This window comes from Vanessa tameamea, chromosome 10, assembly GCF_037043105.1.
Source record: "Vanessa tameamea isolate UH-Manoa-2023 chromosome 10, ilVanTame1 primary haplotype, whole genome shotgun sequence".
Taxonomy (NCBI): domain Eukaryota; kingdom Metazoa; phylum Arthropoda; class Insecta; order Lepidoptera; family Nymphalidae; genus Vanessa; species Vanessa tameamea.
In genome coordinates this window covers 3,751,789-3,823,877 of record NC_087318.1, presented here as the reverse complement: position 1 = coordinate 3,823,877, position 72,089 = coordinate 3,751,789, and positions in this window count along the sequence as shown.

Below are 72,089 nucleotides of genomic sequence, written 5' to 3'. Positions count from 1 at the left end.
TACTATTAAAATTTATGTATTTCGCTCAGGTAAAGTCACGAGTTCAGTTAGTAATTGACTTAATTTTTACAAGATTTTATTACATTAGGCGTGTTTTTTTTAATGGGTCACTTTATTATACGTAAAATAAAAATAAATAAATATACTAAACATGTCGAAGAGAACTTAGCATAAAATACATGTTTATTCCTTGAAGATTTGTTCCAGTACACCCAAATAGGAGGAATATTATATGTACTGATAATTTACACGTTTAACGTACAATATTAGAAGATCGAAATAACAATAATTCTACAATTAAAGTAAAATTTATACTCATTTGTATAATATATTATACGTACATACATAAATACTTTACCTAAATATATATATTACACAGAACATACAAATATTAATTTATAAACTAAGATGGGGAAATATATTGTTATATCAGCTTATTTCTTTCCAGAGAAAGAGATTTCTAGTTCGTACAGTGTGATCTTCCTTCCACGGTTGTAGTTCTTAAAGTGTACAGAATATAAATCAGTAGAGGGGGGTGGAGTACGTAAAATAAGTCGGAACGACAATGAGAATTGGGTGGTAAAGTAACTTTAGATTTTTAATTTATAAATTAATCTTTCCGTTAATTCAATAATATATTAAATTATCAGAAATACAATACATACATATACGACGTAGTTAGAATATAGACTCAACAAAGTTTTGTTTTAAATATTTTTTGTTGTTTCGTTTTTCGATCCTACTTTTCAGAGACAAAAAAAAAACAAATAATTGTAAACATTTCAATCTAACTTAATCATAGCCTTCATGTCTCATTATGTTGCTGCGTAGTGTCTGACAAATAAAACAGTAAAACAAAACCGGCTATAACTAGTTTACTCGTCTCGGAAACGAATAACACGTTGCAACGTACGGCGAACGAAAATATTTTTTATAGGTGATTACTGACAGTTTTACACTGCAATTGTGTTAAATAATATGTTGCTATCATTTAAATAGTAATTGGTACGATCTCGCAACGTATTTTCAAATATATAAAGAAGAGTTTTTGTTACAGAGAATTTATGCAACAGTTAATTCAAGTAAATTTTAATAATATATATATATATATATATATATTCTTGTCGGGTACTCTTGTTAAAGTCATGTGAGGTTAAGATATAAAAAAGTTTACTTTTTACACATTATACTATATACTATTTTAAATTATGAAAATATTTATTGATCCAAATAAACGGTACATAAGGCAAATTTTAATTCGGATACCGAAATAATTTGTTTTTCTATTTTATTTTCATTTTCTCACAGATATGTGTGACATTTGCTTCGAAAGAATAATTACATTTTACTTTAAGCTTAACATTCCTAAAACTAAATAGCAATTAAAACATACTTATTATATACATTAACTAACTAACTTATACATAACTAATACAGTGAATTATATAATTATATAGACTATATAACTATGTTTTATATTAAATAGTAAAGTACTATAACAACCTATTTAAATACTATAGTAATATTCCTTAGGTGTATCCTATAAAACTCAAAAGAATATACTTCAGAATTTATTATTTTAATAAAGTATCAAATTTATTTTAATAAAAAGATTAAACTTGAAATTTTCGCAATAAATATGACATTAACTTTCACAAAGTTTGAAAAAGCATACGTGAAAACTCTTAGTTTCTGAGGTCACAATCAGTTTTATGCAAATGAAGTGACGCCCGACGTTTTCAAATTACAATATTATTCAAATAACCGTTTATATTTCGAGGACGATTTATGTGAATTTGTATTGAAAAAATAATTAGTCACGTTTTAAGTTTAGATTGACTTCTCAAAATTCTCTTTTATTACGAAAAAAATTCTTTTTAACGTCAAATATAAACTTTTATTACAGTGTAAAATATATTAAAACTACATTATTTATCGTGTTCACTGAATAATAGAAGTTAACAAAAGAGTATTTATATGTCTGTCTTTGTTTTGAATGATTTACGTCAAAAATAAATATTATTTACCTGTGGTAGGGCTTTTATGCAGACAATTGGTGGTAAGATTTATTGTGGTGACAAATTGTAGTACATTCTTTTGTAGTGTTCTGATTTAAAGGGTGACTCAGTATAATTACAGACATGACAGTATAATATTTTAGATACCCTGATTGGTGTATTGACACTGCAAGTCGTTTGTACTTCTTGAAATGACAGCGTTTATGGGCAAATATAATTTTGCACTTCTGCGTTCCTAAAATAAATAAAAATAAAAGTATATTTTTTCAATAAATACTTTTTTTTATTTCATGAATATTATTCATAATAATAATTAGTTAATATAATACACGCGTATGTAACACTTTTGACGCTCATTTCAAACAAGATAAATTTCAATATGAAATATAGATATTATGTATGTATTTACGCGATTTCGGGCCAGGCGGACATTCTCAAAAGAGACCAGCTATGCTGTACACAAGTGTATGCGTAAACACAGGGCCACTCTCTAATCCCTCACTTTCATAATTCGATGGCCCGGCAAATTCGGTTTTACGTGCTGTCCGAGGCACACAGGGCTAGATTCGGGGTTTGAACCCAGGTCCTTGAGATCTGCGGCCTCATACTAGACACTAAGCCAACGAGACACAAATATGCTCTGCCTGTAGCACTTTTCACTGACATATATTATATAAATTCAAAGTATATTCTCAAAAGAACCGACAAGAAACTCAATAGTTATACATTTCATCAATCATCTTTATGTGTATAAATCTTCTTTACGTGTGTATGTAACCGAACTAATCCTAAAATTGTTTACATTGGACCAGGTGATCAGAAGTAAATAAAATTATTTTTTAACCCGGACAAAGTCGGGACTGACAAACAAAAAAATTACTAATTCCAAGCTTTTTTAATTTATGTTATAACCTTGTTCAAATAATATTCAAAATTCGAACATTTTAAATGTTTTTTAGTGTCAATAGATAAAATATATATTTATATTATGAAACAAATCATAAGGGAGAATTTATATCGTTGTTGAAATGTGAACAATTTGAAGTTAGTCATTGTGAGGACAAGGAAACAATGCCGCTGACGTCTGTCGAGTCGTCAACATAAAGGATATGCTTTAATTTACGAAGAAGGGTTATTTGAGCCGAGAAAATTATTTCGGCTTTGATGGCTTTTGTTCATTTTATGCGGAATATCTATTTGTAAGGTAAGTTGTCAAGTTTAAATAAATTATAAATATTTTTATATATTACTTTGGTCTCAATAAAATAATTATCGCGAAACGAAAAAAAGTTATGTTCATGAAAATTTACGCCATTAAATTATTTAATAAACGTGTCAATGCCCTTAATTTTTTGTAGTTTAGATGTTAATTTCTTCGTCCTGTTCGATGATACTCTAATATTCCATTTATTATTCGGTCTGTAGTATGTCACCCAAACACGAATTAGTGAACACTATTTTCCAAATTGAAAAACCATGTCGTGGACAGCTCTCGAAAAAGGCGAAAGGAAATCTAAGCGGACACTCGAAAAGGTTGGCCTTTGATAAATTGGGGAAGGTAACGCAGCTAAAGGTTGACAAGGGACTATTCGAATATATCGATGTCTAAAATTTTATCTACTCATTAAAAACGGATTAATAAGATTACTTAATCACGTAAAGATTAATAAATATGCGAACAAGATCTCGTTCTTTGTCTAATATTATATTTCAAGTACTGAATATTTAACATTAAAGGTTTTACGTAATTTATTTAATTAATCAACGTAACCTTTCCTTTCCTGCTCCTCATGTCCGAAACGACTCACGCGTCTCGATGGTGCTATGTCAAAAACCTTTACTAATACATAAATGTAAACATCAATTTTATAAAATTTTAACTAAATCGAACGAATGCTTTTTAAATAAAAATACAAATAGAATCTTTTGTTATGTTATTGTCAAATAACGAGATAGATTTATAGATAACATTTCGTTTCCTCGAAGATGAAAAGAGAAAATGCTTATGATCAATAGAAAACGAAAAAGACGTACCGTGAGTGGACAAAAAAGCCGCACGCATCAAAAATATGTGATAACTAGTATAAGGGAGGTGCGAAGTGCTCTCGAGGAGTTCCAATAATACGCCGGCAGATCGTAATAAAATTGTCAAGTAGAGATCTGCTAACGACGCACTTTGAAATCCGAGGCTGAGTTTCGGAGTTAAACATTGTGATTAAATAAATATTTACTACGGGCGGCATTCAATTAATAACTCCATACCTATTTTATTATACATATTTTTATTTATTTTTCCATAGATTGCTGTTTTGAGTTTCCTTGTTAGTTTACGGTTAAATTTAAGTAATTGTCGTACTATGGAGATTTTAAATTCTGTTTTCACGAATACATGTACTGTTTTATGCTCATGTTTGTCGATTTATTCGGAAAAATCTGGATTCGTGGTTGCACTTTTGGTTTATATTGAGAAAGAGCTATGAATATAATGGCGCTGCTCTTCTACAATTCTATTTACTTGTAGCAGTAACAGTGTGAAGCCGGTACGGGTGACAAATATTGATGTTTGTGTATGAATTTTGATGATGAGTTTGTATTAGAACGTATGTTTATGAAAAAAGTAAGTATTTATGTGATGTATTAATTATGAATTATCTAATATGCAAAACAAAAGACGTATCCAATGGCAACAATTAATAAACAAAGAAAATATGGTATTTAGTTTCAAGAATTTTATTTTAATTCCGAATAATAAAATAATGTAAATATGATTTGAAAAATAAATGTTATTCAAATGGAATTATCTCTTCAGATCTTTATTGTATCGTGTGAAAAATTATGTGACTTACACACGTTCGTACTCAATAACGAGCGCAAGTAAAAGGCACAGATTAAATAAACAATATATAAGCATGTAATTATCCTGTGCAGCGTGTGAAGCTCTCATAATATACTCCTGTTTATCCTATTTTAATATCACGTAAGAGTGTGCCATTATTTCTTAGTGAAAATTTTAAGTAACTTTATTTTTTCGCTTCGTATTTTGTGCGAAGTAGTCAGAAGCCACACAAAGGATATTGCAGGAACCTTGACAGTCTCGCAGTCTAGAGATTTGATTAAAATCTTATGCTGTCTATTCAGTAAGCATACGTATGTTAGTACCACGAGTATGTATGTATTCCTGTTGTACATATGTTAGAAAGTATAATCTACTAGACATTTATGTACTTCATAACATAGTATAAAGCAAAGTCGCTTACCGCTGTCGGTACCTATGTATGCTTAAATTTTTAAAATTACACAACGGATTTTGATGCGTTTTTTTAATAGATAGATTGATTCTAGAAGAAGGTTTATAAGTGTAATACATGCACAATTTACGATACGATGCGATTTTTAGCAATACAGCATTAATCCTCAATTACATTATGCATTTAATATGACCCTTTACAGCATGTAATTTAATTGAATATTTTCGAAGATATTACAGATTTCAAATGCAGGGAAATAGCAGTTTGTATTGTCTAATGACTGAAAAACTGTAAACGTTCTAAGACATTCTGTAGTATACTTAGTATCAACATTGGACCCGTGCGAAGCCGGGGTGGATCGCTAGTTGATAATAATAAAAATATATTATTATAAGTTCTCATGCAATAACAATAAGTAATTGTATGAAAACAATAATTGTAAAAAATGTCATTTAAAAAAAAATATCCCGCTGAATTTCTATTGCCGGTTCTTCTCAGGTCCGAGGTGTTAATTTCCGAACCGGTGCTAGATTTTTGACTGTCAATAAGCAAGTGTAACACTTCTATATTGAATAAAGATTTTTGAATTTGACTTTGATACCTCGTGGTTGGTCAGAGAATGGTATAAAATGTCGTATAAAAAGTTTATTAAAATATTTTGTAATTACATTTATATACATTTAGAAAATAGTGTGTTTCATATATTTTAATTTTTGGTATGCTTAAAAAGTGCGTATAAATGTTAAAAATGTAATTCTATTTTTTATTCAAACAACAAATAAAAATAAACTAATTATGCAAATACGCTTTATCTCTTTTCACCAATCCAAAGTAATTTGGCTACGGACAATAAAATGTTTTCATGTTGGAAAAGTATGTACGGAACCCATACAACGTAGACATTTAGGAGGAAAGTTAATGATGCTTAAAGCTTGGACGCTGCCCTGTAATTACAAATTAAAAAGTTTGCTCGCCGGACCCCAGTTTTTTCTCATCTATTCGAATGAGAAGATAATATTACTCCCCAAATTAGATAAACCTATCTTGGATTTAAATCTTTATATCTGTTGAAATAAAGACTGTTTTGAACTGGCATTTATCCAATTACATTTAAAGTTATTTTTATCATATACAACATGCTTACATACCCCGTCTACTTACCAACGGGGTGATATAAACTTTTATGAGATATCTCGTGACTATAGATTTAAAATCACGACATTATAAGTTATTAGAACATATAGTTATTATTGTATATACTTAGGTGTATTTAAAGTTGAAGTAAATAGCAAAATATTCTATTAATTAATTATAGCGAATAATGTTTGACTTTCATTCAATTTTGGATTCGTTCATGTCTTTAAGTTCAATTGATCATTCATTTTGTTAATTCAAAAATTGAAGTCTCTGGCTTAACTCTACTAACTTAGTTTTCAAATATACAGTGCATAGATGCCTCATTGGTATAGGAGCCGCATTATGAAGCTGCAGATCCGCAGTACGATGGTACAAGGCGCGAGCCAGATAAATAAAAGTTGTGTCTGTCAAAAATTCTTGGTAGCTGAAGTCAGGAAGAATACAGTGTTTACATTAGTGTGAAAATGCACCTGTATTTACGCGCACACTTACGTATGTGTACTCGCACACGTGTATGCAGTTCAATATAAGAGATATACAGCAGTTGGCTTCCCAAATTCGATCATATGCATATTTTTTTAATTAATTAAGCCAAATATGAATTTTATTGTTATACCTACATCTCCATGTATTATCTATTTAGACTTTATAAACATTAGACATATATTAGATAAAAAAAGGAAAAGAAATATCACTTATTATTTATTAATTTAGAAATTTAATTGTCAATAAAAGTATGTTTCCAAGACAATATTTGCTGTCATTGTAAAAATAAGAAATGTATTAATCAGCCTATACTAGTCCCTCTGATTAGCGACGTCCTTTTGAGGATAAGGCTTGGATCTTATTCCATCACGCTGCTCTAATTTGTTTGGTGGATACACATCTAGTAGATATTCATCCAATACATCAGGTTTCGATGTTCATCTTCACCTTTGAACACAAACATTTGCACATATTTGACCTTGCAATCTTCCATGTTCAAAGCGCGTATTCTGTTTACTGGGTTGTCTTCGCAAAATATATATACATTCATTTATGAACGATGGTTTAAATTTACACGGTAAAATATTTATATTCCATAATCTCTTGCCATTTTTGAACATCGTGGAATAGTCAACAAAGTACAAGAGTTACTCCCTCTGGATTAGTCAAAACATCATTTTACCGTCGTCTCGTTTTCATTTGACAATAAAATAACCTCATGTGGTATAAAAGCTGAATTACAATCCGTAATAAAATGTTTTATTTTGAGAATACGTCGCGCTGAGATTAGAGGGGCGCAGATGATTGTTGCAATATTATTTTGTTGTTTTACGACAGGAAAATAATAAGTGCGATGGCGTTTATTGCTCGACAATAAAAGTGATATTAACAAGGGCTCCGATTGTATGTGGCTGGTATTCATTGCAGAAGAAAGTAATTAATATTTCTTTGGAATGCAATGAATGACCATTGTTGTCTGGACGTTAAGCAGATAATTGTACACTGGATGTTACGAGTCTCTAATAGAAAATTTTAATATGTATCAAAATGATTTACTCGATACAAAACTGTTCATTCGGTAAGTTATTAAAATATATACTTAATGATCTATTCATGAAACTATACACTAAAAATCTGACTGCAGGTTTTAATTTGATGCCTTTCTTAACATCGGTAAATATTAATATCCGTCTGTTTCTGTCTCAATTGCAGAAACAGTTTTATAAGCAGCATATTGAAATTATATATTTTGCGTAAACATTTGAAATTAGGAAAATAATCTTAATAGTGTTTACGCTTTTTTATATTTTAATGAGAAAACAATAATATATAAAATGCAGATCAAGTTTGCGAGTGTGTCGTCGCTGTCCGTGGCGAGCCAGGGCACTTTATTTATGCGGTATAATTCACATGGCCATACGAAATTACTAAGAGCGTAAAAAATAATCGTATTTTAAAAATGTTGTTTTATAATAAATATTCGAAAGACGGGAAATAAAGAAACGGGGCGTGAATGTTCGCAAAGCGTGGTAGACTTATGAGAATATACCTGTTCATTTAAATGACCTTAATCAGCAGAGTCAACACGAACAAACGATAATCAAAGCGATTTAGGTTTAAACATTATTATGAATCCAGGCACAGGCAGTGCAGGTTCCCCCTAGGCATACGCGATATCGCTGAATTTACAGCGCAGTAAGCCGTAAATACTCGCTGAGCCGTCGGCCACCATTGATCTTCCCAATCGCTCCCCTTTGTTTTGCAGGAATTACGATTGAAGTGGAATGATGATAAAGAGTTTTTGAATTTTATGCAGATTTTAAGGACTTTTGTTTAACTATTCGCTTGTATTGTTCGAATTCGATCGTCGGAATCCATTGCGTTGATAAATATAGTTCGTATATAACGTAGTTGACTTTAAATTATGGTATTTGTTCGTGTTGATTTTTATTAATTTATTTGTTCGTTTTAATATTGTTGTGAGAATTCAATGAGGGATTAAATTTTAGGCAGTTCAATACAGTTATTATGATTGATTATTTTTCCATACATACATGTTTATATAAATGCCTGTAAATGTTTGGCTGCAAAGCTGAGGCTTGTTCTCCTTTCCAGGAGAAGGTAGACGTCACTGATCCAATACAAACAGCTGAATGCACATGGATTTTTTCATCTAACACATGCAGATTTCCTCTCCATGTTTTTCTTCACCGCCGAGCTAGGAATGAACTAAAAAATTCCGTGGTGTTTGCCAAGGTATGAACCTGAAATCTTCGATTAAGACTGTCGTGTCTTAATCACTGTGCCATTGAAATCATGTTCCACCACAAAATAAAGCCACAAAATATTTGAAATCAAAGCTAAAATTGTTGTACAGTAGAGAATCCGGTAAGAATTTAATTAACAAATAAAGTCATAAAAGTAATGTTAATGTTCGCGAATGCTTGCTTCGGGAACAACGCACTGCCTTCAGTTGGCTGAGATTGAGTTACGTCTTACTAATTGTGAGGTGGGACTTTTCATATCGACTCTAAATGAATTTAGTATTTATTTTAAAATATTACAAAACTTACAAAGCTTTGTGCAACCTGTCTGGTATAATAAGAGGTATCATAGATCATGTATTCGAGCGTCAAGGATGACTGAGCAAGTGGCAACAGTGAGCAACAGGCACTCACAACAATCTTAATATCCAAGTTTGGTGGAGTATTGTTGATATTTGGAACGATTAATATTTCTTTCAGTTCCAATGTCTAAGGTCTTTTATAATATATTATAATTAATTTAATCACTATTAATCGCTTTTAAATGTATATTTTTGTAAATGGTTTGATGCTAACGCTATTCGCTGATGACGTTAGTTACAAAAATCTTAGAACCAATTTGAATAGAACATTTTTTGATTGATTCATTGAAATATTGCACAATACAAGTAATTCTTTTGGCTGTTAATTAGACGTGTGCAACCCATACGACGAAGCTAGTTCTATAACCACAGAGATACAGTCAATGTGAAAATTCGCTAAGTAGTTTCGAAAGCGTTTCTCTTTGTTAACTAAATTAAATTAATTGCAAGGAAATATTTAAATAGAGAAGAAATTGTGGAAGATTCTCGGGTGTGCAATTGGCGGCAAACCTTTCTCGCTTTGTCTAGACTCAAACTATTCAAGATTGTTAATTACTATAACTAACTACAATAATTAGAAATATTGTATTCCTTATAAAATTGAAACGTAAGTAAAAGCTATTAAATGTCTTTTAAATTGTTATCATTAGACCAGACGACTGTTCGTACAATAGAACTTTACTTGTACAATGTATTTAACGTATGTCTTATACCAGTAAGCTGTATCGTTTACAAAGTTGTGACGGCTTCGTTTTTAGTGTAAAGTATTTTACAAATTGGTTCTTTATGAATATTATACTTGTACTTGATCATGATAATCTGCCCATTATATAATGGCCTCATTGCGCAATTCTTCAAGAAATGCACAAAGCTGGACCACGCTGGCGTCAGACTGGCGCACTTGGCTCCTGGCACATTACGCTAGTTGTTCCTACTGGCTTATCTACGATATTTTGAACACAGTGCACAAGTGTGTTGCCGCAAACACGGGTGCAATATTATATTCTCTCAATCTCATAATCGGATGTGACGGCAAATCTGATATGACCGGAAAGGGTTCAGGCGCAGGACCAACGGCTTTACACACTTCCATTTACAGATTCCGGGCTGTTACTATTTGTATAGAAAAATAACAAATTTTATTATAGTGCATTGCCAGTTGACAAGGCTATGGGAAATAGCGATTTACCTAAAATCTGTCAGAAGAAGAACATCATCACTAACGGTGTTCTATTTTTAAATTATTTTTGGGAGGCAAACGATTAAATAATCCACATGTTGTCCTCTGACGTCACCCATAGACTTGGTACGAATAAACTGTCAACCAAGGGATTTATAAAGTTATGTCCCATGTGATTATAATTAACCTTGGTTTATTCACCCTCCAAGCTAAGTTTTACAAGTAGATTAAACGGTGACAGATGGGTTTGTTCAAGGTTGTACCGTCGATATTCATACAAACAAAATTAAGAAACATTTCTTACTTGAAATTATTATTTCGTATTTGGCACTTGTCCTGATTCTCATCAAAGGAGGTCCAAATCCACGTAGTCGGCGGCGCATTGACGGTGTAATAACAGTCTTATATATTCTACAGTGCCAATTTTAAAGAATGCAAGCAACCATGTACAATTAGATGCCCCGGTGGCTTTTCCGCCTTCCTAATATAAATATATACAAAAATGCATACAAATTTTAAACAATGCTGACTAGAAGAAGTTTAATGCAAAAGCATAGCAGAACTCTACCGAAAAATTGCTAAAACAATATTAATTTATTGGTTATTTTATAATTTCTGATTAATTATTTAAGTTCAACACTTAGTAAGGAATATTTTTTAAGTTTTATTAATTAACAAAACACATTTGTTTGAAGCAGTTGTTTATTTTCGCTTATTAATTATTTAATTTAATTTATAATATTATTAATCTCGTCGTTTTGACAATTCAAAATTGTACCTTAATGACTAAAGTACATTTTACTTGGAAAATTGTATTTTTATTATTATATTAATTACAAATTATAGAAATGAATAAAAATAATACGAATATTTAGATATTCTTTTAGAAGAATCCTAAATAGCATATTTAATTAACAAATACTAAACGAAGCATTAAACGTTTTATTTGGAACAGGATTGGAGGTGACATCGATATAAATAATATAGATAAGAAAAAATAAAGATCTAAATCAATTTATCTTTTCTCTTTAGACAGGCACAATATAAGACCTGAAACGTCAAGTGTATGACAAAAATAAATCTCGAAAGACTTCTAGAATAAATCCTTAGATAGAACAGTTTAAAACTAGAGACAGCCAAGGAGAAAGTTTCAATTTGCGAGGCAGTTTCTTTATCGTGAAGTGTACGAAGGCGCCGTCCATTTGCTATAATGTCTGTTTTTATTTTTGTTATTTTCGTTATTGTGAACCTTCACCTCATTTCAAACACCTTTGTTACTTTTGTAACATCATATATTTCGGTTCATTTTTCAAATAATCAGAAGACAACAAAAAATTTCGTTTCATTTATCGTCAGAAATATTACTTATAAAAATATACGATTTATATTAGATGTAAATTATATTCAAGACTATATTTTAGACGGCCTCGTTGGATCGACTAGCTTATAATGCCGTAGATCCTGAAGTTCTGGTTTCAAATCCAGGGTCAGACTTTCAAAATTTTTCAATATAGCAGACGTATGTCAAAGACAAAATATGTTTCTAGTCAAACTTGATACTGTTGGAGTCGCGAGGATCGGATCTGTAATATGATAAGAGAAAAGTATGCTGGCACCTGATTAAGCATTTCTAGCTGCTTAGTAACTGATTGCACCTGGACATGCAGACGGTCTGACTGTCTCCTACACTCAAGTTTTACAACCACTACAGGAGGCGAATACAAATTGTTTTACTCGAATCGTAAAATCCAAACATGTACACATACATTTGGAAGCCGTAAATAGAACATAACTTGTCAACTTTATCTCTATATCTAAAAATGTTTGGACTGACTTGATACGAGACGTATAAAGTTTTGCTTGAGTGGCGATAGTTATAAAATTACTCGCATGTTGAATATTTCATTTACTTATTGTGCCTGACTAATTATTATTATCATTATTAAGGCAGAAATTAAACTATAGAATTTATAAATTAATAGTACAAATAATCTTTTATATAGTGTTTAAGCTATTGTATTCGTCATATATATCCATACAAAGATGAAAGTTTGAAATTATGTGACATTTTACTGAAGGGGATTTATGAACTATGGAGGATTCAATACGCATCCTATTTCACCTAATCTTACACGGTGCAAAGAATGGACCTTTCATAGCCTCTAAAATGCTGAAAGGCTTCTGATTGGCAAATACCTCGCATGTGAACTTAATCCGCACGCGAGTGAATCGGACAAAAACCTCCTAGTACTATTACTCTTTTGAAAGCCTTCCTGTGTATTTTCGGTGAGCTAAAAACTTTCGCAATACCAGAACCCGGCTCAAGTTTAAATTCCCGAGGAAAGGGGGATCCAACGATCATCTAGCTGTGTTTAATAAAAGGCCCGGCGTTTGTGAAATATCTTGTCACTGCATAAACTTTATGACTTTAGTTTCGTTCGCTGTCTAGAAATGTGAGAAGTTCGCTGAACATGATGAAGTCGCTTGAGCACCTTATTATCATATGCCAGCGACAGTCTCATAAAAAATAATAAATAGTTCTCGTTTAGAAAATAAAAGTGTATTAACTTGTAATGCAAAAAAAAAATATATTAATATTTATGTATTTGGATGTGACATTAAATAAGCAATTAGGAGAATTTATTTCCAAGTATCGTTACGCAAATTTTATCGAAGCCAATTTCGATAGTGCTCTGTGATTTCTTGAACGAGATAAAATACAAACGAGGGGTGTAATTTTTCGAATCATCGATTGGATTTCCATAATACGAGTATCGTTTGCTTTGTCGTTTATCAATATATAGAACCAATAGATATTTCTTCGTATCGAATTATTTTTGCGATTTCGATAAGTGAAACTAATGGTTGCAATAAAGGTTTCGCTTTGCTATTGAAGTCATAAATTTTATACGAATAAAAGAAATTGGGATGTTATTTAAAACAATAATGTATTAAATATTAAACTATGTATTGATAAGATTTGTTTAATCGTATTTGCATGGCAATAAATAATTATTAATAATTTTACTTACTTACAGCAAGTACAAATTACAACAAGATCGTGGCACCGTTATGTGTTTGATGATGTTTTGTCGAGTTTATATATATTATCAGCTTATACTCGAGTAGCGTGGCGGAACAAACTCTAAGTATTCTTATTAAGAATAGAGAAATCCTGCGCCTATTTGTTACTTTTCTCATTTAATCCTTTGCTTTTAAATCGAAGAAGATTCGATAATATGTGAGTAAACACCACGGAGTTAATGTTGTGAAATTCTCTATTTTTATATAATATTATTTTTTTCTATGTTATAGCATAGGTAGGCTAATATTCAAATGGGCAATTAGATGATAAGTGGTTACTGCCAATAGACTTAGCGCCGTAAGAATTATTAACCATTCCTTTCATGGCCAATGCTTCACTAAACTTGAGGTAACGTAAAATACCAGGATTTTACGTTACTTGTGCCTAGATTGGCTCACTCTTCAAACAGGAACAGAAAAATAATATGTATTGCGTTTTCAGGCATATATGATAAATGGGTGATACATACCCAATTGGGTTTGCACAAAGTTCTACCACCAAGTATAAATATATTGTACATATGTATTATAAACTACCATTACGTGTAAAAAATACTGAATCATTTAGTCCTTTTAAAATGAAGCCAGTTCAATATATAATATCACAAGGTGATGACTACATGTTATAAAATATATATATCTTATAATTAGTTCCAATAGTACTTGATTATAATTTTGTTCTCAAATGAGTGACTATGTATTGTCTTGTTGAGAATAAGATCTTTAAGCTTGTATATAATGCTAATTAAATTTATCAACTACAAAGTTTATATATAAATGTAAGACAATAACTGTTGTTTGAGATTCCTTGTTATTTGTAGTCTATTATGGATCTGAAAGAAATGAAAAATTAGCCCTAACACCGCCTCCAATATTACACAATTCATTGAATAGTTCTGAGCTCTTTGCTCTCGTAATTGTGTGGAATTGAAGAGATGACCGAAATTATGATGAATCAAAATAAAAAATAATAACTTTACGGTGTTTTTTTTAATTGAAAATATGATATAAAACTATCTCGCTCTCTTTTCAAATCAGAACACCAACTGATTGACGATTGAATATAATTTTTGTGGATCTACTCAGACGTAGCAAATAAAAGGGCTTGTACAAAGATCTGCCACAATGTAAATTATGTTATTTTAATTTCCCTAAGAAATAATTGTGTGTCAACCTTATAATACAATATATACGAGCATAACAGGCCACGTTTTTTAGCATTTACCCCAATTTCCAGGACAAATAATTCCTTACCCCAACTGTAATTTCCAATTTCGCATCAATAGCTGTGATTTAAGTATTTCCCGTATCATTTGTTTCTTTCTCCCGACTCTGATATAGAATTTTTTATTTTGTTAAATTGCTTTCCTTTGTAGCGTTATCCCCTTCATAAAAACATGCGTGTTCCGATTTTGAACACTGATTTGTTTTTAAGGATCGACGTTTATTTGTTCTTAGCTCACGGCGGAATTGCTCGTCTTAGCTCGAACATGGGGCTTGATTATGTTGCTGCTATGTGTATGAATATTTTTCAGAAGAAATGTAAATACTTATAAAATATTCGAAACCTGTTAAATTTCTCGACATTTTTCGCTATTATAAAATGTAATTACACTTAGCAAGATTTTTGAAAAAAAAAGTCTTTTAGATCAAATTTATATTTTGTTGAATATGTGCAATTCAATGCTAATATGTATAGATTTCTAAATACATGTACACCGACAAAGTACATTATACATATATATTATTTGTATATAATAAAGCACAATATACACAGCAGGTTTAAAGCGTGCAAAGGTGACGCTAAAACGCCTTCCAACCTTTGCTACTAACACCTAACAATAAATAATTATATACGTTAGTAGTAATTATTTGTCATCTTTACGTGTGTAATATTGTATATATTAGATACTCCTTCTATAAATAACATAATAGAATATAATATAATTATGATTGAATATAACTTGTGTCAAAATATTAAAAAAGTTTAGATAACTGCAGACTTAAATAGCCGAGATTAAAATATTCGCAACCGTAAGTGCCTGTCACAGCGTTCAAAAAAACGATTGAAATGTTTGAAAGAAAAATATAAGTGAAAATATATTTCAATACAAATTTAATTTCGATTCCTATTCCGCGTATTTTTCATATCCGGAACGACTTTTTAACAAGCAGAAACACTCGTTTCGTCAACAACGTAGCATTCATTATACGCCCGCTGACAATAAATAGATTAAACGTCATGAAATGAATAGCGCAGACATCAGACGAGACAATTCAAATGCTTGTACAAGAAATAATCGTTTATTTTTAATGTCTATTCTATATATTTTAAATATAATAAGTATCTGATCTTCAGATTTCAGATTTTATTTTATAACTGAAAATATAATGATGGTTTAAAATTGCTTTTAATTTGAAATACCTACATTCCTGCCTCATACAGTTTGTCATTTTATTTGACGTTTATTTGATGCGCCTTAGAGTCATAGCGTAACGTTATAAAACCTTCATAAAAATACAAGTGACTAATGAAAAAAATATTAATTAACGATTCAAATCGGATTAAGTATTGAGTTTAATAATTCAAGAATTTAAGAAAATAACTACAAACTGTCATGTCGTTTTGAGATACTAGAAAATTTATATTTGCCAGTGATAAAATATCTACAATTTACAGGAAATATGTATACATTAGATACTATTGATTTAAATATATTATGTATTTATGTTAAATGTATGTTAAAGTATACTTCTTATGCGATATATAAAAAAAAAATGTCTGATATCTACGTCACAATGAATATAGATTATACGTCATGTTTCAAAAAAGTGCACAGTACACATTTCATCGTGCCCTCGTTTCCTAATACAATAATCAAAGGAATATGAGGGGTTCCACAGAATCACACATATGCGTACAGCGATAAAAAATGGATAAAAGAAAGAAATCTCTCGAGAAATCGGGGTCATATTAAGGTGTGATATAAAGACTAATAATTATTATAAGGAATATTTAAAATGACTTTTTTTATGCAATAGGTAGGCGGACGGCCAAATGGACCCGATGGTAAGTGTTCGTCCCCTATAGACATTGGCGCTGTATGAAATAATGACCATTTCGTACAGCACACCGATGGACCACCAGCCTTGGGAGCTACTGTGTTATGACATTGTCCCTGTAGTTACACTCGCTCACTCATATTTCAAACCGGAACACAACGATACCAAGTATCGCCTTTTGGCGGGAGATTTTTTTTGACTGGCATCCGGACGGGCTTGCACAAAACCCTGCCACCGAGTATAGTGTTAGTAAATATTTTTTGCCAATTTTAATTAAAATTCACTTAATTTTTTTTTTGTAACTAAGACATTAAACTGATATACGAAATCACTTATAAAATCATGTATACTGAATACGTATGAAATATTTTTTAAAGTTTTCTTCTTGATTTATTTTTAGTTTAGAACAACTTCTAAGATATTGTTTTTCTTTAGGATTTAAAAGGAATAGTCGAAAAATGTACTTCATGAATTAATGATGAATTACGAATACTATCATCGATGTACATCTTCTAAACTATGAAAATATATCTATTCTATTCTACATAAAATAAACTTTGTACATTGATAATACTAAGCAATGAAACATCATAATTTCCGTGCTTAAGTACCAGGGCGGCAGAGTTCAGAGCAACTGTCACGCATGAGATAATCTTGCAAAAGCGGAAAGCGCGCCCTCAGCGACTTGTGACTTAGAACCAATCCCTCTACAGCATCCGGGCTCACATGATAATGCGAAAAGTAATTTTTTTATATTAAATCTTTGCCAAAACATAAAAGAAAGATTTCGAAGCGCGTCTTATTTTCGTTCAGTGAATGCGCCGCATAAATTAGTTTTTCCGGGAATTGTTTGTCTAGTGGATGCCTTTTTATTTATTTTACGTTAACATTTATGAGTTTTTCGACGTGCGGTCGTGTTGGTCTAGTAAAAATGTTTGTTGGGTTATTCAACAGCGTTGTACAGCGGCGGCGATATGAAAAATCTAATTTATTTTCGACTAAACAACGTTTTAGGAGATGTAAATTCAACATAAAATCAATATACGCAGTATTCTGTTGTAAAACATGATTCGGTTATATTGTGTAAGATATATTTGTTTATATATAGAAAATAAAAGTTTCATATGAATATCTTAAGATGGAATCGAACCCGTGAACATTATGGCCCTAGTTGTGTTTTCTCGTATAACAATGATCAGAAGAAATTAATTAAAATATGTACCTTATCACGAAGACAGGTCAATTACGAAGATTATATTAAAAATATGAAAATTCCGTTCGCATATCGTCAGCTGGTAATTAATTAAAAGCTTAGGATGTGCCATTATGGGTTTTATGCTAATAGCTAGGTAATATGGAAGCCTTCAAAGGGTTGTGGGGGTAACATTAAATTTCATCGGAGCGTGCACCACAAAGCAACGTGGGGTGCAGAGCATGTTATTCGCCTGGATTAGATTAGCTGTTACGTTTTGTTTTTGCAACAAATATGAATAGTAAACGTGAATTTTTGATACTTTTAATATTGTAACGATCTTACAGTCCAAGTCCAAGTGGTTAAAATGAAACTATCAAGATAGTCATATAGAAGCCGGGATAAGTCGAACTAATAACATTTTAATGTAAATAATTTTAAATTGAGATATTTGATATTTTCCTAAGATTTTTTAATTGAGCCGAGTATGTGGTTTAATTAAATATGATATTGCTAATCTCAAATCAATGAAGAGACTGATAAAAAAAAAAACTCTTACTGCAAATATTAAATCTTAATATATATAAAGTCGAATTGTTCTATGTTCACTGGAAGCTGTAACTCAATTGTTGTGGGGTGTGTCATTTTTTTGAGTTAGTCAGTTTTGAGTTTATGTTTACATTCCACTATAGCTCGTTTCGTTATAAAGGGGGTTACATTATTATTACATAGTTTTATTATCAGGCAGCAAAACGATTTAAGTTGTAGGATCATTTTTTTTTTAATTTTCTATATATTGTATTTATATGCAGTCCAAGTATGAGTCTGTATTAGAATCGTAGATTATCGTAGATTCGAGACGACAATGTGTCCTCGAAGGGTTGCTATTTATCTACAAACCTATGTCTAAAATTCTATAATTATGTTATAAAATTCGATTTTATGAGTAATAATTTTACTTTCTAATTTCAATTTTATAGGCAAGCCGGTATTACAACTTAAGTACTATAAGTTTACTTACTAACGCTCTATTAAATACTTAAAAGTTAAATAAAATAGTTATTGTGCAAATAAAAACGGGTGAATATTGACTGACATGTTGGTTTGTAGCAAGATATAAGGCCACAGACCATAAGGTTTTGGGTTCAAAGACATGTCGCGCCTATAGAAGTTACTGGGTTTTTCTGTTAAAAGATTTTCAAACAGCCCGGAGTCTGGATGTTGGAAGTGTGTATGTCCTGCTTGGTTGGCCGGTCTTCCATAAGTTTGACTGCGATGACTGAAATCGGCCGAACGACATCATCATAATCAACATTATTGTCTCCTCTGGTGACAGGAGATCTAGTTCCCTTTTTGCCAAGAGGACCAAAATACCGACTCGACAAGGAAATGCTGCTAGCATTCTTGTAACCATTCCACGTGATCATAATTTGTACAATAATTATATTTAATTTTTATTTTTATATAATTTAGGCGTTAATATATCTTATATAATTAAATACTTAATGGTTCATAAGAGTAATATAGATATATTAATATAATCTGATGGTTTGGCAAAATATCAAGACAGGAGATGATTCGAACCAAGGACCTCGGAATCTGCAACTTTACAAGCTAAGCAATACACTGAAGAGGCTGTTATATGCAGGAATTTATTTTATAAAAATAATTGATCATACAATTTGTACAGATTATATTAAAATTAAATTAGTCCTGCCTTTAGAAATTCAGGGGTATTCAAATTAAAGCCCGAGTATCTTTAGTGGTTATTGAGTACATAGTCATAACCCCACGAAAGCCGATTGCAAACGAATAGCAATCATTTAATATTGAATTATATTTTATTATATACAAACATGTATTTTAATAAAATTATATAAAACATCTATTCAATTAGAATTTTTAATTTAACTTATACTATAAACATTGATTTGTTTTTTTTTTCTGGTTTTTCTAGAGTCACGCAAAAAATATTAATCTATTTGGTACAAAAGTTTCACTTCAGTTGTCAGTTTTCACAGATAATGTTAAATATTTGTTGTATATTTTTTACGATATAGTTTACTATGTCATTATAATAAAATAAATAAATAGTCTGGTGCCTTCTAAACGAACGCTGCGGAGGAATACTTTACATATTTGTTTGATTTACAGATTCAAAATGTCTACAAAAAGTACGGAAGACATGTATATATAAGTAAACAACTACGATGATTTATGTCATATTTATGTTAAATAGTATTTAATTATACTTTTTACAACAAATAATATTAATTCAAGTAATTACTAATCGAGAACGTATGCATAAGGTAGACTAGTGTATTTAAAGATTTTCAAAGATATTTAAAACGCATTATTGTAGAGGTCGATAATCCACTTAGTATTAATCGTTTAAATTCTTTTATTTAGATAGACAACGATCCTAATTTGACTCGAACGAAATTGCGACTAGTAGTGTAACATAAATTAAAAAATTCTTATAGCAAGATTATTAAGATATTTCAAACGTAAATTAATATGATTTTTAAGAGAAATCTGGCAGAATACAATGACGTATGAAACCAAATATTTGAAGTATTATTTATTTAATTTTTAGCATTATATATATTTGTGATTATCACAAATGTAAATACGCTTCATTTAATTATACACAAAAAATGTACGTCTGCTGATTGTATAGTGAAAAATGGATTAAAACTCATTCAGCGCTTTTCGATATTAGCCCGTACAGACAGACAGACAGACAGATGCGCTCGGCGTATTGATACGGATTAAATAATAATTAGTGATGTCTGTAGGTACCCTATCGACTGCGGGAGGGCGCGTGCGAGTTAAATTGAGCACCGCCCAGACTCAGTCTCATTTCCTCCATCCACCATTGTATGCTACTCACAATACAAAACATTTTTTTACGAATTTCTACAAAAAGTGCTTTGAATTTTTTCCAATCTTCGCCTCTATTCAGCCTGAAAAACTTGATGTCTCGCCCGCAAAAGAGGGCGTGGCTTTCGAATATTACTCTGTATAATTTGTATAGCTTAATTAGCTATGCATTGAAAGTTCAATTAATATTAGAATGTTATTTTTATACGTTATCTATTCGAATTCTTTGAAAATATTTCATATAATGTTATGGTATGGATTTTAATGAAATACTTTTAAAGCACTAATGGAACCCTCACCCCTTAAAAGAGCACTTATATAATATACGAGTATCTTAACGCAAACGTATTAGCTCTATACGTTCAAGTACTAATTCCGCAACTGATATTACAAGTAAGTTTATAAAGTTAAAAAATATATACAATTAAAAAAAAAAAAAATCATTTGCTAAGGCTTTCTTATAATTTATTCGTAGACGGAGCAGGATGGACGTTCAATCATCACCTCCACACTCACATCTATCTTACGTCGCCTTTCAAATGATCTAATATTGGGTCTTCTTTTCCATTTCCAGTATTCATCATCCTACTCGGCGCGGCATGTCTTCTTCTTCCATACTTCTCTGTCGGACGTCATCTCACAAGTAACATTCTTTCTAACCATATCGTCTTTCACACACTTTTCTGTGATGGTCCCGGATTTCCGTGATGGTCCCGGAGTAGAATAGGACCTCCCAACTCTACCCGTGGGTGTCGTAAGAGGCGACTAAGGGTATTTAAGGCCCATTGCATATCACCTGCACTTTGGGCTACCCGTACGGTGGCGGGTAAACCACCACGGAAGCATTCCCAAGGAGGGTTGGTGTCGACCAGGCGGCCGACTGTAAAATTAAAGCCAAAACCCTTAGCAGTATTCATATTAAATAATTTTGTCACTTTACATTACCTTTCAATAAATTTTAAGTTAAAGCTTCTTGTATACCCTTCACTGCTGGTTTCAGATTTCTTCTTATGATCATTGGGACCTTATACCGCCGAGCTGGTGCAATGAGGATTAGCTGTTACATATATTTGGTGGATTTTTATTTAATATACAGGGGTTACCTGACAATGCCCTTTGCCGTCAATTACAATTAATATTCCGTGGTTAAGCTAAGTTTCGGTTAAGCTCAAAAAGCATTCATAAATAAGGCACATGACGATTCAAAGTGCTTTTATGAGCATACGTGCATAAAGAATATTTTGATTTTAATTTTTACATAATAAGTTTTAGCTGCACTTTTAAGAGGCAGGATATATTGTAGATTCGTTAATGTAACAAAAATAATAAAAAATTAAAATGTAATCTTTGTGAGCATTGCTCCAATAGCCGCAATCGGTCAGGATCAATTAGGAATGAGCAGAATCATTAAGGGTAATCATAAACTGATTGATAACATGAGCTTCTAAAAGAGAATCTTCTATGATAAGCATAGAAGATTACGTTGATGTTAGCTTAATTTATTTTTCTCAAATTATTAAAGATCTTTAATTTAACACATGGCATCTCAACTTAAAAAGAGAGCTTTAAAAGTGTTTACTCAACTTAGTAATTCTTAAGTGCTGCTAAGGACGGCGTCACGAAGCGACTTTCTTAATTTTATCGTCGTGATAATAAGACGGTAACTCTTTAAGAACAAACATTATTCATTTAAGTTTAGGAGATTTGTGTTTGAAATTGCAGTATTATACTAATTAATTGCCTTAAGTACGACTTTAATGGTAGATATATTTGAAGATTTGCTATATTTATTTACTTAAGGTGCTACAAGTATAACGTTATAATAGTATTTATTATATCTTAAATAATGAGTTTTTTATTCTAATTATCAAAATGTATACACGTTATTAGTAACATTAAAGGAACTTATAACTTACCACTTGTAATGGTAGGTAGGTAATATTTTAGATTAATTTCTGATGAACTTACTGTTATATTGTATCATTTTTAATAAAACAACGACATAGTTTTGAACATATTTAAAGAGTATAAAACTGGGAAAAATAAGTACTTCTTAGTACCTCAAAACTTATTTTTAATATAAATATCATAATTATATTTGGTTTCTCTTTGTTGATACTTCGTAATATTTAAGTAACTCCTATAGTTTCTCGAATTTTACGTTGTAATAACTCGATTTAACTTTACTTACTCAAATATATTTTAATTTTCAAAATTAAAAATCTTTTTTCATTATTAAACCTGTACGTCAAAGACAATTACTTGACATTATTACAACATTAACAACCTGTAAATTTCCCACTGCCGGGCTAAGGCCTCCTCTCTTTTTGAGGAGTAGGTTTTGGGGCATATTCCACCACGCTGCTCCAATTTCCTTGAAAATAGACACATGCAGGTTGTTTACCTTGTTTTCCCCACGATGTTTTCCTTCACCACCGAGCACGAAATCAATTATAAACAAAAAATACACATGAATATTCAGTCGTGTTTGCCTGTGTTTGAATCCGCAATTATTGATTGATGCATGCGTTCTAACCACTGGGCCATGTCGGCACTTTCGTGACGTGATATTTCATATTAATTATGCACTAGAAAATATCTGGTAAGTTGCTATGTCTCTATTATTATTTTTGGAAGTAATCATGTTTTACGACTCCAGAACGCTCGACTAATCGATTTCGTTAAGAAAAAAATGAGATGATGTTGTATAAAAATATTAATTAAATTAATAAATTATCTTTCGATTTATTACATTTTACTTAATTTCTTACATTTGGCTTTGTGCAAGCCAACCATGTACCATACATTGTACCGCAAAGCAGGTATACTTAGTATGGTTGTGTTCCAATTTGAAGGGAGAGTGAGCGAGCGTAAGTATCGGTGCAAGGGATAAAGCATAACTTAGTTCAAGGGGAAGTAAGAAATGGTTAATATCTGCACAGATATTTATATGGATGGTAGTTATATGCGGAGTGATTAACATTTCTTCACTGCTTACCATCAGGTCGCCTATTTGCTAATCCATCTTTCACGTTGAAATGATAAATAAGATTGAAAAACAAGAGAATGTGTTGCAAGTTAAATTAAAAAAAAAATGCACTTTCGAGTCGTTATTTTACAAGATTGATTGTAAAGCTACAATCATTACGAAGTCTTCAAGAATAGGTACATTTTTTGATAAACGATCAGTAACACGGTAAGATTAATTAGAGGACCGATAGCCTGACGATAAATCAGTTGTCTATTTGATCTTGTTGTGTTCTTAAGGATCGAACACACTACAGATTAACCTCCAGTTTCTAAACGCTTGTCTAAGTAAGATTTATATTTTGAATAAATACTGAACGCTCATTGGTTGCGTTTTCATCACTGGCTGCCATCGACCAATTACAATTGAGATTAGTAAAAGTGGTGAATTTGACTGGCAACGGCTAATAATTACAGATTACTTTTAACTACTATCTGATCCATATCTGATCGTCCAAGTTAAAATAAAATAATCGTTTATTAATTTACAACTAATTATAATACTTTATTTATTAATATTTTCTTATAAAAAATCACAATTTTATTGGTTGCATAAGCAAATTGTGTAAAATATTTCATTACTTATAAAAAATATATACAGGTATATATATTTAATAATTTTTAATTAAAGCTTCTTTTTTGCTTGCAATTTTAACAAGTGCCTCTTAAATGCCTCCCACAGCTGGGCAAAGAAATTGAAATTTCTTGAAGGGAATATTGAATTAACTAGTGTCATATTATAACACTTTTTATTAGGGTATTTGAGATGATTACTTGCTGATTACATTCCTTCTAAGGTAAACTAAGGTTATTTAAGATGTATGTAAGGTCTTCTGTTCCTATATAAATATACAAAAAAAAATAAACGAATTAAAAATATAAACATTGAAATAATATTTAAAAAAAAAACTAACATAAAAATAAATATTTGTATAAGCCACACTGAAAAATCGACGGACTATTTTAGCAGTTCTGCGAGCTAGCTGCTAAGAGAGTGAGCGTGTCTCAATGATGTTGAAGCATAAGATATAACGATGGCGATGCTTGCAATGGAACCCACATGACGTATGCTGGCAAGCTAATGTGCCCGATCGATAATTAAATAACTTTTATCTGAGAGTACCGTTTGTCGACGTTGTCGACAGAAAACCTGCCACGAACAAATCCAAAATAAGTATATAACATTAGTTCTAACAAACATGACTTAAATAAGTAAATTTAAAATTATACACTATTCGATATTTTCAACTAGTACAATAACTCTTATTTTGTAAATAATATCCAAACAATAAATCGTCTTTATTTTTATATATCAGACCATGTTAACTCAGACAGCGTTGTCTAACTAAATTGGAGATCGTATAACTTTTGATAGGAGAAGCACGTTCCTAGACTACGCTGAATGGAAATGCAGGTACGATCTAATAAATCAAACTTGATCAGGTTATCGACTTGCAAACATGGGCACGGGCTTATACCTGAGTCGACTTTTTTCTTACGAACACCTGAGACGAAAGATGTTTGACTTTAAATCGACTTTGTTTTATCAAAAACAGTTTTTTTTTGTTTGGAAAAAGACGTGGAACCTGAAAATTGGCGAGCCTTGAAGGTAAGTATGTATGCCGTATGTCGTTCAGGCAAACGACGACAAGATGACGCACTTATGACGTCATACTGATCTTTCACTGCTGCTCCCTTCTCTCTTATATGTGCCCAGCACATATACTTATGTACCTACGTCTTGTTATATATTATTGTAATAATAAGGAAAATATTTTAATTTTTATTACGACTTTTAATTATTTACTTTACTCCATTGTTATATATAAAAAAAATCCTTCAATAATCAAAATTTTCGATATTCACAACTCTGCCTGGCGTCCAGTGAAGTCCACATAATCTTTTAATATAAAAGCATTAAATTACATAGTTATTCGTTAAAAATAAATAAGAAATGAACAAAAAATACAAGTGGTAGTAAAATATAAAAATAAAACGATTTGCGCAGCTTGAATGTTAATAAATCCATTCGAATTACGGATCGGTCACGTCGTGTGACTGGCATTTAAGAATCTCACCTATTGGTAATATTTTATTTGTAGAAGTAGAATGCTTTACGATCTCTCCAAGACCAAAACTCAAATTTTATCGGTCATTTCGTAAAATCGAGGGACCGAATCTAAAGAAGTTTTTTACGATTTACGTGAGCGTTCTATACAGTTCTAGATATTTTGAACATATCATTAATTTCGGTTCAAATATCGTTATTTCCTTTCAGGTTTTTAAAAATCTATTCCGCCGCACGCAAACGGTATGATGCTATCTTATGTTTTATATAATCCTCATTGACAATACATATAAATAAAACCAATTTGTCTACATTATCACAAAAGTTATACTTCAATGATATAGTTTGAGCGTCATTTATTTATAAATATTGATATTTCGGTGCAATGATTAATGACCGATTGAATACTATAACAATAATGAAACAATCAAGGAAAATTCGAAGTAGTTATAACTTTGAACAGTTTTTTTTACTAGATTATTCGTTGATAAGTAATAATTCAACTGTTGTATTTAAAAATCTATGTAACTGGTTATAGGAAAGGAATAACTACTGAGTTTCTTGCATATTTTTTTCGAAAAGCTGTACTAAAGCCTCTTCACATTAGTTCCCGAGGTTGGTGGCGCTTTGGCGATGTAAGGAATGGTTAACATTTCTTCTTCGGTGGTAACTACTTAACTTTAGGATAGTTTTTCATCTGATATTTGCATATTTATTTACAATATTTTTCATCAGCCCCACGCGCGATAAGTTGCCAATAAATACAAATAAACCATATGAAAATTCAGTAAGATTTGTTTAGATTTGAACACTCAATCTTTAGTTAAGTTTTACGGCTAGGAAATCTCGGCTTCAAAGCGTTATAAATACACAGATTAACACCCTATGAATTAAGAAAAAAATATAAGTTAAAGTTTAATTACGGCTCTTATCTGAAATATGGAGGTAATTTCGTTAATTACTAAGTCGATAGCTATTTCAACTCTTTACGAGCGCTATGGCCGCGATAACGTTTCTAATTGTCAAATAAAAAAGGATTAAGTCTAATCCTTGTTTAATAAAAATGTTAATCATGACACTTCCCATCCCAGTATGCTAATGTTATTGCACCCTTTGCGATCGACGACAGCTTACGTCAGTAATATGCATTTTGTCGCAGCGAGATATCTAATTACGTTCGTAAAGAAGTATTTTAGCAATAGTATGGTAATATTTATATGAGCACTTTTAATGTATAGCCTTTAAAGAGGTTCTATATAATTTAATGAAAAGGCAACATGGTATAGGTTTAGTTTTAAATACGCTACGGTTTATCAAATCAAATCAAATCAAAAATCTTTATTCAATATAGAAGTGTTTACACTTGCTTATTGATTGTCAAAAATCTACCACCGGTTCGGAATTTAGCACCTCGGACCTGAGAAGAACCGGCGAAAGAAACTCAGCGGGATATTTTTTTTTTTTTTTCATTTTGCATGTACAATAATAATTATATTTTAGTTATTTGAAACAGCCTGGAGGCGATCATTTCATTCCCAAGGTGTGCAGTCAACTAAAAAGTCATTAGTGTTGTAATATCCTTTAGCACACAAACGCTCTTTAACGATTCTTTTGAATTTTATAATTGAATAATTTTGAACGTTTTCTGGGATCCTGTTGTAAAAACGTATACATTGCCCCAAAAAAGAGTTACTAACCCTGTGTAATCGGGTACTTGGAGTAACAAGTTTATTCTTGTTCCTAGTGTTAATAGAATGTACGTCACAATTTCTGGGAAAATCGTTTATGTTTTTGCGTACATACATAACATTATCAAAAACAAATTGAGAAGCGACAGTCATTATTTTAATTTGAAGCTCTTATCTAGTTCTATCTTGATAGATAAACTGCAACTTAGATAGATAGATATCTGAATTTTCAATAATAATGGCTATAACGCGAGTATTCCTAATGGGTGATTTCAACCACAGTTTGTATCCTGCAAGTGACTATGATACACTTCTTTGAGGAGTATTTGAGAGCTGGATTCCCTTCACTAGTGATGTATGGTTTGTGTGGCAGATTGAAGGCCGAATTTTCAATTGACTTAGATAATTTGTGCGTTTTTGTTGTTTCCAAACCCAAATCTAATATCAAAGTGCGGTCGAGCGACATCTGTGCCACACAGTTCAAGCCGTTGTATGAATAGTTTTCGGGAGATCGGGATCGAGTCAGAACTTCCTCATAAATGTGAAATGTGTCTCACAATTCAGAATTTCAAATTTGAGGTGAATCTTTCATCTCCCCAAAGGAGTTAATTAATATTAAAACGAATAATAAAAACTAAATTACAATTTTAATTTAGTTACTTTTCGGAGATAGGGGAGGATGGGGGAATTGCGGACGCTGAAGGGAAATAACGCACAACATTCGTACTATTAGTAATAATCAGTCTGTCTTTATTAATTATTAATCTTTAGTTATACATCTACAAAAACAATTATACTTATTAAACGAGATCAATCAACAAATAGAATATTTTTAGCAAAAACAAAACCTTGTCTGTCCGTAATTACCCGTAACGCTCGGGGTAAATTCGGACTGACCCTGGGTTAATTACGGACAGCATGGGGTATTTACGGACTAGGTCCAAATCATAGACAAAAATCACAAGTACAGCCTTTAGAAGAACTTCCTGCAGTGCAGTGCTCATGAGCCCACTTGTTACACTTTGAACACATAATCCAGTCTTCGGCGGGTGGATCACTGTACTTGTCAAACGAGCAGGAGGCTCACCTGATGGAAAGTGACTACCACCGCCCATGGACATCTGCAACACCGGGGGGCTTGCAGGTGCGTTGCCGGCCTTTCAGGAAAGAGTACGCTCTTTTCTTGAAGGTTCCTAAGTCGTATCGGTTCGGAAAAACCGTCGGCGAAAGCTGGTTCCACAGAGTGGTTGTGCGAGGCAGAAAATGTCTTAAAAATCGCGCTGTTGTGGATTTTCGGACATCTAGGTGGTGCGGGTGATATTTGGAATTTGGACGAGATGTCCGAAGGTGAAATTCAGCAGCCGGGATTAATTCGAACAATTCCTCGGAACATTGCCCGTGATAAATTCTGTAGAAGTAAAATTGTAATACCAATCCATTCCTGCCATACCAGTTTCTTTATTGAAATTATGTTTTATGTTGTTTGCGGTGGCAAAATCGAAAGCTATCTTTCTCAGAGTAGGTATTGTTATCCCAAAGAAAGCCTTACATGACTTTAAAATAAAATCAACCAGTTCGTTTTCTTGTATTTCGTTAAAAACAGATTTTTTACCTCTCTTTGGTATTGTAGAAACACTACCTTTTTTCACTTGATCAAAGAAAGTAGCTCTGGGAATACCATATTTTTCTTCCGCCTGACGAAAAGTTATCTTCTGGTCTTTTATTTCTTGTACAGCTTTTTGTAATGATTCGATGGTGTATGATTGTTCTGTTTTTCTTATATATTTCCGAGGCATCTAAAAATGAGCAGTTATTGATTAATTTCATAATAGTTTATCGAATTAGGGGTAATTGCGGACGTCCGTATTTACCCACAAGCCGTGTCCGCAATTAACCCAACTGGGTATTTTTAAATCAAAGAGAGAAATTTGTAGGTTATGAAAACGTTCCATAAAAACAAACCTTGGCGATTCAAACTCCATTGACAAAGCTATCCATAGAAAATATCACTTTTTAGCATCACTTAGTATACAGACCTGTCCCTCAAATTAAAAAACACTAAAAATTAGATCAATACACACTTTTTTTTTTTATTTTACCTACCTTTCAAACTGTGTGCAGCCGGCTGTCGTAAGTTTTTGTGTGACACTAAAATAGCGGAATGAAACAGACGACAGCACCGGGCTGCCGCAGGGGGGAGGGAATGAGTAGATACTTGCTAGTCCGTATTTACCCCGCGTCCGCAATTCCCCCATCCTCCCCTATGTCTTACGTAATAATAAGGTTTCAATTCGTTTAGTTTCATTTATTTTTAATGAATATTATTTTAATTTCAGTATTTCTCACTAATAAAGTCATATGATCGTATATGTCAAGATTAAAACCTTTTTGTTTATTTAAATATTAAAGTACCTCGTTTTAAACGAAAATTGAACCTTAGAAAGGCAATACAAATATCCTTAATGTAAACGGACGTATCATTAAGGTGAATATTCTTAGGGATTACGAAAAGGATCGTTTGGTTTGAACGAACACGTAATTTTAAAAACGCGGCTAACGATCTGTTTTCACAACTAGACAGTGATGTCTAATGGACCATTAAGTGTATCGATAAACCTTTTAAAAGTTATCGTTTTATCGAAATCTTAATAAAGTATAATGTTATTCATTTTTTAAAGCAAACATAAATGTCTATACTAATATTATAAAGAGGTAAAATTTGTTTGTTTGTATTTAGGGTTGTATCTCCGGAACTCATGATCCAATCCTATATTTTTTTCTGGCGCTGTCACTAAAGCTCACTATTCCTGAGTACTATAAACTATTTATATCATTTAATTTTCTTTATTAATAACTTACACCCGTGCGAAGCCGATGCAGATCGCTGATACGCTATGTTATAGCTAAAACAATTTAATAGTCATAAATATAAAAAAGACATACAACAAAATTTAATAAAATTAGAATTTAATCAAATATTGTATTGTCAGTTAGGTAGCATAAGGTTTATTTAGTGACTCTGTCTGGAAATAAAAACATACTGGCACATCCAAAATAATGCGTATTAAAACAATTTAACTGCGCCCAATACATTCATAATACGTTTGTTAGTATAAGAAAATAAATTGAAAAATTTACATAACAGATTATGAATTTATGGTGAATTTTAATTATAAAATCAATCTCGAAATATAGCGAAATTTATCTCGCTCATTCACACTCACTCTCATTATTAAACAAAGTAAGATAATTACGCAATAAATGAGAAATTTTAAATATATTCGTATATCGATAAAAACACACTGAACAAATCCCTAGAAAACGAACGTCTGAAAGCGAAATTTATTCTAACAATTCATGCGCTCTCCCACAAGTCAGATTATTGTAAATAAGTATTACGCCCGACACCCGAATTAATCCCGCCGCTTTTTAACGAATTGCGAAAAAGTTATTTAACAAACTTTCTGTTAGCCCGTCTTGACTGAACAAAACCCTGGGTAAAATATCGTTTTTACCCGCTTGCAAAATTATTTGTATCAATAGAATGTTTGGCAAAAATTTGCTCGTTCAAATACGAATGACAAAATATTCGAAAGTTTAAAGAGGTGTGTTTGACTTAACTAATAAGTATGCGGGCTTCGAACAGAGTAACTAACCGTAAATAAACTTTTACGTATGAAAAGAGATGTTGATTGCAATTGACAATGGATCAGTGTGTGCGAGCGTTTGCAAAAAATTAATACTTAAAATTACATTACATTAACAGCCTGTAAATTTCCCACTGCTGGGCTAAGGCCTCCTCTCCCTTTGAGGAGAAGGTTTCGGAGCATATTCCACCATGCTGCTCCAAGGCGGGTTGGTGGAATACACATGTGGCAGAATTTCGTTGAAATTAGACACATGCAAGTTTCGTCACGATGTTTTCCTTCACCGCCGATCACGAGATGAATTATAAACACAAATTAAGCACATGAAAATTCAGTGGTTTGGTAGCTTGCCTGGATTTGAACCCGAAATCATCGGTTAAAATGTACGCGTTCTAACCACTGGGCCATCTCGGCCATCTCGGCGTAATACTTACATTTACACATTATTATTAATAATAATAACTTTCATTTTAATTAATCAAACACATTAAAAATATACAGAAATCATAAAGTTCAAAATATAATATTAAATTTTAAAGAATGAATATTAAATTGAAATAAATATATAGTAATGTGTGGTAAGGCTTTGTGTAGTGGTTGGACAAGTATCACATACTTACCATATATTCTACCGCTGAGCAACAATTCTTAATAATATGTAAGTCGGTTTGAATGGTAAGCCAGTGTAACAAGCAAAAGGTAAAAAAAAAATTCGTTTACAAGTTAATGATCATGATATTTATATAAATAAATTAAAAGATAAACAATAAAAACAAAATAGATTTATTTGAACCGAGAACCTGGAGTTTTGCAGCTTTATAAGCTAGCTACTATACAACATTAGTTACATTGTTTAAATGTATGTTTTAATTGTAATTGAAAGGGTATCCGAAATGATCTTTATTATAGTTTAATTTGTAATATTGAAATAACCGCCCATTCGTTTACTGCGATTTATCGTGTCTTATTCGTATATCGCACTGAAAGCCATCTTGTTAATTGACCGTTTGAATAATTTAAATATATTGCAGCCGCAAGCTATATTTCACCGGAATATTATAAATCAAAGGATTAGAAAATGGTTAAATGGATAATGGCAATATAGCTTCAAGTATCGCAAGAACATTATGATTTCTATACCACTCGACATAAGGTTTATAATTAAATAACCGTACATGTATGTAGAGTAAAGCCCACCGTTCGTTCAGTCGCTTATCCTGCATACGTTATAGGGCGATAACGACAAAATAATCGCGGGAGTGCAGGGGGTGTCCGGCACAGCGGGGCGCGCCGGGCAAAAAGTACTAAGTGCGAGTTAAATACCCTTTGTGTTGTCATACTCTCCTGTTACAATTCATCGAAGGGTCTTCTCATTATTCAGTCGAAATTCGATTATATTCCCATTTCACAAAATATCCATATCGTCCCCGGCTTTTATTCTAATTGAAAATGGAGCACCGTTTTTGTAGGTATATCACAATGTACAAGTTTAATAAATTTATTTTAATATTATATTTATCTTAAATGAAAATTACAGCTACGTAAGTCTTCGCATCAAAGAATTTAGATAGATATTAAAGCAATTTCAGCTTGTAATAAATAACTCACGCAATATTTCATACCGAAAATGAATGAGAAGTTTTATAGCGAGGTTTATTAAAAGCAATTTTCATATTACCATTCACGTTTATTAGTAGCAATCATTTACCTTGAATCCTTTTAATAAGAGGTTACGGAACAGACGGAAGTAAATATCCTGTCCGAAAATGATTACTGCACGCGCAGTTAACCGGCGTTATGACCGGCTTATATCCATTCCGGGGGTATTAGTCTCCTAGCCACCAATTACTGTAATTTATTAAGAGCCTTGCTTACATTGACCGCTCTTTGGTGGCTTCTTTTTCTCGCTCGGAGGCACCGCAAAGAAAAATTACAAGCTGAGCGCAGACATAAGACAAGACACTATTGCTCATGTGTAACCAGCTTTATTTGTGACAAAAATGTTATTTTAATATGAAATGTTCTTCAATTAAAAAATTGATGTAAATACTTATGCTATTTATTAAATTTATTATACTGATATTTATGATTGTTCTATTTGCTTTTTTTCATCTACACCTTTATTTTTGAAACATAAATTATTTACTGAAACATAAATTTATACGTGACTATTTACAGACGACCGATTACAATTTTAATTAAATTAAAAAAAATATGTTAAAAAATGTATTTCATTATGTGAAAACATCAAATGGTTTATCTTTTTAATCTCCCTTAAATTTGTATATAAATGAGGAATATACAATAAATATTTGCGTTAAAACGGTCTTGTCCAGTGACTGCACACGCCATAAGTTAGCCACCATCAAAGACCGTCCCCGGATGACTGATCCCTAATATTTCACTCATAATTGGTTTATTCTAAGCTTGCAGCGTTTCCGTATGTGGGTCCTTTGATCCGACACTGTATTAAGTTGTAGCGGAGATGTATTGCGGCCGTTATTCGTTCAGATCTAAGGCTTTAAGTATTATTCATTTAGAAAAATATTGGATTAAAAAGTCAATATTTTGAAGATATTAAATTATATTCTACCGCAAAACAGCAGTACTCAGTATTGTTTTGTTCCGGTTTGAAAGATGAGTGAGCCAATGTAACTACAGGCACAAGGGACATAACATCGTAGTTCCCACATTTGGTGGCGCATTGCCCATGTAATGAATGGTTAATATTTCTTACATCGCCATTGTCTATTGGCGGTGGTGACCACTAACCATGAGGTGGTCCATTTGCTCGTCATAAAAAAAAATCCTATAGTACCCTTTAGTACCCTATAGTACTCAGGAGTAAAGTAGACTTCTCGCAATGAAAAAAAAAATACAATTGGATTAACAGTTCCGAAGATTGCCGTATACAAGCTAACAAATTTTGCTTCTGTTTAATATTAGTATAGATTATTTTGTCGATCAGAAAGAGTCATTTAAGAAATAATAATATTGTAAATTATTAGTTATGATTACAGATCTGAGAAGAAATAATAGAAAAATACGGTAAATAATGTAATGAAAGATTAATTAAAAGGCAATTAACTAAAACGTTTGTCTTAAGATGATTTACGTTATTTAATTTCCTGGGGGGTTGTCGGATTGTTTTTGCCTACGTTTGCTCTGTCCCTCCGGAAGCAGTCTGCCCGTGCCATGTCAACTCCCGTCCATTTCCGGACATTGGTCAGCCTTAGAAAGTTTGTGATGTTGCCGACTCCATTGTTACTTTATATAAAGCAAAAATATGATTATTCGGTCAATACTAACAACGATGTTCTCTTAATATTATATGTTTTAATTAGCTTAGAAGGCGTGGAGTTCGCATAGCAATCGTATTCAATTTACTACGAAACTTTATTGTGGAAAAGAATAATTACTGAGTTTTTTGTCTGTTTTTGGCGGTAGAATGTAAAATGACTTTAAGAGCTTACTTAAATCTTAATAATATTTTATATAGGAATGTTTTGATGGATGTATGTTATTCACTCACGCTAGTTTAGTTGTGAGGATCTGGACGGAATTTCGCTCAAAAAAAGGATTATAATCTGAAATAAGAAATCATTTACTTTTCGAAAGGTCAAAAGTGCGTGCTATAGTATGGATCTTAGATTATTTATATATCTAGATAGAGTTTCGAACTACAAAATAACTAAAATAAACGAGCCAACTTTATTATCTTGGTGTGCGTGTCAGCTACGCTTGATACTCGCTTCAAACGTCATACTATTTTACTAGTGTGCGTATAAATAAAATAATATATTTTTTATTTTACTTTATTTATATCAGATTTAGCGGGATTTTATTATGATATTGATTTGTTAAATCTTAGTGTCAAGATGGTTTAATTAATAGAACATCTGAATATAATCGGATATCGCTGATTACAATCCACGCAGACAAGAAATAGATACTATTATAATAGAATAGGCCTTTGCGTTACATTGGGAGACATTGCTTAAAGATATATTTTTTAAGAAAATCTCATAAAGTGTGAAAAAGAATTGTTAAAAACTTCGCTGAGAAATTATTATTTGGAAAGCCTAACAAACGAAACATTCAAAAAATATATGTCTCACTCAGAATACAGATAAAACCAAAAAAGTTAACAATAAAGTAAAAACTTTTGCGTATACATTTATATCTTGACTCGTCTCAACTTTCAAAGTACCAATATAAATTAAAAAAGTATATTTTGAAGTTCGTTTGTTCGAACCTCGTTTGAATGAGTATTTGTGTGATGACAATGAACTCGCAAGTCTCGCGATAAATTTGACGTTAACGTTTTAGACGCGATCAGGTGTGTATAAATTATTTTCTTACATTAATATTTTCATATATTCTTGCTTATTCAAAATTTTAATAGAATATTTTAAGACATAGCGTTCCATGATAATTAGATTGTTTTATTCAATTAGTCATACAAGGCCCATATTAAGCAAAAATACACAATTTTATAGCTGGCCGTCTGATGGCAACGTTCTTTAGAAATGCATTTTGGTGGTTGGTATTCGTCACCATCATATGGATGGTTGAGCTTTTTTCGCATGTAATGTTTCGGTTTGTTTAACAGAACAAATATATTATGTTTCACACTAATATTAGGGCTTCGTGCAAGTTGATTTTAAAACTATCATTTTATAATTTAGAAACAAAATGTCATAGTAAGAAAAGGCACTGCGCTTAAAACAAATTTCTTATTATTACTGTCATCAAGATACACTACTTCAAAAATATTACAAATAAAACGTAACGCCTTCTACAGATTTCCAATTCTTCTAATCAAGGAAAATCCATTTAACCAGTACGTGGTATTTGCTTAATAGCGACGTCCGAATGTAACGTCCCTTACTCGAGTAATCTTTATCACCACTGGCATCTGCAGACGACTTTATGATAATAGATTAATATCGGGGTAGTTACCCGATAGTTTTCATTAAGGATCTTATTTCGCATTTTATCCGAGCCGCATTGTTAGAAATGAACACGCTCTGATTGGGCGCATTTGTGAAAGGCACGAGTTTTCCGCTCTTTCTGACGTAGCTGATTAATGTTTAAGGGACGTGGAGCAACGAAATCGGTCTTCAAATTAGTATTGAAACTTTTCAGACTGTAATGGCTTAATGATTAGTGTGAAACTTTTTCGTAAAATTTTATGTTGCACTGATTTGTCTTTTTTTCTTTCTTGGTTATTTACTGTGAGAATTTAAAAAAGATACGTTCTATTTGCTTTTAATATTTTAGTATTTGACCATTAAGGTTTATCAGATTTTTCGTCTGAAATTTTCGGATCAGCTGTGAATTTTACGATCCACAAAATCCAAGTCAACCCTTGGTGCAAGCCCGTTTGGATAGGAACTACCCACTCAACATATATTCTAACGCAAAACAGTAGTACTCAGTATTATTGTGTTCCAGTTTGAAGGTTGCCAGCCAGTGTAACTACATTCACAAGGGATAAAGCATCTTAGTTTCCAAGTTGGTGGCGCATAGGAGATGTAAGGAATGGTTAATATTTTTTACAGCACCATTGTCTATGGGCGGTGGTGACTACAGGCGGACCATTTACACGTCCGCCTGCCTATATCATAAAAAAGCCATTGGTCCTGAGATTGTTACTTCTCTAATCACATTACACAGACTATAAGAGTGAAACAATTAAACAAAAGCATTACACAGATTATAAAAGTAAAATTATAGTTTTCTAATTTCCCCAATGTTCAAAGCAAAAAGTCCTTGCATAATTTTTGGGATGGCATGGTATTTATTATGATGACGGTATATAATATTCTAACAGTTATTAGACTGAACTATAAAGACGGAGAGTGCAGAGGATTTAATAATATTTTTGTTTAGTTTAAAATGTGACAAATAAAATGTCACCTCCATGTAATTTCATACATCACTTTACGGGCATTTGATGTCAGCGGAAATAATTATTAACCACGCCATAATTGGGACAAAAACCCTTGTTTAAAATAGAGCAAGATCTGCAGGGGACACTATTGTGACACCCCTGGTCGGAACTAACTGACCGAGAAAATTATAAATTGTTCGTGATAACTCGCTGTAGTTAGTCGAACCCTAACGTATATTAGTGATTGTCATACAATTCGATGCAAGGTTGCTTCTGACGAAAACACTTTCTAGGTTTCGTAACGATAACAAATCTGTCTTCAAAATAGATTTTGATTAAAAATATAGCCTTATGAGAAACGATATAATTTAAAAATAATTCAATAACATAAATTTGCCACTTCTAATTTAAAATTTTAATTTTTTTTTTTATCTAAGTGTAATTGGTTTGTTGGCAACTTTTGCATATTAGATTTATCAAAAACTCTATTAATTATAATCATCTTTTCATCAAAGGAATTTAAGATTTATTATTAATGAGTTTTACTACTAATATAAATTCTCTTTAGAAATATTATAAATAAAATTATAGTTTTTATTTTCATAAGCAAGCATAATACATATAATCAACAACAAAAATAAAAGTTTTTGCACTTTGAAAAATCTAAACATAAACTCATCTTTATTTAGTCTATCATTAGATATCTATTCATACGTAAGTAATGATCGATTTCACTTATCGGTGATTCATTGGTTCGCTTCGTCGAGGAGAGAGGTCTACGTACGGCCCTTCAGTTTCTAATTCAGTTAATTTGGCCTTTAAATCTCATATTGCAAAATGGACGCGGACAATAATTGCGTTTGGTAAACACCGTGCCGGTCTAAAACGACACAGGCTATCCATTAAGAGCTGGAGATTATTAGGCGAGTTGCATACACGATGTCATATTTTACGTATAAAATGTCTTGGTTTGTCTTTTAAGAAATGTAATCTTAACAAAGTACTTGTATTATATGATGTAACCATTATCAAAAATGAACATATTCTTAAATTTAAAATAATATTCAACTAATTAAGTTAACCATTGAATACTTAATTGGGGGCTCCAAAGGATCTAACACAAATGTTTTGTAAATGATGAAATATTTTTTGAAATGATAACTTCTTATATAAGAATAAACCGCTTCGTTACGTAACGCGTTACGGCGCCAGTCGGTCTGGCTTTCCTTTCTCTTACGCTTACGGCAACGGTAGACAGCCTCTCTCACTCTAACCCACAGCACTAGCCATATTTCGTTTTTTTTTTTATTTAGTCTATCTAGACTTTATGTGCGAGACACGATTAATTAACAATTGTTACACGTTATTTACATAACAATTATAAAAACATAACCGATTGAAATTTATCATGGTAAATGAATTTCAAAAGCGCTTCGTGTGCACAACGTCTTATACCGAGCCAGCTTATTGGAGTAATTACATTGTTTTGATGAGAACAAAGGTGACTCTGTGAGCTATTCATTTGGTTTCATGGTGACGCCTAAATACGTTACGATGATAAATCGATTTATGTATTGGATAGATAGAATAGAGTGCTCTTCCTGTGTTAAATATTATTAGCCTCACTTAGAATTATAAATACAGTAAATATTATTGTTGATTGGTCGGTTTCGAACAAGAACACAACGGTTTGGTTGCTTATTTAGTTGCATATGTTGCGTATTATTATATATAATCGTGTAAATTATTATTTTGATATACTACCTTTTACTTTGCGTCATATGCATTTAAATAAGCCGTAATTGTTTAAATTATTATTATTAGATGTCCCGGTTTTACTTCATTTCTTATAGTGATAATAATAACTAGTCATCCTTGAAGGAACAATTTCTTAATAATGAAAGAAAACTGTAATTTGAACTCAATTGTTGTAGCGATTGACGATACTAATCTAATTTAATAAACTCATATCGTTTTTTTATTACAATAAACAAGTAGTTGCTAACTCAAATGTATTACAAACTTTAAATTTTTCATTTATAGTCACTGGCATAATTTCTTAAGAAAAACAAACGCAACGTACACACGTAAAAACAGACATCCTTAAAAACCGTAGACACGAGTCTGGCGACCTAAACACATAGAATCTTGTCAATATTTGCATAAACGAAACACATACATAATTAACTACGGAATGAAAAGTTAAACGTATTATTTCAATGCAAAATTATAAAAAGTATTAAGTTATCTAAGACGTTAAAGGAAATATAAACTATTTTGTAACGGAGGACATATGAAGTACAGACTATTATTCTGTGTTTGGGTCCGAAAACAGACACAAAAGGTAAGCGAATAGGTAGCAGCCAGACCGATACTAATACCTATAACGCTTACAATAATATTAGTTCAAGCGGGTGCCTCGTATCAAACATGTGTATTGGTGCAGAATTATATTTCAATAGCCAACACGAACAAATCAAATAAATAATGAAAATATTTTTACTAAGTTCATATTCATAATATTGGTTTAGATGAAGATGAACTGCATCCATAAATAAATGTACATTTAAGTACATTTTTAATTAGAATTTAAAAGACTAACTTCTGATTTATTTCACTCCGTAAAATGAACATTCCTAACCGATTTTAGCTTCACAACATTTCATAAATGCCTTGAAAGATTTGTAAAGTGAAGATTCAAAAGACTTTAATATTAAAATAATAAAAAGTCTAAAAAACCAGACGAAAGTAATTTAATAATAACGTTATTCTATAATTAACTTTGAAAACATAGTAAATTATTATATTAATAAAATAAAACGTCATAACTATTGATATTAGATTTCTGGTATTCTGATTCACGTCAAATATTATTATGATACACAGACAACATGTAATTGTATTAAGTCTAACAAAGGGTAGCAAGACTATATGACATAGAACATGATATATTTCCAGACGTTGGAATATGTTTTGTATGTTGGTATTAAGGGAAGAATCCCTTTATTATATTTATATATTATATATATTTCCATTATTGTTAATATATATATATATGTAATATTAACGATAATATAATATTGTTGGGTAAGTTTTGTGTAAAGATTAAATTCAGGAATATTGCAGTATTACGTTATATAATTGAAATACGCGGATGTGTAATTCGATTGCGTTGGTCTAGTAGCTTGTTTATAATGCTGCAGAATCCGAGTCCGGGTTCATACCTCGGGAAGATCTAATTAAAAGTTTTCAGTACATAAAATTCAGCAACAATCCGTACTCTATCCTTTATACTTTATTTGTGATCCTATCGGATTATGATAATGAGGAAATAGAGTGTACTTCTTTTTATTGCACACACTTGTGCACTATAGCGGTTTGCACAGTTGGCCCCTATACAATTAACTGAAACATGCAGATTTTCTCACAACGATTTCCTTCACCATGTGCACTAGTCTCTACTAACTCTATTTTTAACGTATACAGAATTTAAAACCATTAGAAGCTTTTAATACATTAGTGTCAATTTATTCTCGAATTTTAATATGAAGATATATTTATGTAAAATCTAACGACGAAGTTGAAAGGAGTTATTGACCCTTGCTTTGGGACAACGCCTAAGTTCATCGTCTATTCAATTTTCATTAAGGCTGGGCCAATAAGATACATAAATATTTGAATATAGAATATATAGATGTAATATAATTCTTAGCTTGTGTTTCAATTATATATTTTGTTACTAGTACTAGTTTCCGCTTGCGGTTTCGCTCCCTTAGGGGTAATTGTTGGGAGCGGAGATGTTGGGTGTTCTTAATCTTTACCTCTGATAACTGGTTTGCAAAATTTTATAATGATCATTTGAATAATTAAGACGCGAAAGCGTAACTCACAACAAATGATACGTGTAGTTATGTACGCGCGTGAGAAGTTTTACTTCTTTGTCTTATTTAAAATTAGTTTTTAATTCTATTTATTAATAACAGACAGAGTATCGAAATACAAAGAAATTAAAACAAACGTGCCAACTTTATTATCTTGGTGTGTTAGTGTTCGTGTAATTAGCGGCCAACTGTTGACACTATATCTTTCGCAGCTATGACAGTCTATAGACATATAAATATTCAAAAAATAAACTAATACTTTAACATTCGCTCCTCAATTCAAAAATTTACAATTTAAATTTGAAATACAGTAAACCTCAAATTAAACGTGTAAAATAAGATGAGGTGCGAATTTGTCTATTTCGAGCGACTTGATACTTAATTGGCGGTTAGCGACTTCATCATGTACTTTTGACGTCAACCTGTGTGCGCGCATCATTAAAAAGCACCTTCATAATTTTTTCACAACGCGCCAAAATATTTTTTTTTTTTACCAACAGTACGATGTTCTACGATTTCACTTCGTAACTCATCCGTGCAATTATGACAACTGACTTACGGTGATATGCAATTCCGATACGTCTATTCTATATATAAATTTTATGATTATCATAATCACTGTCGAATATAACACTTCACGTTCGTGTTCTGCGGTGAGTTTCGAGTTTCCTCTATAGAATAGAGTAATGCCATAACCATGGAAGGAAATGGTATCATATTATGATATTTTATTTTAATAATGATATATAAACCATATGCTATGTTTATACAGAGCAAATACAATTTATTGTGCACCCCACGTCGTGTTTAAGGTATTCACGTTCAAATATTTTGTCTAAAGCCACTGGACGCAATTGAAAATTTTATGCAGTAGTACTTTTTATAATTATGTGTTATTATAATTATTATTAATACTATAACTATTTAGGACATTCTGTCTGTAGACAGTATGTCATTTTTCATCATAAAAATGATAACCCTCATTTGATTTTATTACAACATAGTGTGATGTGTTTGGTAGATATTTTGGATATTTATAAATATATAATATTAAATTTTATTGCTATTGTTTTGGCATCGTTTGCATGGAAAGCCACAGAACCGGTACATTTCTCTCTGACTACGAAATACTCATGTCCAAATTACATTACATTACAAAAAAAAAACTTCTATATAAACACACTGTCCGTAGTTGTCCGTATCGAAGCTATAAAATATAAAAGTTTCATATCAATTGGATTTGATATTTTCACACTAATCCAATTCAATCCAATTAAAACAAAAAATAAACTTACTTCTGTACAATTTGAACTTGTTTATACTAGTAATATTAAACTGAATACAATATAAAAAAAAAGTTTTATTAAAACTGAACATCGGTCCTCGTTCGTCCTTCTTGTTGCGCTTTGATTTTTGGTCTTGACCCACGAGTGAATTTTTTTTTTGATAATTAGTTTATTTCGTAGAATAAATATTTTTGTATTCCATCTATTATATGAAAAGTAAAAATACTTTCTAAAAACAATGATATATTCACGTATCCGTTAATTGAAATTGTCTAAACCAGAATCAATCAGATTTTAAGTCGTTCCATCGTACAAAATTGTTTACAATAAAAATGAAAAGTATCCAATGTCAAATAATTGTGTATTTTTGAAAGCTTATCGGTTTGTAAAACATTCGAGAGCTGTACCCTTACAGCGACTTTTAACAATGCCAATCAATGAAACATAAAATCCGGCTAAGCAGATGCATTGATGCCAAAAAAATCGAAATAAATCATAGCAGCAAACGATAAAAAATATACCTTAATCATTTATAATAAAGTCAATTTTTAGTTGCAGTCACGAGAACATAAGGCCTTATTTCATTCCAGCTCAGGCCATTGTTAAAGCAAAGCTGGCCAATCAGTTCCATCAGCACTTGAGAAACCAATGAAGCGTGTCTAATTCTCCACGAGGGTTAAGTCTTTACGTATCTGGTTTTGTCGTTTTCTGTAATATACATACGTAGATACATAGATTTTTGGATGTTACCACTTAAGGGTATCCCCTTAAATTATGTTACTTTCGTGGATAATAGTGTCGCGAGATTATGTTTGTATTCCTAATAATACTTGAATAGTTGATTACCGACATGCTTTGATGCCTATTTTGGTCTTCACACTCTCGAAGAACACAGCCAAGGGATGGGTAGTGTTATAGGGAATAATAGCCCGTTACACTAGCTAACTTTAAAGAGCGGCGTACTCACAATGCCCACGTTACCGCGGCCCACACGAGAAGGGAAGTACCTACGTCATACGTCAAAATCATACCATGGACAAAATTATCGACGTTTCAATATATGCATAAAACCTAAATATTGTGGATCATTTATTTAAGCCTGTCTTTCGTGACTCTTTAATATATAAAACGAATTATAAATATTTAAATTGACACATTGGTAGAATTGTTCACGCCAACGCAATATTGCGAACAAAACAAGCAGCAATATCATATATCAAGTTTAATTCGGTATCTGTTTCGTTATATCTCAATAATAAATACGTTAAAGCGTACAGAGATTATTAAAATAAAAAAAAAATATGTTAACCGTCACATAACATTGGATTAATTTATCTCAATACATTTTAATACATCGAAACCATAATTTTACAAAACAAATATATTTCATCCATTGAAATTTACCGAATACGTAATAAGATCTAGCGAGTTCGTTCACATATACGCTTTAAACAATGAATAATGGCGGTGTGTCTAAATCTATACAGACGTATAGAACGGTGGGCAAATAAAGGTTGGGTTTGTGATTCATCATTCCTTTCTATGTTTGATTTTTATATAAGATAAATCAATGTAATATTTTTTATTCAACGGTTCATATTTTAGATACTGTCATTAACACGATCGTCTAATATGTTTTTTTTTTATTTTCGTCTCGACTGTTCTCTTGTTCACATCCTCATAATAATCATACATTAGCATTATTAGCAGCCTGTATTTCCCAATGCTGGGCTAAAGGCCGCCTCTCCCTTTGAGGAGAAGGTATGGAGCATATTCAACCACGCTGCTCCAATGCGGGTTGGTGGAATACACGTGGCAGAATTTCGTTGAAATGTTGAAAAAATGTTTTTCTTCACCGCCGAGCACGAGATGAATTATAAACACTGCCTGGGTTTGAGCCCGAAATCATCGCTTAAGATGCGCGCACTGCCTCATAATATCTCGACTTTTTAATCACTCATTATGATCAATAAATAAAATGAATTAAATTTTATTTAATATACAATCTCTCGATAGAACAATAATGGGATCAAATGAAATATTTATAAACGATAATACGTATCTTCTATCAATCTTAATTGAAGCCATAAATAAATTACATTTTTATTTTTATTCTTGACAACATTTATTAGAATGATTTTAATAAAGTCTAGAATACGTTGTAATTTAACTTAACTTAGGTCCTTTTTGATATTATTTTATATATTTTTTCTAATAAACTACATCAATTGTTGTAACCGTTCATAATATTAAGATTAATCAAAAGCTTTTAATGAGAAAGTGTAACTAAATTATATCAACTTATTTTGAATTTCTTTTGAACTCAACTGGAACTCGCTTTAAAGCTAAATTAATGAATATTGCTTGATTACACTTCACTGATTATTAAATTTTAATTAAATTTACCATTAAGTTATTATTATTAATCACGAATTAATATTGGCAGATCATTATTGTCTACAAAATCTGTAAGTGTCATTAACCTACTCTATTAAGTCAGTCATTCAGAGTCAGAGTCATTAATTAACCTTACTTATGTACAATATTCAAAATCAAAACATTGTTTTCAACGAAGACTGTCAGTTGTTTGTAATAGAATGACAGAACAATCTAAAATGCGTTATTCGATTTTTAAATTCACTTCGATTTGAATTGAATAAGATACATTTGATTGATTGGTAACATCTATTTCTTGTCAAATCTATTTATGTTACATATAAATAAAATATTAAAAATAAACCCTTATAAATACTGACTATGCTCGTAACGGCTTACGTTTTAATTATGATAATATATACATATGTGTAGGAATAAAGCAGTTCATAATGTTTCATCGTATTCGATGTTTGATAGTAAAGTAACATAAGGAGGCAATTACAGAGAGCTTAGTGGGTAGTTGCCTAGTGACGTCACCGCTGCGCTCGTAATCCGATTACGGTACCTAATTGTTGAAAATCTCAAGCAGAGATTACTTATCGAGTAGGAAAACGCTTACCATCCAATAATATTATTTTGGAAATAATAGTTTTCTATTTAATTGCATGTATGTAATTTTCTTTACATATGTTATTTATTTTTGTATAAATTTAATATTACCGTCATCTTATACAATGGTTATAATTGTCCAGAAAATAATAATTGCAAATTTGATTTATAATTAATCTGTTTAAAAATCATTTCTTGCCGGTTGTTCTCGGTGTAAACGACGTCTCGTAGTCATGTATGAGCTTATTTGAATGTATTTTTTTTCTTCTATTTTTACTGTATGAAATATTAATCAGTACTTACTTCGGAAATGTGCGGCCAACCTTGGCTTGATTGACAGACTGTACACACAGTTACACTAACTCACACGCACTCACTTAAAATCGAAACTAACGCAAAGTATTACTGTTTGATGGTAGAATATCTGATGAGTGGGACATACCTACCCAGACGGGCTTGCACAAAATCCTAGCACCAAGGAAACCACGTAAACAAGTGGGTATATTTTGATTTAAAATAAAGAACACTTAAAAACGAAAACAAAATACATATTTTATAATTTAAAAATAAATAGTATTCGTAAGTTTATCCAGACATAATAAGAATAGAAAAAAATACTTTTCAATTATTCAACGTCCGGACGACTTGGCAAGAGTAAAAAAAGTTGAAAAAAAAATCTTAGTTGTTCACAAAGTAATCTGTTATTGCGGTTTATTTTTCTTTGGTGTGCTCATTTAAAATACGTAAACAAAATGTTTTAATCTGCCCAAAGATATTCGCTATAGATTACAGTGCTCAACAAACAGACAACTAAAACCATTTTAAAATCTAGACAAGACCGGCTGGATATAGGTAAAAAGCTTTCTTCTCTATGTTCGTTGTGAGTCGGGTTGTGTGATGATTTTCAAAATTACAGAACAAGATTACATTATTACTGATATTATAAAAAGGAAAAATTTGTTTGTTTGTACGTAAAGGGTAATCTCCAAGGGTAAGATACATTATTTCTGAGTACTATGATATAAATTATATTTATATCATAATATTTTCTTTATAAATAAATTGCACCTGTGCGAAGTCGGGGCGGGTCGCTAGTAAACTATACATGAATAGCTGGATCTCATTTTCCCTCTTAGACGTGCACTTTTAACTCGTAGTCGCGGTTGAGAGTTTATAAAATCAAAATCAAAATATACTTTATTCGAGTAGGTTTTTACAAGCACATCTGATCATCATTTAACAAACCTACCACCGGTTCGGAATGCAGATTCTACCGAGCCGGCAAGAAAACCAGTAGTTACTCTTTTTCGACATTTAAAAATACAAAGCTATGTTAGTTAAATACAATTACACGTATATATACGTAATGTAAACATATAATGTGCATTGATTTACTATAAAACATATTAAATCTCTATAAAATTAATGCTGGATTTTAAAATATAAGTGCTTTTTGAATAGTTCTATTTCAGATATAAATTCAATTGATTAATAAATGTAAAAAAAAAACTTAGCTATAACAATTCTTTTGTCTATTATAAAATTGCAATTTAAATTTCAATTATGCTATTTTTGTTTTTTATTTTATTAATTCTCGATTTTATACAAATTATAATATACTGTATTTATACTCTGGGGATAGTATTTAAATAAAACGAATTGTTTGCTTTGAAAACACCGTTCTACGTAAAATGCTCACTAACATGTTTAAACCTAGACTTGAACGTCTTGTTTGATCTTAATTAACACACGTTGACTTAAAATGATCGCTGCTACGATCAAAGCGCCTAACACCAATATTTGTAGACATCTATTGAAGAAGCCGTTGACATTACTTAAATAACTAATACATGCTTATACTAGTCTTCGAATCATTTCCAAAATTCATAATTAAACATAGAATTAATTCCAATACGTGGAGGTAAGAAATATATTTGTTTGAATACAATATTAATAACTCTTTATTAATATATTAATTGAACTTCTTATGCGATATATTTCAAATGACTAATATTATTTTGAAGAAAAAAAAAAAAGAATCAAGACAATATCTTTGATACATTTGCATATTATAATCTCTTAATGTGAACTAAAATATTGCTTTCTCTTATTTATGAGTGAAATAAAAAGGGATTGCAATATATTGTGTTTCAAAAGAATATAAAGTAGACGACGAGATTAACTACAGTAACGGTAACGCAATTGATATGTACATATTAATTATTTAATCAGGCATTTAATTGTCATCGCGTTACTAATAATTTAAATGATATTTATTATTCAGACTATATTAATAGTTATTACATTACGTAGATAAGTTTCTCATTAATTACATTAATAATCAAATATAAGCAAAATCTTAATTTGCATAATTTAAATTGCTTTTAATTAGAGGTCTGATATTAGTTTCATAAATTCCATATCACTGTAACTTGATCATACAATATTCGAAATGATATTCATTATTTTATTACAAGCTAAGATCATATTGTCATATGATAAGCGTGATGTTGGAGTGGAGCGACGATGTACGGAAGGTGGCCGGTAGAACATGGATGAGAAGGGCCGAAGATCGGGCTCAGTGGCGCGCCTTGGGGGAGGCCTACGTCCAGCAGTGGAGTAATACAGGCTGATCATGATGATGATGATGAAGATCATATTCCATTTTCAAATTTATTTGTCAAGTTAATTTGATTTTTTAAATTGTATTTAATATATTTTATTTTGCTTACAATAGTAAAGTAGAGTAAAGCAAACATAATATCCTATTGCGGGAAAAAGATTTTTTTATATGACCAAACAGAATATCTTGAGATTTTAAGTTTCGAAATTTTATTCACTAGTGACTATTTGCAAAGTAATTTCTATTTAGCCTATTTGATTATATTAAACAAGTACAAAATGTGAAATTATGCAAATTTGAAAATCGAACCCTTTACACAAATTACTTAATTAATATTTAGAACCTTATAATTCATTGTGTTTAAAATTTTGTACTAAAAATTTGTGTTTGTGAATTACAATAATTAATATCGCTATGATGAAACATACATGGTTTCAACGAAGTTATTCGAACATAGATGAAGCCATATTCATGAAAACTGTCTGAATATTAATATAGGAGCGAAGTTTGAGGGTTAGTTTTGAAATGAAGAACGTGAACAGTTTGAACGTGAACAATAGCTCGCTCACAGCTTCGCTCGCTTGCATTTTCCGTTATAAAATATGAACATATCACTTTTTATCAACGAACTATATATTTTGAAAAATCATGTTATAACATCCTTGTATTCCAATATGACCAACATAACAAGTAAAAAAATTGCATGTATCCTATTAGATTTAAAAAAAATAATTCGGGGTTAGAACTTTGTTAAATTGCATCTGGGTAGCTACCACCCACTTATCAGATATTCTACCGCCAAAATGCAATACTTAGTTTTGTTGTGTTGTTTTAAGGTTTGAGTAAGCCAGTGTAACTACAGATAAAAGTGACATAACATCTTATTTCCCAAGGTCGTTGACGCATAGGCGATGAAAGGAATGCTTTGTATCACAGCGCCAGTGTCTATGGACGGTGGTGATCATATACCATCGGGTGGCCCATTTGCCCGTCCTATATAATAAAAAAACAAAATTGCGTGTCTATATCAATATTATAATGCTGGACAGTTTGAGTGTTTGTACATGCAAATCTTAAAAACTACCAATCAGATTAAAATATATATTATTGCGTTAGATAGCCGATTTTTTGATTGGTTATATTCTATATATTATCTCATCAGGATCAAGAGATCGGGTAACTTAATAACAAGGGCGAAGCCGCGTGGAGCAGCTAGTTAATAAATATATGTAGGTATAAAGTTGGGAAATTCTCAAATTATCTTGCACATGTCTGATCAGATGGTACAGACAGGGATCCTCTTCTAATGCTCAAAGATAAATATAAACTACAAGTCACGCGGCTGATAATTTCGTATTATATTGACACTGTGTGATACTATTTGTCATTAAAGCTTTTTATATATTTATTTTTTGAAGCGTCGTGTTAATATATTTCTAAGTACCGTCGTGCATTTTTTTAAATATATTATAAAATTAGGTGTTAGGTATATGATATGTACCTGAAAAAATATTTTCTTAATTATTAAATAACTAGCTGGCTTTACCTGCGCGAAGTTTATAAAACTTTACCTATAGCACATAAACCTTCTGCCCCCCTTTCACTCCCTCGAGGGATGAATTAAAAAAATAGTCCATGTCCTTCTGCGGTGCTCAAACTATCACCAACACCGAATTTCATCTAAATCGGTTCAGCTTTTATAATATTAGTGTTAATATTTTACTATAAACTGAAATAATATATTTTTTCTTACTTAATAATTAAATTTATTGTACGATTTTTTTTTCTAAATTCAATATCGAAAACCCATAGTAATATCGTAAGTCCTTTATCGTGAACCTCGAAATCTCTCAATAAAGCGCGGAGACGATCCCATACAGCCGGCGGCCACAAGTTTCCAATAAGTAATTAAAATCCCGAGACGGGAGATTACGTCCTCCTATCACAAAAGGCGACTATTTGCTTCGTACGCCTTGCTGGAGCACTTCAAATCTCCTCCGATTTCCTGTTCTCCTTGTAATTGTTAAAATTAAATGTAGACAGTTCCGAGACGTTTGTCTTAAACTACTTAACTTATTACAAGTTTCATTATGTCAAAATTAATTTTAAAATAAAATAAATATGTGTAACTCGTAGAAAGTACAAAAAATCAACAAGAATAATTATTATCGCCATGTTGCTATGACATGGTATTAAATTATTATCAATTTACTGTATGATAGAACTTTGTGCCCGTTTGGGTAGGTACTAACCACTCATCACAATATTTTTGTTGTTGTGTTCCAGTTTGAAACGTGAGAGAGCCAGTGTAACTATAGCCACAAAGAACATAACATCTTAGTTTCCAAGGTTAGCGGCAGATTGGCGAGGTAACCATAAAGAGTCTCATGCCGCCCACCTATTAAATTTATAAAATCCAACAACAACAAAGTCGAGAACAAAAAATATTAGCAGTCATTGTGATAATATCCTACATGACAAAACTTATCATCAAATAAAAAAAAAAAATGTTCACTTTACAAATAAAATAATATAATAATAGTTTGTTTTCTTTATTACTTTAAGACAAGAGATATTAAAATAAGACAGCTATTTATGTTAAAAGATTTAACAATTTCAGTATTGTAGAAAAAATGTTGTCGTTCAAAAGCGAAATCGTACCGATACGATTTTAATACTCATAAATTATTCACCCACAGCCAGGGGAAAGGATTACAAGAGATAACGTCATAAAAACGCGAAAAATAACAGCGACAATGTTTATTCAATGTTGTTTAGACCATTTTTATGAAGAACAGTGCAAATAGCCAAGCACAAACATTAATCTGCTTTGAACAACAGAAGATGTAAAGGGACTGCTCAAAGTCAATATTTTCTTAGGGGACAAAACTCCGCTGGTAACTCTCGATGCCAATTAGAGCGTGATTTAATTTTTGTGTAAACTTAATTTGTGTAATTCAGTATTCGGTAGTAAAGTAATGAAAGATCTATCTGATTTTAATTAATTTATATAATGTTTTCGGGGACTGCGCAGGAAATTGTTTCTATCTTTGTATGCTCCTGTTTTTATGAGGAACGTTTGACTTCTAAAGAATATAATAAAACTAAAGACGTTTTGATGATTTTATTCCTTTAAAACGACAACTCTAGGCCGTTTAATAAAAAATATAATTTAAATAAGATTTTTAAAACCATTCAATTAATATATATATCCTTTTGCCGGTTCTTAACAACTTCACAAGCTTTGAAGATATATTACAATCTGACGTGCTTTAGTTTTTATTCTTTGTAGTTGATATAATATGTTCTAATTTACAAATTTTAATGATTGAAATGTGTGAACGAAGCCATGGAGATTCATATTAAAACTGAATATAAAACTACAAGTCATTATGACATTAATGACAATAACAAAATTAAATTTTAAACATCAAAATAAATCACGTAACCCTTTAGACGCGTAACTTAATTCAATTTCAGCAATAAAACAATCGATGCGTGTCTTATTAAATTCTCTTAAGTTTAAAATGTTCTCTATAATTTAGTACTCGTTCATGATTTATGGCGACTGTTAGGGGATTCGATGACTGAGCAGTTTTAGTTATGGAGAAAACTCCTTCATTGATTATGTATACAGGCTGTTCAGACAACGGCAAGGTAATAAAATTAAAAAAATGCACTAGTTGTTGTTTCGTAAACAATCCTTTCTAATTGACGTCCTTAACAAAAATGTTCGTTTGCTTATTGTTAATTTATATTACACAAATAATTAATAATATGTTCTCACGATATGTTGTAACAAACGTAGAATACTCTTAAATAAATGAACCTTGATGAGTTTTATCATCTTCTTCTCTGTATCTTATACTAGCACCTGATTATATTATAAGGCAAGTATTCTACATTAATTCAGTGTAATTACAGGCATATTGGACATCCTATACATGGTTGGTGATGTATTAAAATTATTCGCCCTAAAGAGTAGCTATTTACTTCTATTAGTGCCAAGTGTCTAAGGATGAAGATGACACATTTCTTAGTCAATTCTCATTAAAAAAAAACTTTAGCCATATTATAGCCTGTTCTTTGAAAATTAATTTCTTGTAAATATACCAAAAGATTACTTTTTGTATGTTTGTATGTATGTATATTGTATATATTATATTTGATATGCATTCAGATTTAAACCTCGCAATAATATTAATATGAAAACGAAATTCAGAAATACGTTTTCTCAACAAAGAAATCCATGCAAATTGGATTTTATAATACAAGGGATAATAGTATATTTCGATTCCGATTAAATCGAGACTAACGTCTGTTAAAGTTGAAGATGATTTCAATTTTGTCAATCAAGAATAATCTCGATAGCACGGAGCCCGTGACTTTGTTTAGTCCTGTAGAAATGCTATCCTAATTAATATTATAAATTCGAAACTTTGTGTGTTTGTAACACTTTAACGTCATTATAAAATTTTGCATACCTACTAGTTGTCAAGGGTACAGACGTAAAATTAGTTTAATATATTAAAAAAACATGCGACTATTGCTACTAAAATTCATACTTATGCCATTAAGCATTAAAGTCGTATTAATAGAATCTTTATTCTAAATTCAATTTTTAAAAATCTGAATTTTGATTTGAATTTCGAAAAATGTTTTTCTTTTTTTCGAACAGACAACGATTTTTTTTATTACAGATTTAAATACAATAGACATTTAATTATTTCGGCCGCAGCCTGTACATTAGCGATTCAGCTTTACCTTCGAGACTGCAGGAGATTAGAGAAAGTTAGAATTTGAATTAATTTAGCGGATTATTAATTTTGAGTAATGAACTTGAATCTTGGTCTGAATGAGCAATTTCGTTATAGAAGTTGTGCGTCAATGAATTTTATTTACAGTTAAAGTATTTAGTAAATGTAATTGTTTTAACAAAATATTTTATAATTATAAACTTCAAATTCAAAACATTCTAACTCGTTATAGTTAAACCATATATAAATATAAATGTACCATTGGTTTTACGAGGGTTATATAGAACTCTTATTCACTAAAACCACCGCGAATACACGTCACGCTTTGGAAACGCTACGGGATTTTGTTAATGTAACGCATCCGCGCTTTATCTCTTGCTTTGCTCTGCTCGTTGTTTGGTGGAATACCCCTCAGGGGGTAACGGTATTCTCCCCCCCCCCCACACACAAATCTCGTTAGTGCGTTTGGTAGGGCCATGGCCTTGCCCCGGCTGCCATCCATCTCGAATACCGCGTCCCAAAAATGTACCATTTACACTACTAGGTTCCACCTTTTTGAGAATGCAGGCGGAAATAAAATGCGACTTGGTGGACTCATTCGACTCATATAAGTTTCCCCATGATGTTTTTCTACATCATACAGAACGAGAATAATTCAATGTACAAGTTAAGCACATTATAACTTAGTAGTGCTTACCTGGGTTTTAACACTTAAGTAGATCATTTAATTCAAATTCAAAGTCTTAAGTTTCTTAAGATATTGAATCTTTCATGAAAATGATCATCAAATCAAAATTAATCACACGAAAGTTCAGTGGTAATTCTCCGATTTTGAATCCATAATCTTCGATTAACATCTCCACTCATCCGGCTCCTGAGTCATTAATTAACATTATCTTTAAATCTATTTATAAATGTAACAAATAATTTGATAAGTTGATACAAATCTTAAATGTTTCTCGCAGGCAATTCCTTTTAAAGTGCGAAATTTCGTCAATTCCTTAATTTCCTGAGTCGCGAACGGATTAAGCCTCAAATCGTTCCTTACCGAGATATAAATCTTTTAACACTCGTACCCGGCTTACGGAGATCTTTCTGAGCCGCGCTAACTCCTAGAACTGCAATTAGCTTGCTTCGGGAACTCCGTAATCTTGAATAAAGCAAACGAGGTGCGATTTAAATAAGCAAGCAGATTCCACGATTTGAAACTTGTTTCTCTAATTTTAGTTACTTTCTTGCTTGAGAAATTGAAAAGGAGATGTAATTCCACAGTTGATTTTAATGTTATGTTTAGTGAACCCCAGTGTAGTCTGTGGTTTTATTAACGTATTGAAATTATTATTTTATACCTCTAACACACATCACAATAAATAATATTTAAGTTATTTCTCACTCAAAAATTGAATTTCATTTCGTTCTATTGTCATTTGAGTTATTGGTTTTTAAATAAAGAATTAAAATAATAAATATAGTTAAAACATAAAACGAAATATTTAAATTATATTCGATGTATTTTTTTTTTATCAAATATTTAGAAAATAACAGCCTGTCAATGTCACAATGCTGGGCAAAGACCGCATTTTTTGCAGCCAAAAGGATATTTGTAGTAAATTTTGATGACATGAAATGTTACTCAAGATTTTCCCTTCACCGCCTCAAATATTTATACAATCGAAATTTTGTTTTTGATAAATATAAATGCACTTATTAATTAAAATATCCCTGTTTCAAATTCACTATAATTAAAAAGTGCTAACAAAATGTTTGAAAGCCCACTTGTGAGGTGGGGACGCGGAAAGTGTACACACCAAGGCTGGTAAACGATGGCTGAAACCACGATTTATATTCAAATGTAATTAAAAATAGTTTTGAAACAAAGTTGAAAAAAAATATTAATGCCCAGCTAGACTGTAAACAATTGCACTTTTGCCATAATGACTTGTTTTTTTTCATTGAAAATAATAATAATTAAGATATTAGTAATATTTCAATTCTTCACATTAAGCGTTGTATTAGGAGTGGGAAAGATACAACCATTGACTTGTACATCGCCATTCGATACGTAAGCCATTGCGTTATTGGGCTCTAAAATATTTCTATGTAATGTATTAAATATATATTTATACTAGTATTCACTAGGAACTGTAATTGGCAATTTGTTTGAAGACGGTAATATTGAAATCTTTAACTGTCTCTTAATTTGTATAACATTGTATATTAAAACGGAAACTTTTTTAAAAATATCATTACTATAAGCATTTAGTGTATGTATGAATCTTTATACATACAAATAATCACTCTTAAAGATTTTATCATTACAGAGCGAGACATTAACTTTAGATAAGAAATATAACAATATAATTTCGGTTGAATTGGAAGTGCAGTTATTACACACTCATTCCACATTTTTGTGCATGTGTGCGCACCTGGCCCCATATGTATATTTAAGTATGTAGATTCTTCGAAGTATTAATGTCATAATTAAATAGTCTTTGTCCAGTGATCGAAATTAGACAAAAGTGCTGTAAGATATATTACGCGATATATTAATGCGCCACCAGCCTCGGGAACTAAGATGTTATGCCTGTAGTCACACTGGCTCACTCACCCTTCAAACCGGAAAACAACAATATTGAGTACTACTGTTTGGCGGTAGAATATCTGATGAGTGGTTGGTACCTACCCAGACGGGCTTGCACAAAGCCCTACCACCAAGTATGTCTAGATAGACTATCAATACTCAAAAAAACAAGCGGCCAACAGTAAGTATATGCACACCACCAAACGAAGCTGTAACGTACACCAAGATAACAAAGTTGGCTCACTTTTTTTAGTTCCTTTGTAATACGTCACTCTACCTAGATATAAAAATAATCGAAGCAATATGTATTTAATAAAAAAGAAATAATTGATTAACAAATTAATGAGAAAAATGTTTTATCTTTAGCGGTTTATGTATAGATACGTTGTTAAGCTACGACATAAAAAACGGTTATTAAATCTTGACAGACGGTGTACCATCGTCTGGTGAAATATCGAGAATTTTGCATCAGATGTTTAGTATTACTTTTCCATTAGTATTCGAATTTTGTTTGCAATTTCCCTTCTGAATATGCGAGGTTTTGTTCTTTTTGTTGAAAACATGATAGAACGGGAAAGCTTGGAAGGTTTCTCGTATTCTTACGTTTTAAAATTACTTTATTTCTAGATGAACTCGTAGATATATATTTGTACCATGGTTTAGATTAATATATAATATCAAATATTTAGTTAAGTTTACTAAAGCAAGCTAATGACACAAATCGAAATGAACTTTATTCAAGTAGGCTTTTACAAGCACTTTTGAATCGTCATTTTATATAATATTAAAAGCAAAACTACCACCGTTTCCTAATACAGGTTTTACTGAGAAGGACCGACAAGAAACTCAGTTACTCCTTTCTAACATTTGAGATACATTATGTAAGTTAAATACAATGTTATGTTGATATATATATACTCGAATTTGGAAGAACATGTTTAGTTATAATGTTTAATTTAAAAAATACTATTATATATAAAGCGTTTATAAATTATATCGGTAATATTGTAGTTATGTATAAAAAACAAATAAGCTGAAGCAACACGTCTTTTGATCATAGAATACGTTTAGTTTAGTAATTGTTTTTTCTAATTAGGAGTATAATATACTTCTGTAAAAATTTTATACGTGATTAAACAAAGTAGAAATAAATCTAAACTTCAAAATGTAACATAACACATTGTTTTTATGTATGTTATTATTTACACAATACCTTTATAAATTATACCCTATGTGTTATTCTGATGTATAAGCTATATTATTGTAAAGTTTCATTAAAATCCATTCAGTAGTTTTTGCATGAATGGTAACAAACATCCATACACACAAACTTTCATCTATACAATATTAGTAAGTATATTATATTAACGATGAAGCCTGAAATCCTATAATTTACGAAGCGCTCCCAAAGCGTAGTTCACATTATATACTTGACATATTATATTACGATATATTTACTATAAACTGAACCATCACATCTGATACACCGTCACGCTTCGTTAGAAACAGCCAAGCCACTAACGTGCGCTGATTAGATTCCGCACACGACACACCAGTAAATCCTAGTCGTTGATGTGATTTACGCTAATTTCATTTCCCGCTCGCTAGTCTAAACGCGCCTTAATCACGCTTAAAGACACCCCAAAATCCGATATAAATTTTAGACAAATGAATCCAGTACATAGATTATACATAGCAATTATTTACGTGACTTGCATTGATTAATTATTATGCCATTCAATATTTCAATTCCATTTTCGGATGAAAATTAAAATTATGAGTTTAATTCATCTTCTTTCTATGAAGGAGCAGGATGCGTAAATAGTTTTCTCTATCTATCCTTTGAGATTTCATATCATCTTTCATTTCCACTAGTATACTAGATAACGAAATTCCGCAATGGGATAAAAGCCAATATAAAGACGAATTGTACACACGAGAGTCTGACAGACAGACAGATTTAAAGTTTTAACATTTTTAAGACTATTACTACACAAGAAAAAAACCGATTGTATTTTTTTGAATGTTATAGACTATTAGTACTGCTCATACTGTATGTGGAGAGGGGGGGGGGGTTGTTTATCAGCTGTTAGATACGCAAGATTACATATTTGGTGGTAAGACGTGAAATCCTAACAAAAAAACTCATATTCACATTTATAACGATTTATGGACTAGTCTGTTAAGAGTACTTTCAATCTTAAATAAAAAAGCAATGCGCATTGATCGACCCTTTTCCCAAGCTTAGGTATAGATATTAGGTATACGAGATCATTAGTTTCTCATACAGAATATAATTACCTCGTTGATGTGCCTTTGAAATAGCTAAGAGCCTTTCGTCTGTCGACGGTTGCATTTTGTATGAGCTGTAGAATGTTTAAGATTACCTTGCTTTAATTATACTGTAAGTAAACATGGCAAAGCGACGCGTGTATCACGATTAGTAATTAGTTGCTATAGCAGATATAAGCAAGGGAGTTTAGGACGCGGTCATATAGCGAAAGATAAGATTTATTGAGCGAGTAATTAAATAAATAATATGTTAAAATGATTGGCTATACAAACAGTTGATCGAAAACATAAATCTGATTTGAAATGTATTTTTAATACGTTTAATTTATCTAGATATGTTGCGTCAAAAAATGCACGTGTCGTACGAAGCATTATGCTGGAATATTAACGATGTGGTGAACAGTTATTATTTCTTATCATCAGGTACAAAAATGATAAACAGTATTAAAGTTAAAAACGTTGGTACCGTATTTTTGCTTTTTTAATAAATATAAGATCTATAGAACATTTAACCAGATGTTAATTGCTCTCTTTCAGCCATAGACACCGAACTCACAAGAATTTCAAACGATTCTTTATACTGTATACTGTAAACTATAAAGACACCTCAAATATTACATTACTACCCTTTAAACCGCAACACAAATTATTAATATGACAGCAAGTTATAGGCAACATTTTATATTATCAATATATTTATTTTTATTTATTTACAAAATAAAATTAACAATACATTTATTTTCATAGCACAGCTTTCGCTTTCAACGTTCAACTGTAACCTTAAACTCATCTAGTCATAATGTAAGAAAATCATTGCGTGTAAGTCAAGAACACATGTTAAGAAACTTTGTTAATATTTAATGAATTTGTCGGGAATGGCGTTGATTTGTAGGTGCTTTACATTTAATTTTCACCCTAAATCCGCGAACCGCTAATTCAATAATTTTACAAGCAAGACTATATGTTATAACGTAAGTCTTATGTCGTTCATAAATTAATAAATATCGAATTTTATTGGTGTTACCAAACATATGAGCCGAGATGGCCCAGTGGTTAGAACGCGTGCATCTTAACCGATGATTTCGGGTTCAAACCCAGGCAGGCACCACTGAATTTTCATGTGCTTAATTTGTGTTTATAATTCATCTCGTGCTCGGCGGTGAAGGAATACATCGTGAGGAAACCTGCATGTGTCTAATTTCAACGAAATTCTGCCACATGTGTATTCCACCAAACCGCATTGGAGCAGCGTGGTGGAATATGCTCCATACCTTCTCCTCAACGGGAGAGGAGGCCTTAGCCCAGCAGTGGGAAATTTACAGGCTGCTAATGTACCAAACATAATTAACACAAAAACCGCAAAATATATCTGATTTAACTTTTAAAATTACGAAAATAAATTAATATTTTCCATTTCGTCAATACTTAATCTGAAATTTTAACAAAACAAAATTAAACACACAATCAAGACTTACGATCATGAATAATCAAAAACAATTAAAAATTTTAAGATTGAATATTGTATTACCTATAAATGATTTTAATATTAAATTTTAAGGCCAATAAAATTAATATAATAGTGATTGTTAAATCATATTTTTAAATATTTCTAAATTAGATTTAAAGGAAGAGTAAGGTTAGATATCACAATGCGTCCAACCAACAGTATCTCAACAATAAACCATATTTTGTAAATAAACGCAATACATTATTTTTTTAATAAAACTTACAAATTGATCTTTTGTATTACAACGTTAAAAAAATTGTCTTTGAAGAAATATTAACCATTCCTTACATCGTCAATGCGTTATTAATCTTGGGAGCTCAGATGTTATGTCCCTTGTGCATAGTTACAATGTTTTCATACCGGAATACAAAAATATTAAGTATTCCTGTTTGGCGGTAGAATAGCTGATGAGTGGGTGGTATTCACCCAGATGGGCTTGAACACAGCCCTACTTCTTACCATCAGTGTTAACTAAATCTCCCCCCCCCCATTTATCATAGTTTCCGAACAAAATGTTTTTAATATGAAATGAAAACATATTATATCATATTATTATATAGCATAAAAATAAAAAAGTTTCATTGATTAATCATAATATTAAACAAGTACCACGTTTTGTGGATGACGGGTAGTAAGGGTCACTTCGTTACTAACTATGCGCAGAACCCCTTCATTTCGCCATCCGAGAATTAATTGCAGAGGGTTCGAGATTCAAGGTCATCCTATACAATGTATATTTGTACATCGGAACAATCCCCTGTGCAATATATTTAAAATACGATATAATATGATTATCAGCCTGTCCCCCTAACACAGACAAAATCAATAGCGTCTGCATAAGCGTATAGGCAAAACAATGCGATGAAGCTCAACGGTTTTACTTATAACTTATTATAATTAATTATTAAATTGACTATAGGAGTAAGCTAATTGTTCTTATTATTTGAATTACTGTAACGTCAAATTATTCAACAATAGGTTATATATATCAAAGTGACGAAATTTCGACTATGATTTCACTTCTAGAACCACGGTTGAGGGATTTATGAAATGTTTTATTATATATGTAATAGTTTTCATTTCAATTTCAGAATTGTTTTCCTGTTAAAAATCGAGGCATTACTCTGTTATTTTCTCTATACGCGTAAAACGAGCGTTTTATCTCATACCTGTATAGCGAAGTATTTACAGTGATTGTTCTGTCGTATTTATGCGCCGCGACGAACGATATTTGTTTGTTTTAAAGGGCTTCCAGAATAATCTTTTAGGTTTTTTTAACGTGAAATACTGTTTGATTGTAGTTGTGACTTTATCGATACAGTGCATTCTTAAATATCAGCGCTTTAAATCGCTGTTTCTGTTTTGTTTTTGCTTTTCAAATTCCTATTATAGTTTTCATAGTCATGTAAATGAATTGATTGTATATGATACTTTTTATTGTTGAATTTTGATTTCAATATATTAAGGCAGGGTCAGATATGTTTATTTAATATGATACTACTAAATAAAATTTACGTACTTTAATAAAACGAATTAGTTTTTTCAATCAGGTTACTTTTTCGTAACTTTTGGGTGTACAATGTAATTAATAATGTCAAAATATTGACAAATAAAATTGGCAACTGTAAAAGACTGATATTGAATTATGTGGTACAAGTTTGTTTTACAAAATTTGTTAAATACACAAAATTCTAATTGTTTCAAGAGTTACTTTGGAATAATATTATGATTGTTAATCAATCAATTTTCAAATCGACAATAAAAATACATCCATTATGCGAAATTGGTGCTTCGATGGGTGGCCATAACGCATCGTTCCTGTAATGCTATAAGACAGGTATAAGCCATTAGGGAATAATAAAATATCCTTATCGGGCCATTAGATGCTCATAAAATAACAGTTAGTCATATAGTAATGTGATGGATGTTAATATCGGTGTTTTTCCGTCGAGATTGTGCAAAGGCAGAATATTACTTCTTTTTAACTACAGTCCGCTACTGTTATTGGCGAGTTTTGGAATGAATTATTGTTTTTGATAGTGATAGGAAACATCCATTGGCTCGTCCCTCATCCTTGGAGGTAAGAGTAGTATACCGTCACGGCAAACGTCATGAACAAATGCCATTACTCTTACTCTCCACCGTCGGTTTCTACGCACTTGTTTGTGCGTGTGCGTATTAATATACGTTCAATTAATATACGTACATATTTCGTTCCTATAATTATTATTCAAATAAGAAATTTATATTATACATACATTTTTTTATGTAATATGTTCGTGGACTGGCAATTGTGCCACCTGATGTTAAGCGGACACCACCGCACATAAACATTAACGTCGTTAGAAATATTAACTATTCCTTACATCGCCAATGCGCCACCAACCTTGGGAACCAAGATGTTAGGTCCCTTGTGCCTGTAGTTACACTGAATCACTTCAAAGTGGAACACAAAGATACCAAGTTCTGCTAATCGGCAGCAGAATACCTAATGAGTGGGCGGTGTCTACCTATATAAGCTTGCACAAGGCCCTACCACCAAGTAATCACATACATGTTTATTTATTGGTTATCTTTAATTGAAATAGTCTTTCAATAATCATCAATTTCGATGTTTCAAATCTAGCGGGCGTCCTATGACGGCTATATTTTTTTATTCAATGCCAGTTCTACGATCGCGTTAAAGTTTACATAAAATTAGGTCTTTATTTTAGTCTAAGCTATCTTTGATTATCATCACTAGAATATTTAGTCAGGTTCTTTTGTTTTTTATGCACAAACTTGTGTACTTGTATCTCTTGCATGTAAATAATAAGGGAATTGATAGAGAGTGAGCTTGTAATCTTTATGAATATTGTCATACTCATTTCGATGCTAACACGACCTGAGCGATATCAAGTAAGTACAAGATTAAAGATTTTACGTGTCTTTTATTTTTCTAACATCGTGCTTTAACTGATTTTTATTTTTTAAAACGATGTCATCTCTTTTTACAACATCGGTCCAGCCTACGTACTCCCACCATAAGGATATGAAAGTCCTGTTAGCTATTTACTACACCAATAAATGGAAAGTTATTATTAATTAAAGGAACAAAATAAAACATTAAATTATTCGCTACAATTAATATTCCTTAAATTTCCGAGAATTGTTCCGAAAATTTTCGTAGTCAGATTTTAGTTTTTTAAATCACAAATACGATGTTAATGTATTCTTACGAGCAATGTCAAAACTTTCTTTATTTTTTTTTCTTACCAACGAAGTAAAGCTTTTATGTACCAATAGGTACTTATTACACATATATATGCTTAAGAAAGTCATACTCATGAACATACAACCCATCGACTTTAGCAAAATAATATCATTTTTCTTCCGAATGTGTCGGATTTAAACGAAATAAGTAACATCAATCACAATGTCACCTAGATTCTAACGAAATAGTTCCCCTAGCGGCTTACGCCAGTCAAATTTCAAGCAAAATCACCCGCGTAATGTAAGGAAAACATACATCATGTGCACAATGCTACTATAATAGACTGTACGTTAGCGATTTCAATATGGAAATTTTTTATCCGATTTTCTCGACTTCCTGCCTGGAATAACTTTTACTCGATAAAAAAACTTATAATAACAGAGAACGTAATATAATTTTTCGTATTTTTCTTATTTCAACAAACTATAAACTTATGTATGTGCAAAGTGTGAAGTTGAAATGAACTATTTTAAAATAAGTACTTAGAGGTAGCAAGTGAAATTTAATTTGGAAAGCTAAAGGATATATCAGATCTTATTAGTCTTAAAAAATAATGTATATTTATATTTTAAAAGAGGAATATCTTTATATAACTTATAAAAACGGAACTATTTCATTTTGAAAATTGCTAATATGATACTTTTTTGTCTGTGTATACGAGGCTGGTATTTGCGAGACGCGGCTATACATACAGGTAAAAACCAATGTTACTCAACAAGCTATAAACATTCTACGGTAAAAATTCAAACATTTTATATGAATTACACGAACACAAAATTGCGAGAGGTTTCGCATTTTTCACGAACATGCAGTGATAACATCGAAGCGGACCGCAAAGCTTTCAAATGAAGTATTACGCGGCACTGAATGAGCTCAAAGTAGACGGTTTGTATTCAAGCGAGCGGTCCCTCATTGATGGTATTGAGTCATAATGATTCATAATGGATATTGAAGAGGCTTCAACGTGTTGGAGAAAAACGATCTTTGCTTGGTTGTGAGGCAAATGACGAACATTTATACAACTTTGTACTTGAAACTTTTGACGAGTTATGTTCCCATGGATTTGTAAATTATGAAAATTTTTGGGTGATTCAAAAAATTCGTTTTTATTTTCTAAAATGGCATAGAGTAAATTAACGCCCGCGCAGTATGTTGATGCAGAAAAAAAACACAGAAAAGCCAAAGGATTTTATCACGTTAATTTGATAAAACTTTACGATGTGATGTTCATCGACGAAGTGATATTTGCACGATCTTTTATTGGCAGACGATATTTTTTTAATATTGTACATTTTCCCACTAGATAAAAATTCCCGAAAAGATTATTTATTGACTAATCACTACCGATATGGCTTTTGGCGTGCCAGTCTGTGTGCCGCTTGACGTCAACATTTTGTATTTTCTATTTATGTCCATGGTGGCAATCGAGCAGGAAGCTCACCTGATGGAAAGTCGTTACCGCTTATGGACATCTGCAACACCGGTGGGCTTGCAGTCGTTGCTGGCTTTTAAGATATGAGTAGGTTCTTTTCGTGAAGGTTCCTAAGTCGTATCGGTCCGATGAATATCACTGGCGATTAGAAAGGTTTGTAAAATAATGTTATTACCAACACAAGAGATATAACATCATTATTCAGCGGTACATTAAGAGCATTGAAATGTTTATATTTCACACAGTTTATTTTTCAACCTTATGGCTATAAACCGTGGTAATTACTTAGGATTAACTCGCCTGTATTTATTAACAATTTAAAAAATAAGTGCTAAGTAGTATTTGCTTGTCTTGGGTAAAGGTCGTCTTTTGAGGATAAAGCACTCTGTTTAAATGCGGTCAGAATTTCATCTTAAATATGCAGTTTTTTCAAGGCGTATCTTTAACTGCGAGGGAATTGTAAACACAAAGTATTTACATTGTTTTAACTAACAAATTAATAGTGAGAATATTATTTTCTTAATAATGTCACGAAAGAAAATCGTGATCACAATCTACATTACAAATTGATACTACAAAAATTGTTAGACAAATGAAAATAAAAATAAAATAAAGTATTTTATAGCTATTTATTTTAGTAAGCATACTATTCCTCCATTGCTCAGTTAAGTTTTCACAGATAATTGGATTATAGTTCACAGAGCTATTAACATTCAGAATGTATACCATTTTTATTTCATGTGTAAATTCATAATAAATCATATGCACTAAGTTGGAACGAAAGGACGGTGATTTCCATAAATAACAGATGTTATGACGTCATATCTTCATCAATTCACATGTGATGTTCTGTTTATTTTATACGATTTTATTGGTAACGATGGGCATAAAGCTGGGATAAAATTTCAATTGCCAGTACTGCAGACAGCAGTGGCGTGTCCCCGCAGTTTATTTATTGTGTTCAGTCCCAAGTATTGAGGGTGTAAGATATACTTAAAATGGAAGTGTTAAAATAGAAGTTTATTGGAATTGGAAATTTAAGTGATACGTGTGTAAATCTAATTATTGAACAAGGTTAATAAAAAAAAAACTGTTGTTGTATAAAGTCGAGGAGTTCGTTTGTTTGTTTCGTTAATCTCAGGATTTCGATTTAAAAAAACCTTTATCGTTAGATAGGTAACTCACGTGAGCTGCGTTGTAGCACACGCGGGCTGAGCAGTGACGTTTAACATGTGGAAACCGTTCGTTGTAGCTATTATTATTTATATGCATTTGTTCCTTAGAAAAATATTTTAACTACGACATTTACGGAGTTTTATTAAACATCTAGCAAAATCAACTAAAATTGGATCACTGATAAATAAGCGTTAACGTATTAATATGTCACTTCTAGTATTATTCTAAAGTCTACATCGTTGTAAAGCCTGTCGCTTCCACTCGAAAAATTTCAATCGTGCCCGCCGCAGACTGCGAGAGGCAACAATGAAAATCCCTAGAAAACCTGAAAATACCCTGACTCGTGTGGCGAAACATGATAGGTTTAGAACTTTAGACTTTTAATTCTACAAATCGAATAGTTTAATTGTAGCTTAATATAAAGACGGCACGTACGTTAGTCTGCCATTTGTGGTATTTTATATATAACATTGGTATTATCATTTAACGCTTATTATTAATGTGAGCATAAACTTCTTTAATTCACACTTTTGTCATAAAGGTTTAATGAGTGAATAGAACATGATATGTTAAATTGACTAGTCTTAAGTTTTTCATATTATTTTAAAATGTTCTTTATTTGAATATTAATCTAAGAAGACTAAAGGTAAGGTTAGATAAGATATTGTTATTTATAATCAAAACAACGTAATAACGAGAAAACGAAGGCGAAAACATGTTGTTTTATAAAAACACCAAGGTCTTTGTATAAACTGAAACTTCTTTGTTGTAATAATGATTGTGATGATACTTTTTATTACATTTAAAGCGATTATGACATTAAGAGTTGTTTTTTTTCCGTTAACGAAGATAAAAGTAAAACAGTGTCCCCATTACGCATATAAAAACAAACGAACCGCCGATAAATATACCGCGGGCAATACAATTTTTATCAGTAGGGCATTGTCCATAAATTTTCGCTTACATCCTAAATTTGCTATTGAAGCAAACGGCTTCTGAGCACGTGCTTGAACAGATAAATTCCTATTTTACACCCGTTTATCATGACGATTATTAAAAAGTATATCGTGTTTTTATTTTGTGGCTGTATAGTGTCGGATCAGCGTCGTTATAATGATTTATTATACGAACGATTTTCGATTTACAATAAAATGAAGTCTTTGGATAAATATTTCTAAATATTATATATAATATAATATATTTTGTTTATTATTATTATAATTACATTTAAGACATTGTTGTTTTTACGAATGAATAAAATTTTGGTCTAGCAATACTCGTATATAATAAAACAGACTATGGTGATTTTATAAAACTAATGACTTATGCATTGTAATTTGAACATTAAATATGATATATTGTGACTATAGAATAACTCCGCGGTAAATATAGTCAACAAGAAAATATGACAAGATATAAATTATTCATGCGAAGACCAAGACATACTCGACATTCAAAGATAATCTCGAGTGATTTACGATGAGAACTACAACATTTACACTAAACTTCTATATATATTAAGTCACTCGTATTTCGTGACAGAATGTTTCAGACATGCAAACGCAGAAAGTAAATGTTCTACGGGGAATTGTCCATCGTTTCTTGTAGTGAAATGTCAAGTGAAATAAGCTGAAATGTTTTAATAATTTCAAAGTGTAATGTATATGAAGAGGGCGATGTTGACCTTAGATTTTGTAAGGTGAAAGCGTGGTATAGATCTGTTTTAATTTCGCACGAATCTTAATAAAGTACTTAAAGTTTTACTATTAAATGAGTTGTAATTGTTCATTATAGTTTTATTAATTAATGTTCCGATTTAATTAGCGTTATTTATAGCATACGCATCCGCTTCACGATAGTGAGAATCTGAATGTAGTCTTTGTAAAACTTGACGAGCATTTCGCGATTAATAATGTGAATGCCTTCAAATGATAATGAATATTCCGAAAAGTTCTTAAAAATAACTAATATCTTTTATTAGGTTTTGCTTAATATGTTTTATATTAAGTAATAAAATACATCACACAGCTCGGGTTAAATCGCTAGAAAAAATAGCCAATAGTTTCTAAGCCTCTGATCAAAGTTAGATTAACTTCGATCATCATTTTCGAAACATGTGATAATACATTTAATAATAATAATAGGCTATTAAATGGACATTAAATATACACGAGTTAAAAAAAGGGAAAAATATTGCTAAGTTTAAATACCATATTTTATACATTAATAATATTAATGTGTTATAATAATAGTGCATTATTTTTGAAACACTTGTGTCTAATCTAATATATTTTCAAAACAAATATTGTTAGAACATAATATTTTCTACAGAATATATCATAATAATATACATTCTCTTTTGAAAATTGACAAAAATATTGTTACCTTGTTTATAGATTTTTAAAATGTAAAAATATTTAATATAATCGTTTGTTTTCGTTGATTTAGGCAAAATTATACCAAAATTCATAAAAGTAAAAATAAAAATAAAGTTAAATAAATACGTTCTTTCATCCTTTAATAAAAAGCTTATATACATTTATTGTAATAACATACCACTAACGAAAACGATATGACTCAAGATCTTATTAAATATTTCCCAAAGGTTTTCATGGGGTAAATAAGCAAATTTTCTTGGATATCAGCCGAGCAAGACCCGTATACAATATTTGCAACATCTTGCTGCAATGCAGGGGAGTAATGACGTCACAATACTGCAAAATATGAAACTTCCAAGTATCGCCAATGGAGCTTTTATATAGGACTTGGCAAACTATAACGCTTTCTCGAGTATTATGACGGCGAAAATTTACTTTCTATGAAATAATGTTAGTAGGAGTTTTTACACGTGAACTTGTATTGCTCAATATCAAAGTAATTCTAATACAAATAAAAAACGTTTGGTATGATCCTTTTACTAAAATTGAAGCACTGATGGAATTTATTCGACTTAACAATAAGGTTTGATTGTATTGCTTTGTAGCTTATAACTATTTTAAAATCAATAGTTGTATGTAGTGTGGTTTAAGTTATCTTTAGGTGTTTATTTTAATACTTATAAGCGTGTTACTATACAGCTTAAAACTTTATTGAAACTAAAAGTCTCTATGAATGTAGCGAGATTTTAGTCATTATATTTTTTCAAAAACGTTTTGGTATTATTATTATAATTTGACCCTCTTATTGATATAGTGGCTAGATATAAGATCACAGATTCTAAGGTCTCTAACCTTAGATCGGGCCGATGAAAAGTCATTGTTTTTTTTTTCGAAAAACTCTCAGTAACAGCCAGGTATCTGGAAGTTGGAAGTGTGTACTTTCCAATGACTCGGAAAGCGGGTAACGCCGGCGGTACTGAGCCTGAACTCTTTCCAATCGTCTCGGATTTACCGTACCATCGGATTAAGAGAGTGCACCACCAAGGTACTTTTACTATGTCCTGCGTAATTGGCTGGTCTCCTTGAGATTAGGCGAAATCGTTTAGAAAGACATCATCATGGGTAGTTTTTTGTTTTAGTTTTTACCGTATAAACTATAGCGCTTTTTTTACTACAGAAATAAATTAATGGAATGTACATTTAACATTTCATGGAAACTATAAGTATGACTATGTCATCCGAACATTAAAATTAAAACTATAAACTATGAATGTTAACAGAAACAGTATATTATGTAACAGTAATAGATTTTCCTTTTCGTAAATATAGAACGGAAAATCTACGCCTAAGCGCTGTAGACTTTCCTACTTTGCACTTTCTATCGGATTTTCTTCACTAAATCGTATTTCCGGCTTAGAAACGCCGGGAATATGTAAGATACCAGACTTTAGAATAAACCACATGAGAAAGAAATCAAGAAAATTGTTTAGATTTTCGAATTATTCAAGCAAACTTATATATTAAATTCTTCATTTTGTTACTTGAAGTCACTGTATCAAGCGAATAAACATTTTTCTCTCCTAAATCATTGAAACATATAAAAGATTATTGTATTGTGGTAATGTAATTTTATAATTGTATCTTATAACGATAAATATATTGGTAAGGATTTATAAAAACTTGCACAACTCTAAATATCTAAAAAAAATCGATTTAAGTGCAGAATTCGAAGCGTTTTAAGTGCAGATGAATTAATAATATAAGCTGTCATTAAAAATAAGACTTTTAAAAAAAATCGTAAAGTTAACTAATAAATAAATCATACTAAAAGTACTTGCATGTAAAATGATACAACAGACGCGTCGCTCGCCCAACAGATACCAAATCCAAGCTCGCAAGACATTCGATATTTGAAATAAATGCACTTATTTCATTTTAAAACAATATAGACACGATATTTTCTACAATTTTGATGACACTATGCTGTAAAATTAGATAGTGACGCGGTATCGCGATTCCCGTTCTTTTTGTCATGATAAAAGGTTCACCTCAAAAGTTGCGGATTACTCTTAGTTGCGAAATTATCACACGATGTTAGTTGCAACAGAGCATGGTGCGGACTATGCTGCAAATGCACTAGTGGCCTAGTGAAGCCGCGCGCAGCTGACCTCGGACGATAGTGATAGTGAATCAATACCGCTCTTCTTAGCTGTCACCACCTAACTTGTTCTATGCAGCCTGTAATTACTCTACTCCTTGCATTGATTGGTCGTAAATTTTGTTGCATTGAGAACCATATAATGCATTTTGTATGACTTCTGTTGTTTTTTACATTATAAAAGTTTAAGGTGACTTTATCTAAAACTTAACTATAAAATATTTGACTATGTAATTTAACATAAAATAAAGCTGCTTTCAGCCAGTTGCTTTTCTTAATTCTCAAGTTACACGACGGTGATTTTTTATAATATAATATATTCTCACGTAAAGTTTTTTTTTTATAAGTGAGATAAATATAAGCCGATTTTGTAACATGAACCATTAAATTACACTTATGAAAAAGTGTCAAAATTCGCTTTGAATTTCTGAGTTTTCGCCTTCGAGTTAAAAGATGAAATTACTTTATAGATCAAAAACGATATAACCATGTTCCCAATTCGTACCTTTAATAGCGGTGACTATAGCTAAACGAAATAATGTAACAGGACGCAGTGTTTTGAAATTAAAAATAACATAAAATTTAACCTTTGTCATATTCTAGAATATACTCGAACTATGGATTAAGTTTCATTAAAATCTCTTAAGCGTGTTTGAAGCAATTGTGGATCAATGTGTAAAATCAAACCAACACATACGATCGCATTTTTGATATTGCTAAATAAGCATTAAATACTAAAGGTTTTAGGTACAATCAAACAATTTATCTATAAAATAATTACAATGAAACAAATAAAAAATATACAAAAATGTTTAAGACTTAATTAATTAACTCTCGATGTTTTCTATCAAGCGATTCTCACTTTGTTGTTAAACGGTTCTTTAAACACTGATCTCCAATTAAATACCGTGAGATAATCTCGTTATCTGTACAACCGATTCTTAATTAACAAGTATAAAATTCTTAGAGAAATGGCTCGGAAAGTATTCTAGCGTGAAAAGGGATTGTGAGGGGCGAGAACTGGTTGGGTGCCCTTCTTAGTTAAATCTGCCGTCTATGACAATAGATAAAGGAATTATTGATCCCATTCCCTTTCATAAATGTCCACACTTCATGATTTCAGATATAACGATCAACAAAAGCTTGTTTTATCCACATTGTTTACTAACGTTTCTACCAAAACCGGCTTTAACAGTGTTTAAGTGGTTCTGATATAACTCTTAATAAACGCTATTATATTTTATTAAACACGATTCAAGTAACTTGAAAGATAAATGGATTCAATTTGTATTGAAATTGAAGGCATTCTTTTTTTAAATATAAAAACATTCGAAACTGGCTTTATCTGTTTAGTTTTGTCCACTATTATACCTACGTAAATATCTTACTATTTTTGTGTATCTGTCAAGATTGGAATAAATGGAAAGTAGTGTGATATTTAGATTTTAATTTGAGAAAAAAAAAATCACAAAAAAGCTACAAATATGTATTATAATTATACCAGCGTTGGTAAGGCGATTCGAAAACCTTATTTATATTATATAACTACCTACTGGGCCTGGCGTCAGACATGCACAGTAAGGGTACAATTCTTAAATTGAAGAGCAACCATAGACTGAAGAAATTGCCGGCTTTTCTGTACATAATGTCTAAGATGCATGTTTTATATGTATAAAATTTATCTCCTGAATTACTCACTCACCCACTCATCAGATATTCTAGAGCGTAGAAAGTAAGTAAGCGCAAAGTAGTGAGTGAGCCAGTGTAACAGGCACAAGGGACATGACATCTTAGTTCCCAATGTTGGTAGCGCATAAGCGATGTAAGGAATGGTTAATATTTCTTACCGTGCCTTTGTCTATGGGCGGTGGTACCCACTTACCATCATGTGGCTCATATGCTCGTCGTCCAACCAACGCCATAAAAAAACTCCGTCATGTAGCTTAAAAAATCTAAGAGTACGGACGGCGAAAAGCGACTTTGTTTTTTACTATGAAGAGACAATTATAAAGTAGATACGTTTCGATTAACGCAGAAAAGTGTGAATTCAACGCTCCGTAATTAATTATTGATATTTATATTAATCAATATCATAGTTCAAATTCATTTTGTAGTGAAATATATTTCAATGTAGATACGAAACGGTCTCACCGAATCGCCTGGCTGGTATCGAATTTGTCTGCAAAGTTTGAATGTTTCGGGACGGCTGAGTTTAAAACGATGGTGTGTGGACAAAGAGTTATTTATGTTGTCCTCAAAAGCTATACGATTGCGGAATACCTAACTTTTAATGTTGTCCGTTTTCTAATAAAACTTTTTGAGAGAACATTGTTTTATTGTAAATTTGTATTGTTTTTCTCAAGTTATTTATTTTATCAAGAATTAGTTTAAAGTATATATATATGAATGTGACATTTAAGGCTTTAATATTACTTTAATTTATATATAATATAATAAAGTTTTATTTCCCTTATTAGTTATATATAACAGTTTCATCGTTTATGAGTTAGTATTTTAGTATGTTGTTTTTTTTTTAA